Here is a 72089-nt window from a genome sequence, read left to right as displayed (position 1 = left end):
TTTAGTCCATTCAGGTCCGTCACTTGGTACAACTTTTGTTCCCCATTGTTGATACTGCGTTGCAAGACGACGAGGCCCACACAGCTTGTGACCACGAGGATGAATATTCGCATATTCCCTGGCCAGTACAGGCACCGGATCTCGATACTGTTGAGTTTATGTAGTCTACATTGGAGATAATGGTGCGTCATCGCTTTCCACCTCCCTCATCGTTACCTGAATCTGTCACTATTTTGCGTGAGGGTTGGTACAAGACGACCTCAAAAACCAATCAGGACCCCTAAGTATACATTCCGAAAGGCCTGAAAGTTGTTTTAAATTTAAACGGTTTTTCTACACCGTATTATTTGTGGAAATATGCTACGTTTTTTGTGTTCCCATATTTTTTTCACCACTTTCTGTATTTGAAGGTTGCACTTTTTCCTATCATAAAGGAAAATATTTTGCAAATGATCTTCAAATTATTATTTTAACATTGTGCTATCATTGTTTGATGGTGTGTGGATATACTACAACGAACTGAATTTTCTAGTTTGATTAAATAGCATGTGATGAGGTATTTATGTCCTTGAACTCGATGTGCTAGTCGACGAAATAATATAACTGCTCACTCTTTGTTCTTTCTGGATGCATGTAATATCGCCAAATGGTTCAAATGGCTCAAATGACTATGGGACTTAACATCTGAGGTCATCAGTCCCCTAGACTTAGAACTACTTAAACCTAAGGACATCACACACATCCACGTCCGAGGCAGGATTCGAACCTGCGACCGTAGCAGCAGCGCGGGTCCGGATTGAAGCGCCTAGAACCGCTCGGTCACAGCAGCCGGCTAAGATCGCCATGTTTGTAACTTTAAGCCATTTATGAATAATAATCTTGCTATTGAGTTAAAATTACTTACTATTTATTGAATATGAACCCGAAATATCACTAATTGTCTATACAAATTTATTACATGTTTATTTCGGTGATCTGAGGGTAAGCGCGATCAGCGTGCTGTCATATGTATATCTCCATCCTTTCTATTAGAATCTGCAGACAAAATTGTTTGTTACACGAATTCCCAGAATTTTTGCTGTGCACTGCGACACATTTCATCGCATTGTGCTCCATTTTAACACAGTCAACCATCATCCTACTTGCCACTCTCCTATAGCGATCTCTTCGCTTGGCTAGCGTTGCTGCCTCTGGATCACGAGGTCCCGGGTTCGATTCCCGGACGGGTTGGGGATTTTCTCTGCCCGGGGACTGGGTGTTTGTGTTGCCCTCATCATTTCGTCCTCATCATCACCTTTCCTGATAGTAGCTAGATTGGGACTTTGTACGGCCGATGCTGACCGCGTAGTTCAGTGCCCCACAAAACAAACGTCAGTGTCATCTCTTCGCGTGATTTCACCATAACGGAAAAAATAATGGTAACACTGCACGTAATAAGCTTCTGCTGCGAGTTTTATTGAATCGCATTGTAACTGAAAACTAAATATGATCATTTTCATTCCTGATACAGCATTGTGTTTTATCCCAATTAAGAAAAAATTGTAATCTGAGGCACAACGCAATCTAGCATTTCATCTTTACTTTGATGAAATCCACGGGGTAAAAAAATAACAGTAGCCAGACTGGTAACCATTAGGAAAAATATAAACTGCACCTAACTATAGACTAAAGCAAATAATTTCTACAAAATATTCAGGTATAGCTTTTTTTAAAATAGTTCACCGTATTATTTACCTGATGTGTCTCACACGTGGGTATAAAATAGCAACAACGACAGTACAATGTAATGCAAAGATAGTTTAGCATTGAGAATTTGACTGATCATAATGTGAATCAGGAAATTAAAAAAAATATTTTCACTATCTGACTTCTTCCAGATAACGAAGACTTTTTAGTTATACAGGGCTATTACAAATGATTGAAGCGATTTCATAAATTCACTGTAGCTCCATTCATTGACATATGGTCACGACACACTACAGACACGTAGAAAAACTCATAAAGTTTTGTTCGGCTGAAGCCGCACTTCAGGTTTCTGCCGCCAGAGCGCTCGAGAGCGCAGTGAGACAAAATGGCGACAGGAGCCGAGAAAGCGTATGTCGTGCTTGAAATGCACTCACATTAGTCAGTCATAACAGTGCAACGACACTTCAGGACGAAGTTCAACAAAGATCCACCAACTGCTAACTCCATTCGGCGATGGCATGCGCAGTTTAAAGCTTCTGGATGCCTCTGTAACGGGAAATCAACGGGTCGGCCTGCAGTGAGCGAAGAAACGGTTGAACGCGTGCGGGCAAGTTTCACGCGTAGCCGCGGAAGTCGACGAATAAAGCAAGCAGGGAGCTAAACGTACCACAGCCGACGGTTTGGAAAATCTTACGGAAAAGGCTAAAGCAGAAGCATTTCTTAAACAGGAGTTTGGAAAACCGATGGATCGGTCGTGGTGGAGATCATGATCAACAATTCATGTCATGGCCTCCACGCTCTCCCGACTTAACCCCATCCGATTTCTTTCTGTGGGGTTGTGTGAAAGATTCAGTGTTTAAGCCTCCTCTACCAAGAAACGTGCCAGAACTGCGAGCTCGCATCAACGATGCTTTCGAACTCATTGATGGGGACATGCTGCGCCGAGTGTGGGAGGAATCTGATTATCGGCTTGATGTCTGCCGAATCACTAAAGGGGCACATATCGAACATTTGTGAATGCCTAAAAAAACTTTTTGAGTTTTTGTATGTGTGTGCAAAGCATTGTGAAAATATCTCAAACAATAAAGTTATTGTAGAGCTGTGAAATCGCTTCAATCATTTGTAATAACCCTGTATTTAAGCTGTATCAATGTTTGTTATCTCACACTCGAAACAGGTCCCATTTTCGGCAGTCATTGTGCACAAAAGCGTTATTTATTTTAATTGACGACCGTAACTTCGTAAATCTGTACAACGTATACATTTGCATATACGTAGTGGCGTGTAACGCTGACACGTGTCTGTGAAGTAAATTTGTTGAAAAGAAAAAATGTGACAACACAAGGAATAAAACGTGTGCCGGCCGCATGCCTGTCCAAAACTTCATACTGACTTCATGTTTTTCTAATAGCGGGTAATCAATAAACGTTTTAGTCCTGTATCACTAAATCGCTATTTCTAATAGTTAAAGTACGGATCGCTTACACGTGGTAACACATATCAGAAAGATCACCCTAAATAAAGCGAGAATGAGAAAATATTTCGAGCCGCAGTTTAGACTCAATTATATCGGATATGAGTGAATCTTCTGACGCACACAAGTAATTTTCAAAGTTTTTATTTGGCGAATTATACTTCCAAGCACGCTATTTCTATGATTAATGGTGGAATCTTTCTCTTTGCGTTCCAAAGATCTTTAGAGGAGGACTTCTACGACGAAGCATATGTGGAACATAACCCATCATAACAGCGCAGAACCCGTGAGGAGAAGAGATTCCACAAATGCCTGACCTGCAAATGCAATCGATCATATAACTGAAGAAACTGTTCGGCTGCTTACCTGCACGGTGGAGGCTCATTGGCCAGTATTGTATTGTTGTACCGATCGGACAACTTGCTTGTGAAACTATTCAGTGTAACATCACGTAAATACTAAATGCAGAACCTGTATATAACAATCGATGCGATAGATAATTTCCAAAAAATAACGAGCGCGAATTTGAAAATCTCTACCCAGCCTCTTCTTTCTTGTGGTTTTAGCGAAAATTATAAAGGTTATTATCCTTTAGTGTCTGAGCCACAAGAAAAGTACATTAATGTGCAGTGCTATTTTTATACACAAAAAGGTGGTGGTACTCTCAAAGGAGATGTTATTCCACCAACTTTCACAGCGTAACACATACTCTGATTTACGTACACTTTCTGGACCGCTTCATGCTTTTACTATCAATTGCTGAATAATAACCCCCTTGGAGCAGCCATAACCCTACATACTTGTTGTGTTTCAACTGAGAGGGGGGGGGGACCCTTACCATCCTGATGCGTTACAGTGCAGAAGTTGTCGGTACATGCGTAGATGACCTAGAAAGAACAACTATGAGGTTCATATGAGAGAAACCCTTTCCCCATTCGCATAGGATGTTGCGGTTGTCCGCAAAGTGCGCTTCAGAGGAAGGAGTATATCTGGGAATTGTGGGCTAATTTCCTTATTTTGGCTTCACCATATGTCAGATACTTCCCAGGATTTTCATGCCAATCCTTGGAATCAAAAATCTTAGCACATTCAGGCCAGTCGGTACCGCCTATGGAATGCAATAGGGAACTAGTGCTGAGTGGAAAGGTACTTTGCCATAATGAATTTATTAACGATTCTAAAAACGCTAATGATTTTATTTTTAAAATCAAACATCCAAGAACAATATTAACTTAAAAGACTAAATTTCAATAACCAACTGATGGTAAACACTTCAAAAGGGCAATAGCATAAAATCACTTCCTTTTAGTAAAGAATATTAAATGAGGTAAAATGAAATATTTACATTAAAAACAGAAAACATATAATCAACTTATTATGTCACAAATATCAACCATCGGCTATTGCCAGTAATTATCAAAACTCCATTGCCTTCGAAGCAGCCAAAATGACTGACAAAGGTTGTTCAAATTTATGATGAAGGATGCTGTAGCAGAGGCGACGGCATTAGCAATAATTCCTCCTTCTCTACTGACATAGGGCGGCGATTGCCGCTGCCACAGTACCAGAAGCCTTCATTAAAAATTTCGGTCATGGTATTCAGGCATCTTTAACAAGGTCATAGTTAAGAAGAGATACAGTCACTTATCCTGTAACATAGAGTCAATTCGTTAATTATTTAGTAAAAATGAAACATACTTGAAATGTAGAAATTCTTCTTTAGGTGTTTTTTTATTTTATTTTTTTTTAGTTGCAAACAATTCAGCAAACAGCTCGAGCTTGTGATACTAGCCAACAGGTAACTGTAGACATGCATCAGGAATAAGGTAGCTAGATATTCAGCTTTCTCTTACCATAAAGTAAAATTTGTAAATCAGAAGAATTACATCTGTATTCTATACCCTTAGACTCTGAAATCAATCTGGAATAGTGACAGCCTCAAGCCCACACACACTGACAGAACTGGACTCAAGTAGTACTAGGCAAAACCTTCGTAAATAACATTTTTATGTACATAAGAACGGGCAACCAGGACATGGAGTCAAAATAGCGACCAGACGACACCAAGTGACGAGCACACTGATCTGATGCTTACAGCGATTTCTCGTAAAATCCAGAGGCCGTTGACAAACGCTTGCTTAGAAAGCGCCGAGAGAAGGATGTAACAAAGATTACGAGTAGTCGGAAACCCACGGGTATCATCCAGCAGATGCGACCGCGTCCAGTACTTGTAAAGGTCAGATCGTACTCCAACCCTGGACCAAAATGGACACAAACTGCTTGCAACTTCAATAGCAGAGGACACACCGAATACTGCGCGTCCTGCCGAAGTAGCTTTTAAAGACTAATGTTCTCGGCTGCGACCAACACTCGGTCCCGCCAAACCCGCAGTAAGCAAAGGCATCACTCTTGCCAACGGGTCAGGGTAGATCTCGGCCACAACAACACGCTACCTCACTTGCGCTTCTCGCCGCCCACGTCACACTCCCCTCTTCTGCTCCATGCACCCTTGCGGCCAGAGGGATTCCAAACCGGCGGGAATCAAGGGAAGTAACGAAATTAAACGCGGGCGCACAACAGAACCTATTTGAAGCAGATGGCTTCTGACAGCTTCTCTCAGACTTTAAAAAAATAAATAAATGACCGAATTGCAGGGTTGTGTCCTTCATTTTTCTGGAGTTTAATCCTTTTGAAGTTCATCGATATTTTACTTTTAAGAAATATGCTGTAATACAGACCAGGATTATCTCTTCTTTCTGTAGAACTGCGTTGTGCTTCGTACAGAACATTATTTCTCCGTTGTAAACCTAGACGTAGTTCGCTAAGTTCTCGGAGAGCATCACACAGACGCCCATATCACGAACAAACTCGGATGATGATACTTTTCCCAGTAGACCCTCAAAAAAACAACGATCTGTCTTCCTTTGACTCCTGAAGGTGATGGACGAGGGCGCAAAGTCTGGCTGCACTGCTGAAATGGAGCGAAAGTTCGATGCAACCCAGCGAGTGCTTAAAATTCTGCCAGTTTTGTGAAGTTACAGCCCTACAGTCGCTATGCAGGCCGCTAGTTCACTGGCGTTATTAGGTGAAATTGGTCAAGTTAGTAAACACCGTCTTGTAACAGCGAAAACACCACAGAAATAGATACACTGACATAGCAGTGCAACTTTCTGTTTCTGGCACCTAAATATAAAACAAAAGAGTGTGGTGCCATCTTACAACAAATCAAACGCAATTTCATTCGCAGGTGAAATGTCGTATACCGGTATATTTATAATAAATGTTGCTCTATAACAACCGAACACTTTTTAAAATGTGAGAGAAAAGGTGCCAATACTGCGTACAGTTGCGTACCGCCAGAGACAAAGCGCTTATTTTGTGTCTCAATTTAATGAATAATCTAGTCAATTATATTTACTCTCCATTTCAGAGTCATTACAGAATTTAATCTCGCCACTAATACTTGCTTTAATTGGTTTCCTTCCAGAAATTAAAATCTCACGGTTTAAAGGACCTGCAATATACTCTATGAAGCAAAAAGAGCAGCAGAATGAATGATAACAATTTCACAAAAATTGAATAATTTGTTCAAGGGAAAGAGCTTCACAAATTTAGCGAGTCTTAACGCTTTCATCCACCTTCGGGCCTTGAGCAAGCAGATATTGGGCTTGGCACTGATTGACAGAGTTGTTGAATTTCTCCCTGATGGATATCGTGCCAAATTCTGTCCAATTGCAGGATCCTGCCCATACTGCTCGAAACGTTCACACGTTAGGAGAGATCCGCGACCTTTCGGCCAAGGTACAGTTTGCCAAGGAGAAGACAACCAGTAGAAACTCTTGCTGTGTCTGGGCGGGCATTAAATTGCTGAAATGTGAGCTCAAGATTGCATACCTTGAAGGGGAAGAAAACGGGGAGCATAATATCATTGACGTTCCACTGTATGGTAAGGGTGCCACAGGCTGTCATTTCAACTAAGTACCTGGGTGTTAAAATTACGAACAACTTCAGTTGGAAAGACCACATAGATAATATTGTGGGAAGGCGAGCCAAAGGTTGCGTTTCATTGGCAGCACACTTAGAAGATGCAACAGGTCCACTAAAGAGACAGCTTACACTACACTCGTTCGTCCTCTGTCAGAATATTGCTGCGCGGTGTGGGATCCTTTCCAGGTGGGATTGACGGAGGACATCGAAAGGGTGCAAAAAAGGTTTAGGTGTTCGTTTTTCCCACGCGCTGTTCGGGAGTGGAATGGTAGAGAGATAGTATGATTGTGGTTCGATGAACCCTCCGCCAAGCACTTAAATGTCAATTGCAGAGTAATCATGTAGATGTAGATGTAGATGACAACCAAATGGGTCCTGCTATGTAAAGAAATGGCAAACACGTCTTTGACAGTCATCGAGGCTCACTTCGAAGCAGGATTCATGACTAAAGAGAATTCTGCTCCAGTCAATGAGATTCCAGGCCACAGTCGTGTCTGGAGACGCCCAGGACAGTGATAGGACACCAACCTGGCCGTCGCCTGTCATTTTTTTCCATAGCAGGACTCCTTTGTTTTGCATCTATGGCCCTACAGCGCAGAGGTACGTCGGTTATATTATACACCCGTTTTGTTTCCCTACGTAGCAAGCCATTCCGAGCTTATATTCTAGCAAGATAATGCCCGCCCACACACCGCAACAGTTTCTACTGCTTGTGTTCATGCATGCCAAACCGTACCTTGGCCAGCAAGGTCGCCAGATATCTCCCCTAGTGAGAACTCCAGGGCATAATGGGCAGGGCTCTCCTGTCATCTCGGGATTTTGACATTCTAACGTGTCAACTGGACAGAATTTTGCTCCCTCAGGGAGCATCTAACAAGCCTGCAAAGGCGGACCAACGCATTACTGACTTGCTCGATTTGCAAATCTCTTTCTCTTGAACGAATCACTCAATTTTTCTGAAATTGTTATCGTTTGTTTGGCTCTACATTTCAATTAAATCAGCAGATTTCCCACCAATTCGGGTAATTCCCTTGCGGTGTGTCGTTTTTTATGTCTTAGATCATATATACCAAAGACCCAGTTAAGAAATTGTTATTACATACTATCATATTATATATTAGTTCTCTCCCCACAGCTTCATTCTCACACCTGTTTGACTACCTCTGCCTGGGTCTTCCTCTATGCACATCCACTCCCTCCCCCCACATGCTGTTCTACTCTCCCTTTCCTCTGTCTCCTCCTGCCTCAGTATATTTCTCTTCCTGCACCCCTCTTCTTATTCGATCTCCTGCCCTCATACCCGCCACCTCCACCTCCCTACATCTCCCTATTCGTACCCTCTCCCTATCAATCTTATCCTAACCCTCGCCCTATCCATATCCTCCTTCAACTGCTGTCTCCTCCTGCCCCTCTCTCAGTCTCTCCTCCTTCTCACCTGTCTCTGCCTGCCCACTGCTGTCCCCTTTTCTCTCACTCTGTTGCATGCTGCCCCTCTCTTCTCACAATCTGTCCCCTCTCTCTGCCAATTTTCTCCTCTATCCATTTCAAACATCCACCAACCATGCCCATCTGCACATACAGCCCCCAAAAAACCGGTCAATACAGCAGACTGACACTGTTGCCACATCTGTTGCGCCAGGCTGCCTACTCCTCAGAGGCTGCCACTAACATGCAGGATGCCCTTGGAGGGCAATGAGGCATCCTGTACTACTCCACACAACATGCCTGTCCTGGAGGTCAGCCTACATGCCAGAGGATGGAAAACCATTTCTTGTCTATGATGTGCAGGCTGCCCTCCAAAAATGATCCATAAGGTGGGCCAATAAAATTCACACACAACACACCTGTAGTGGAGGCACCCTCTGAAATTTGAAATTAGAGGTTATGAACCCCACAATGTTTATACTTACGAAGTCTGCAGCTTGTGTGATAAATTTGGCTGAAGTCGACCCAGGGGTTGTGAGGAGGCAGCAGACATACACACATACATGTACTATGTTTATATATCTATTAACCTTTTCCTCAGGGCTTTGTTTGCGTACATGTGTGTGAAATACAACTTGCACATCTCTTTGTACATCTCCTCTCCCACCTTTCTGTCCATCTCGTTGTTTCTCTCCCTCACTGTACATCCTTCCCTGTCTACTCTCTCCCAAAATATTCCCTATTCTTCACCTTTCTTCCAATTTTTCCCCTTCTGCTCCCCTCTCTCTTTCCACCTCTTATTGATGCATCTCTTAATAACTCAAGGCATTCCCATCCGTACATCTAGAACCTGTAAGAAAAGTCGACAAAGCAGGCTGGTATTACTCCCAAAATAAGTCCATGAAGCATACTGACTATTGTACTGGACAGCCCTCACAGTGGAGGTTGGAAAAAAGAAAAAACTTATTTCTTGCACCTGATGTCTACGCTACGCTGCAAACCAGGGTGTTACTACTCCACACAAAACACCTGTCATACAGGGCCTTAGCAATATACATCTTCATATATCCATAAATATCTTTGGTCTTCTCAGGGCAAGGATCCACTTTGGTCCAGGAGCCTCTGAAGAGTTCTTAACACACACACACACACACACACACACACACACACACACACACACACACACACACACACAATAAAGTCTGCAGCATATATATATATATATATATATATATATATATATATATATATATATATATATTACGTTTAAGAATTCTACCACATTTTCAGAATTATATGTCAGTCGGAGAAGCAGGTTAAGTCTTCGTTTATGATTAATGTTGTAAAACTGACAGAGCAGGGATGCTGGTAGTTATTAAAATATGTATTGACCATGACAAAATCGAACATATTATTTCGCAAATACAACAAAAAAATACAAGAAATTGGAAATCAGATGAATAATAGTAGCAAATGAGAAAAAGGAACTTCTGAGAGAAATACAAGTAATTGCCGCTAGCTACACACAATTGAATATGCGAGTGAGACTAACTAAAGAAGTTTTCTGTGAATACTATATACCAATGCATTGCACCAATGAATTTCGTCTTCTGTTTAACACGAGCATGTTCTGTGATCAGTCTATACGAACTTCAGTGTGCGGCACTGTCTATCAGAAATCGCTTTACACCATTCTTCAGTGCTCAAGCTCAAACTTTAGAGCACTTTATACGACAGTCATAATGAAGAAAATGTTTCTACTTGTATTCTGTACAAGAGGGAAGACGCTTGTGAGAATTATTCTCTTGACGGCGGGACAGTAATCTGCAGCGCTATGGTCAAGTTGCACACATGAATTGTCGTAGTCCTCTTCGAGAGGACACAAGGGTGATAGGTCCATCGTAAAAAGTGGGCCTCACAACACACCATGTACAAATGTAACCATTACTTTCATATATCAGAAAGTTCGCCACATTTTCCGCTATACCTATGCGGAAACTGCACTGTGATGAATTTGCTGGTTATGAACATATTTTCCGTATCCTCTCTGAGCAGTCTTACCGTGCATGTTGCCAGATACACATAAAACTATGCAAATACATACGTTCAAAGATATTCACTGTCGAAGATGTCTTCGCGAATAAAAATTTAATGTTTCGATCACGAAGATGCTTGAATATTGACCGTATTTTGAAAGATATCCAGCAAGTGAAGACTGAAACATTTAATGTTGGAAGCTGTATCAAGTCTATGGAAGAAAAGGAAGTTTCATAGGAGGTGGATTGCTCACGGAACATCTCTTGGTCACGACAGTGTGTGATAATCTCATACATGTCAGTACTATCTCAAGAAATGTGTCATAACGGCTGTGATCGGCCAGTCAGATGAGATCAGCTAGCCAAGTAGACACAATTCCGGGGAGAAAGTCTAGATGCTGTCAAAACCCATTCATTATGTTGATCGATTTAATAAAGGAATATTAAAGTTAAAAAATGTGTGTGACTCAAGGCGAGCAAATTACTCAGAATATATTTATCCAGTATTTGAGAATGAGAGCGCTTAGTGAATTCGAACAAATGCTGCACGTGACTTCAATTATTTTCTATATCCCTGACACCACACCCCAGTTACTACACTTCTTTTTCGCTCATGCGTTAATTGTTTGGCATCAGGCATATTGTTTTAGTTCATTACTTCTTTACTACTAAACGCTATCGCAATAAATTATGCAAACGGTGTCCAATCATGCATCTGCGACATTACACTGATCAGCCAGAACGTTATGACCACATACGAGATATCCGATATGTCCAGCTACCCTTTGGCAGAGGTAAGAGCGGCAGCGCGTCGTGGCATGGCAGCAGTCAGGTCTTGGTAGGTCGCTGGAGGGAACTGGCATCATATCTGCACACACAAGTCACGTAATTCTCGTAAATTCTGGGGAGCGGGGCGATGAGCTCTGACGCCACGTTCAATCATATCCCAGATATGCTCAATCGGGTTCAGATGTGGCGAATTAGTAGGCCAGCACATCAATTGGAACTCGCCACTATGTTCCTCGAACCACTCCGTGTCACTCCTGCCCTTGCGACATGGCGCACAATCTTGTTCAAAAATGCCACTGCCGTGAAGAAACGTGATCGTCACGAAGGGGTGCACGTGGTCTGCAACCAGTGTACTGTACTCCTTGGTCGTCATGGTGCCTTGCGCGGGCTCCACTGGGCCGACGGCTGGCCACGTGAATATTCCACAGAGCATAATACAGCCGCCGCCAGCTTGTCTCTGTCCCACAGTACAGGTGTCAAGGAGCTGTTCCCCTGGAAGACGACGAATTTGCGCCCTTCCACCGCCATGATGAAGGAGTTACCGGGATTCATCACACCATGCATCGCTCTGTCACCGGAACAATGTCCAGTGCCGATTGTCACTGGTCCATTTTAATCGTAGTTACCGATGTCGCCGTGTTAACATTGGCACATGCATGGGTCGTCGGCTGCAGAGGTCCATCATCAACAGTGTACGGTGCACTGTGTGTTCCGACATACTTGCAGCCACCGTATTTCGCCACCTGTCCCATTTTACTAATCTGCCCAGACTCCGACGCCCTTGGATTCACCACGTGTTAAACACACTACCACAGCACTCCTCGAGCAACCGACAAGCTGTGAAGCTTCCGAAATGCTCGTGACGGGTCATCAAAATCTGCCTTGGTCAACCTTCCCCATTGCACACACGGACAGCTCGTTCACTTATTACATGCACCGTGCTTGTGCCTGATTAGTAGCTGTCATTCCTCGCCAGATGACGCCGCTATCGCCTGGACGGGTTTATATCGATAGTAGATCAGTGGTCATAACGTTCTAGCTGATCAAAATATATCATTGTACGACGCATAGTTCGGGAGATGTGACATCATAAACATTCAGATGCGTGAAAAACTAACTTCTCTTAAAAAGGAGCTCGAATTATTTTGACTATGCAGGTTTTACTTACTGAAAGTAAAATATTTAACACATTAACACATTTATTACGTAATCTGACGTCTGAGGCTGCTTTGTAGACGGAAGTTCGATTCTTTAAAGACTCTGGGGTGGGGAGTCATTGGTCTTATAATATCCTCCAAAGATAAAAGAACAGATTTAAACCTGAGAGACGAGGAAGATAGTTAAGTGTCATTAATTACTGTCATAGACGCACTGGCATCTTTGTGCGTGAAGTAACCATAGTTCTTTCCTTTGGTTCTTAGTTCTCTGGAAAGAGGTTGCAGTATATCTTTTACGTACGTATCAGACGTTATGGTTTAGTGGAGAAAGACAAGTCAAATAATTCGTGTTGAGCTACTTCCTATTTTATTTCCACATTATGGGGCCCTAAATGTAAATGATGATGGTTCTCAGAACACATCAACGTCGGTTGCTATATGCATTGACATACACATGTAAATGTAACTATTCATTATCAGATTATTTCATCATGAACCTGTCCATCGCGCACAGACTGCAACAGGCAGTGATGTCGAGGACGATACACATCATGTTTTAACAGATGCGCTGTCGATTAACCGTTAATCGGGTGAGTTATGATGAAAAATGGGAAATATTACTATAGCGTTTTTGTCTTCTACACGCAGAATTTCCAGCAGGACTTGTCCTACGGAAACATCATGCGAAATGTTTTTTAATCGATCGTGTACGGTTTTAGCACTTTAGGATCATTAAAGGGATGGGTTTGGTTGCATTAGGCGAGTGTTTGTCGTATTCTTTGATGCTGTGACACGTCATATATTGATCAGACCGTGAAGACAGCGTGGAATTGATGTGCTGAGCATAACAAATCTGCTGTTGTAGAACAGAGCCTTGTCACTGGTCATCTTATGGAAAATAGCGTGTAGACTCAGCCATACCAATTATTGGAACACTGTTATTAAGGATGCAGTTGAGATTACAGTAACAAGCTATCTTTATGTATGGAGGATTCTTGCTCAAATTCGCCTTGGATCCTGTTCTCTCCATGGTCAAACAGTAGATGGACAGAGCTAGTGCTAGGTCACCCGTCGGCTTCCGCCCCCGATGGCTGTGTGGTCAGCCGCGGCCGAATGTCAATCCTAAGGGCCTTTTTTCGATTCCCGGCTGGGTTGGAGATTTTCTCCACTCAGGGACTGGGTGTTGTGTTGTCCTAATCACTGTCATTTCATCCCCATCGACGCGCAAGTCGCCAAATTGGCGTCATATCGAAAGACTTGCACCCGGAGTACGGTATACCCGAGGGGAGACCCTAGTCACACGACATTTACATCTACCCGTCGGCTAATAATCTTCACGATCGATAACTTCTGACGCTTGTCATCCTTGGATGTGCCTGACGGCTGGTTAGTGTTCACAGTAAGCGTGATCTTGTGTGTGTGTGTGTGTGTGTGTGTGTGTGTGTGTGTGTGTGTGTGTGTGTGTGTGTGTGTATGAGTGAGTGTCTGCGTGTTATCTTTTGGCATATGCTCTGCGTAGCAAGGTATTAATTTCCCTCGCACAGCCATCTATTGTCGCACTGCTGTCTTGAAAATAACAGTGTGCACCTGTCGAAATATCAGCAGTTATCAAACACGTCACTCGGCTGCATTACCGTGAGTTATTTCAACGTACGTGCAGTTCATTGAAGCATTACTCTTCTTCTTTCATTCATAATGTAGGCTAGCTGCTAGTGTGTGGTCATTCTGTGTGACAATACATGTTCCGACACATTTCGTCGCATGTGTTCATACGCCACGGCGCATACTTCGAATCAAAACTTGAAGAGATGCTCTGTCCTCTGATGTGTGTCACTTCTCTGTATGTGATTTAGCTTTTGCGCAATCGTCTTATGAAACCCTGAACGTGCTCAAGGGTAATCCTGTCTTATTACAAGAAAGTTATAGTTAAGAACCTCCAGTAACTGCTGATAAGTAAACATTTATTCAACACCAGTTTCGACACGCTATCACCATCAGCTGACATAAAACTATTCACATCAGTCATATTCTGGGTTATTCAAAATGGTGTAAATACTTGCATGTGAGTGTAAAACATGTTTGTAGTCAGGTAATGTATTACATGACTATACGAGGGTCGTTCAATAAGTAATGGAACACAATGTGTTTCTTCTGAGAGCTGGTTCATTTTACTCAGGATTCCAGTATACCATCCCCACTCTTTTGGATACAAATCCTATTTTACAACGTAGTATCCGTTCAAGGCGACGGCCTTACCTACGTTAATGGAGGGGTCTGTATGACCATATGGTACCATCACATAGGCTGACGTCGCATCCAACGTCTTGCTGCATCAACAACCTCCCCATCTCCAAGTACTGCTTCCCACAGAGTGCTTACTTCAGTGGCCAAACGACGGAAGTCAGAAGGTGCGTAATCGATGGGGAACCCAGCGGGCACACACCTTAGAATACCAAAATTCTTGGACGAGTGTGTCAACACTTCCAGTAGAGACGTCCCATTGGACAGCATGTGGTCCGTCGATCACCACGAATGATAGTGTCCACACGTTCCAACACTGCAGGAGTCACAGCTATATGCGGCTTGCCGCCATGCAAATGATCGGCCTGGAATGCGGGATCTTGTTGCGAAGATGCTTCGCTCAACGACTCAGTGTGCTTTTGTTAACTGCAAGGTATCCGTAGACATTCTGCAAGCGCCTATGAATATCTGCGGCACTCTGGTTTTAGGCGAAAAGAAACTGAATGACAGCTCTCGGCCTGGAACGCATCCCCGTTACAGACACCGTTTTGAATGTTATGAATAGTGCGGCCACCTATCGGAACTTCGTGAAATTATATGGGAAGAAGCGGGAATATTCCACGATGTCCCACAACAAATTTTGAATATTTTCAACCGAAAAATATGTGTTGTGTTACTTATTGAATGCCCCTGGTGTGTAAAGAAACAGCAGCCCAATAAGTTTTTTGTGTCATGTTGACAAATCAATGTATGAACCGTCAGCCATATGGCACACGTCCTGTCTGTTGTCCAATTCGGCTCAACGTTACCCTAAAGTGTCCGCATCACTGCTGCCCTGATATGCCCTCGTAAGCCAGCAATGTTGTGCAAAAGTGGGAGCGTGAAAACAGTCTTTGATTTAACCGCACCAGTGAAAGTCGACAACTGTTATATCCGGAGAACGTGGTGGCCGTCCCAGTAACTGGATTCCAGCTGCGGCACGACCGATCCCTTGACGTGGGAACTTAGCTTCCGAGAACTGGTGAACATAATTGTGAAAGTGCAATGGTGCATCATTACGCTGGAAAATGTGATTATATCTGTCCTGCAAGTGCTGTATGAGACACGGCTGAAGACTCTGCAGCTGAAAATGTCCATCGATCGTCGGCTCTGCAAAGAGGAACTGTCCATACACAATTTTCCTTTACAAAGTAGAGCACATTAGGCTTTGGGGACCCACCGGCATTGTTCGATAACAATGTGGGATTGCTCTTCTGCCCGTACGCGCATATTATGCCGTTTTACTGCTCAGTTCAGCTGAAACGTAGGCACATCTCTGGAAATCAACTTGCAGGTGAAGCAGTCCTCTTCCATTAAGTACTGAAAACGAGGCGAAACTGTTTCCACAAACGATTGTCGGAATGCCTTGGAGTGAATGATCCCGATACCGTTTCATCTGCACGCGTTTCTCAGCCAAATAGTCTGTTGTCTAGGCTCTGGCTATCGACTGGCACGTGACTTTGAATTTTATGGATTTTAGAAAAACTTTTTTCCTTATCCGTTCATCCTCTTCCTGAGGCGTTGATGGCTGCTCAGCGCTTTTGCTTTTACGAAGGCATCCCCTTAAATTTCTGTACCCACTTGTAAATAGCTTATCTGCTGGGTGGCGCCTTGTTAAATGTGATAATGAATTTCCGACTAACTTCGATTGCGTAGTCGCTCATCCAGAACTGCATCACTTAAAATGCCTTCTCCGTTGGCCTGGCTGCCGTATTGGTGCAGACCACAAAAATGTCATCTTGACTTGCCGTTTCCAAACATACACTCCTGGAAATGGAAAAAAGAACACATTGACACCGGTGTGTCAGACTCACCATACTTGCTCCGGACACTGCGAGAGGGCTGTACAAGCAATGATCACACGCACGGCACAGCGGACACACCAGGAACCGCGGTGTTGGCCGTCGAATGGCGCTAGCTGCGCAGCATTTGTGCACCGCCGCCGTCAGTGTCAGCCAGTTTGCCGTGGCATACGGAGCTCCATCGCAGTCTTTAACACTGGTAGCATGCCGCGACAGCGTGGACGTGAACCGTATGTGCAGTTGACGGACTTTGAGCGAGGGCGTATAGTGGGCATGCGGGAGGCCGGGTGGACGTACCGCCGAATTGCTCAACACGTGGGGCGTGAGGTCTCCACAGTACATCGATGTTGTCGCCAGTGGTCGGCGGAAGGTGCACGTGCCCGTCGACCTGGGACCGGACCGCAGCGACGCACGGATGCACGCCAAGACCGTAGGATCCTACGCAGTGCCGTAGGGGACCGCACCGCCACTTCCCAGCAAATTAGGGACACTGTTGCTCCTGGGGTATCGGCGAGGACCATTCGCAACCGTCTCCATGAAGCTGGGCTACGGTCCCGCACACCGTTAGGCCGTCTTCCGCTCACGCCCCAACATCGTGCAGCCCACCTCCAGTGGTGTCGCGACAGGCGTGAATGGAGGGACGAATGGAGACGTGTCGTCTTCAGCGATGAGAGTCGCTTCTGCCTTGGTGCCAATGGTGGTCGTATGCGTGTTTGGCGCCGTGCAGGTGAGCGCCACAATCAGGACTGCATACGTCCGAGGCACACAGGGCCAACACCCGGCATCATGGTGTGGGGAGCGATCTCCTACACTGGCCGTACACCACTGGTGATCGTCGAGAGGACACTGAATAGTGCACGGTACATCCAAACCGCCATCGAACCCATCGTTCTACCATTCCTACACCGGCAAGGGAACTTGCTGTTCCAACAGGACAATGCACGTCCGCATGTATCCCGTGCCACCCAACGTGCTCTAGAAGGTGTAAGTCAACTACCCTGGCCAGCAAGATCTCCGGATCTGTCCCCCATTGAGCATGTTTGGGACTGGATGAAGCGTCGTCTCACGCGGTCTGCACGTCCAGCACGAACGCTGGTCCAACTGAGGCGCCAGGTGGAAATGGCATGGCAAGCCGTTCCAGAGGACTACATCCAGCATCTCTACGATCGTCTCCATGGGAGAATAGCAGCCTGCATTGCTGCGAAAGGTGGATATACACTGTACTAGTGCCGACATTGTGCATGCACTATTGCCTGTGTCTATGTGCCTGTGGTTCTGTCAGTGTGATCATGTGATGTATCTGACTCCAGGAATGTGTCAATAAAGTTTCCCCTTCCTGGGACAATGAATTCACGGTGTTCTTATTTCAATTTCCAGGAGTGTATAACCATGTACTACCTTAGCTCAATAAAAGCATCTTTTACATTCACTCGAAAGTATCTAGATAATTTTGACTAACCCTGTAGCATCGTTCCCACTGAAGCTTCCGAAAATAGAATACGTAAACTCATCCTGTGTCACTGAAACTGCCGTCAAAAGGAACGTGCATAAGAAACACATTCAACAGTAAAATTCGTTAATATATACTCAGTAGCAAAAATAGTAAATGTAGAGTAATGAATACATTTCTGTAGGTAACACACTTAAGTTATTAATATTACTAGATCACAAGTTAGTGTACGTGCGAAATAAATCATTTACCGGCCGCTGTGGCCGAGCGGTTCTAGGCGTTTCAGTACGGAACCGCCCTGCTGCTACGGTTGCAGGGTCGAATCCTGCCTTGGACATGGGTGTGTGTCCTTAGGTTAGTCAGGTTTAAGTAGTTCTAAGTCTAGGGGACTGATGACCTCAGATGTTAAGTCCCATAGCGCTGATCGATTTGAACCATTTTTGAAATAAATCATTCCAAATATGCAATGATGGGACATTAATAACCGGTGGGACAGCCATGAAGTTGAATGCATGCACGCAAAGGTGCTGTAGATGTCCCAGATGCAAGTTTGTGGGATGGAGTGCCATGGTTGTTGCACCTGATCGGTTCATAAGGGGACAATTACTGCTGTCTGTGGATCACGCTGGAGCTGTCGCCGGATGATGTCCCATATTTGCTCGATTGGAGACAGATCTGGTAACCAAGCAGGCCAAGGCAACTAGTTGACTCTTAGAAGAGCTTATTTGGCCACAACAGCGGCCTGTAGCCGAGCGTTATGATGTTTGACAACACCCCCTGGAATTAATTAGCACAAAAGATCGAATCACCAGACTCACGCATTAATTCGGAGTCAGGGAGCGTGGGATAATCATGAGAGTGCTCCGGGCTACCATACTCGAGGTAACTCGAGGTGTAGGCCCAAGGTGTGCGGCACGCAGACGGGTTGCTTACAGGCCCTCATCTGGCAACACGTCCGTCAGTGGCACCGATGCAAAACCAGCTTCCATCAGGAAAAGACAACAGACATCCACCCTGCCCTCAAATAAGCTCTACCTTGACCCTACTGATGTCGAAAATGGAAATGGTTTGCGTTTAGTCGAATGCGCGCTGGAGAGCGTCTGGCACGTAGCAACCCTTGAAATATCCGATATGTAACGGTTCGTTATATCATGGTAGTACCAAGTGCTGCTCAAACTTCCGCTTCAGGCGCAGTACGATGCGCTAGAATCTTACGCCGAACGTTATGGTCTTTGTCTCGGTAGTGCCATGTGGCCTTCGGGAGCCCGATCTGCTTGCGATCATACATTCCCGTCACCACCGTTGACAGCAACCTCATACAGCGGCTACATTTCTGCCAAACCCTTCTGCAGTATAACAGAAGGAACATCCAGCTTCTCGTAGCCCTATTGCACGACCTCTTTCACACCCAATGAGTTGTTGTCAGTGGTTTCTCTATCCCCTTAAAAGCATTCTTGGCTAACACTAATTCACCATGGCCAATCTCAAAGGTAACGTAACGCTCACTACCGTTACAGCGTGTATCCTCATAGTGGCGCTACTAGCGCTACTCTTACACTACGGGCACAGAATTTGAATACACATCATCTTTCAGATGTAAAAACACGCCAACCACCTTTCGTTTTTGTCACACCGCTCCACCTTAGTGTCGTGATATTTTTTTCGTCACTGTAGTTTACTGTCTAACTTCAGATTCCATTCCACGGTATTATTGTCTTTGACTCCACAAAGAGAACGCTACGACACCGGTTCTTTATTCGCACGAAATAATGGCCGCTATCGACAAGAGATCTCAAGTTGATTCCGTATTTCTAGATTTCCGGAAAGCTTTTGACACCGTTCCTCACATGCGACTTCTAATCAAGCTGCGGGCCTATGGGGTATCGTCTCAGTTGTGCGACTGGATTCGTGATTTCATGTCAGGAAGGTCGCAGTTCGTAGTAATAGACGGCAAATCATCGAGTAAAACTGAAGTGATATCAGGTGTTCCCCAGAGAAGCGTCCTGGGACCTCTGCTATTCCTGATCTATATAAATGAACTGGGTGACAATCTGAGCAGTTCTCTTAGGTTGTTCGCAGATGATGCTGTAATTTACCGTCTAGTAAGATCATCCGAAGACCAGTATCAGTTGCAAAGCGATTTAGAAAAGATTGCTGTATGGTGTGGCAGGTGGCAGCTGACGCTAAATAACGAAAAGTGTAAGGTGATCCACATGAGTTCCAAAAGAAATCCGTTGGAATTCGATTACTCGATAAATAGAACAATTCTCAAGGCTGTCAATTCAACTAAGTACCTGGGTATTAAAATTACGAACAACTTCAGTTGGAAAGACCACATAGATAATATCGTGGGGAAGGCGAGCCAAAGGTTGCGTTTCATTGGCAGGACACTAAAGAGACAGTTTACACTACACTCGTTCGTCCTCTGTTAGAATATTGCTGCGCGGTGTGGGATCCTTACCAGGTGGGATTGACGGAGGACATCGAAAGGGTGCAAAAAAGGGCAGCTCGTTTTGTATTATGACGTAATAGGGGAGAGACTGTGGCAGATATGATACGCGAGTTGGGATGGAAGTCATTAAAGCAAACACGTTTTACGTCGCCGCGAGATCTATTTACGAAATTTCAGTCACCAATTTTCTCTTCCGAATGCGAAAATATTTTGCTGAGCCCAACCTACATAGGCAGGAATGATCATCAAAATAAAATAAGAGAAATCATAGCTCGAAGAGAAAGGTTTAGGTGATCGTTTTTCTCGCTTTTCGGGAGTGGAATGGTAGAGAGATAGTATGATTGTGGTTCGGTGAACCCTCTGCTAAGCACTTAAATGTGAATTGTAGAGTAATCATGTAGATGTAGATGAAGTAAATAATTTCGCGATACCTCATGATGGTGGGTTGACGGAAAGCGGTAGAGAAAACAAGTCTTTTAATCTGTAGTTCTAGGTGGTTCTTAAATTTGACTTTCTCGAAATATGTAGAAGCTTCGGTCGCTACCTGCACAAAACGGGGTACTATTCCTTGTAGACTGAGGTACAGGCTATGGCTGCCCCCCCCCCCCTCCTCCCACACACACACAATGTATTGCGTGCAGCCGGAGCGGCTTCTCTGCCGCCCACCTCAGTTCGATGTCCGCCTCCTGTGGGACGGCGCCGGCCCTCGGCGCGCCCATTTTGCATTCAATGCTAATCGTCCCGGCATCGCCGGCCGCTTAGCTGCGCTTAGCGCGCTCCGCGTTAAGGGCCGTGGGCGTTGGGTCGCTGCTCTGCCCGTGGAGGATTTGGCGACCGTGACAGGATCCGACGTGGGCACGAGTGGGGTTACGACATTGATTTTCATGTTTCCATTCGCTGTCTCCACTGTACACAACTGTGAACACTATTTACGAAGTTACTACGTAACTTCCACTGCCTACGATCAAACATGATGCATCTCGGAAAGAGGTATCTTGTATTTTGTTCATAATTATCGCATTAGATCCGTGTAATTACAACTGAATGAAAGGAATTTTTCGAGCCACAAGCTTTCCGCCTTCGTTGTTTGCAGGCGTGACCAGTTGCCTGAAACGCATGATAATATATAATCATACCGTTGGGTTGGTGCACAAGTTCGTAGCGTTTCCCCATAAGTTTAATAAACACAACAGATATGTATAACAAAGACCTTAGTCATCAGTAACATACACTCCTGGAAATGGAAAAAAGAACACATTGACACCGGTGTGTCAGACCCACCATACTTGCTCCGGACACTGCGAGAGGGCTGTACAAGCACTGATCACACGCACGGCACTGCGGACACACCAGGAACCGCGGTGTTGGCCGTCGAATGGCGCTAGCTGCGCAGCATTTGTGCACCGCCGCCGTCAGTGTCAGCCAGTTTGCCGTGGCATACGGAGCTCCATCGCAGTCTTTAACACTGGTAGCATGCCGCGACAGCGTGGACGTGAACCGTATGTGCAGTTGACGGACTTTGAGAGAGGGCGTATAGTGGGCATGCGGGAGGCCGGGTGGACGTACCGCCGAATTGCTCAACACGTGGGGCGTGAGGTCTCCACAGTACATCGATGTTGTCGCCAGTGGTCGGCGGAAGGTGCACGTGCCCGTCGACCTGGGACCGGACCGCAGCGACGCACGGATGCACGCCAAGACCGTAGGATCCTACGCAGTGCCGCAGGGGACCGCACCGCCACTTCCCAGCAAATTAGGGACACTGTTGCTCCTGGGGTATCGGCGAGGACCATTCGCAACCGTCTCCATGAAGCTGGGCTACGGTCCCGCACACCGTTAGGCCGTCTTCCGCTCACGCCCCAACATCGTGCAGCCCGCCTCCAGTGGTGTCGCGACAGGCGTGAATGGAGGGACGAATGGAGGCGTGTCGTCTTCAGCGATGAGAGTCGCTTCTGCCTTGGTGCCAATGATGGTCGTATGCGTGTTTGGCGCCGTGCAGGTGAGCGCCACAATCAGGACTGCATACGACCGAGGCACACAGGGCCAACACCCGGCATCATGGTGTGGGGAGCGATCTCCTACACTGGCCGTACACCACTGGTGATCGTCGAGGGGACACTGAATAGTGCACGGTACATCCAAACCGTCATCGAACCCATCGTTCTACCATTCCTAGACCGGCAAGGGAACTTGCTGTTCCAACAGGACAATGCACGTCCGCATGTATCCCGTGCCACCCAACGTGCTCTAGAAGGTGTAAGTCAACTACCCTGGCCAGCAAGATCTCCAGATCTGTCCCCCATTGAGCATGTTTGGGACTGGATGAAGCGTCGTCTCACGCGGTCTGCACGTCCAGCACGAACGCTGCACCAACTGAGGCGCCAGGTGGAAATGGCATGGCAAGCCGTTCCACAGGACTACATCCAGCATCTCTACGATCGTCTCCATGGGAGAATAGCAGCCTGCATTGCTGCGAAAGGTGGATATACACTGTACTAGTGCCGACATTGTGCATGCTCTGTTGCCTGTGTCTATGTGCCTGTGGTTCTGTCAGTGTGATCATGTGATGTATCTGACCCCAGGAATGTGTCAATAAAGTTTCCCCTTCCTGGGACAATGAATTCACGGTGTTCTTATTTCAATTTCCAGGAGTGTGTTATCGCCTAATATTTATAACAGTCGGCTAACGCTTTGGTTAGCTTTTCAATTCCGCGACTGTAGAAATCACGTGGTTTTGAGGCGAAGAACTCGTCAAGCCTCGTTCGAAGAATTTGAATTTTCTTCGCGGTTGTTCGATAGAGAGCGGAAAAGGCGAAAACCCGAGGACGCAAGATCGGGTTAACAAGGTAGGTGTGGAATGCCTTCCCAATCCAGCTCCTTGTCAGCTTTTTGTCAATCTAGCAGAACGTGAGCGTTAGTTATCGTGGAATAGCGTCACTTCACGCAGTCTTCCTGGTCGTCATTCTTGGACTGCGTCTACCAAACGTCTCAGTTGTTGACAATAAATGTCAGCAGTCATGGTTACACTTCGGGGAAGCAATTCGTAATACAACACACCGTCGCTGTTTCACGAGTTGCATAACATTGTCTTTTGCAGATAAGCGCAGCTCCTTCTCGGAGGATTGCTGACTGCTTTGTTTGGATGCGATACCCATACACCCGATTTTCGAACCTTCCTCATTACATGTAAATACATCGCGATGGTGGAATGATTACAGTGTGCCACATTTGTCATTTCTCTCTGGCGTGGATCATTGTGCATTAACGCGTTTAAACGATCTTCGTTAAACCCCGAGGTCTTCGGTGAATGTGTATAGTCACTATGTCAAAGCGATCCTCCTTAAAACGACAAACCCATTTTCTTGCCGTGCTCTACCCAATGGCATTATCTTCATACTTGGCGCAAACGTTTATGGCTACCTCCGCTGCTCTCACTCCACTAGTGAACTCAAACAGAAGAATATGTCGGAAATGTTCCGATTTATTCACTTGGCACTTCAGTTTCCAGCGTCCACAGCTCCATTTAGTATCTCCAGACGACAAAATGAGAGTACGTAAACTCAGATAGAACGTGAACTACAAATAAAAAATGACAATCGACAAAAAAAGAACCATAGCAACCGGAATACCAACATCCAAAACAAAAACGCTACGAACTTATGTATCAATCTTAAGTTTTGTTTTACACATTCGACAGTTTACACTGTGGTCATAACCAATTCTTGCAATATATTATAAGTGATAAATTGTAAAAATAATATTATGTAACAGGCGATGAGAGGTCAAAAAAGTTGCAATTGCAGAGGTGAGGGCAACAAAAGTTAAAGACGTATTGTGTTTCAAAACGAAGGATGAAGTTAATATTTTTGGGATCTGTTCTTTCGGGAACAGATACTACCTTCATATATAGTTAAAATTTGTCTACCCGGCCACCGACCTTCTTGTGCGATCGTACACGCTATGCCCCAACTAGTACGTGACTTGGTAGATTAATCTGCGAAGAGTAATGAGTGTGGTAGGCAAACATATATTAGGCGCGCTACGAATGTAGTAGTGTGGACACGTTGGGAACGTGGATCTCACGGGGAGCGGGCAAGGGATAAGTCCCTGCAGGCGCACTATCCTCTGTGCCCTCGGTGGCTCAGATAGATAGAGCGTCTGCCATATAGGCAGGAGATCACGAGTTCGAGTCGCGGTCGGTGCACACGTTTTCAACATGCCCCCAATGATGTATATCAACGCCTGTATGCAGGTAGGGTCTCGATTTAATTATCACTTCATTCTAGAGAAGCTGCGCGGTCATCAATGGTATCTGTTCTTTCGGGAACAGATACTACCTTCACATATAGTTAATCTTAATTCTTCTTCATCACCATTTGAAGCCACATGGAGTACTAAACTTCGATATATCCAAACTAGCTGTGAAGCAGAGAATAATTTCATCATAGATGTGGTTCACTGGGATAATGTGAGGGCTGAGATAGGCCGATCCGACTTTATTGATTACACTCTGTCATATAATACGGTTATGACGTTTGTGAACGAAAATGACTTTTTTAATAAGAACTAGACTCAAACCTCTGGTGGATCGCAGGGAACTTGCTGCTACAGTGGCTTTGGTTTCATGGTTGCACTTAATAAGACCAAAGATATTGTCAATATTCACTGACCACTGCTTCCTACACAAGAAGTATGTGGTGCATCTACTCCACATGAATGGGGCTGTGCCGATCAAAATTAAAGCTACTGAGTCACTCTTAATATATACTCCTTTCGCCGCTTACAGACCCTAATTTTTTTATGATTACCTTGTTGAAAATAGTTTTATCCATTTACTGGGGGAGACCCTGTTAATTCGGTAGAACCTCATTGTCTCAGGGCGAGCGAATACCAGAGGCAGCGTAGTGAATATTTTCTATTCAACAAAAATCTTTTCCCATGAGGTAATCTAACGCAAAGGCTATACAGAGTAACCCAGCTTCCCCAATCGATGCCGTTCTATGCAACCAGCAATGTTATACCAGGCTTTAAAAAACGCGCGAGATTTTCATGTCCTCTAGTTCGGTAATCGCAAACTGTTAGTTCTACCGAAAAAATGAACAGGGCCTTACTGTAGGAAATTTGGTATAATTAAATTTTGTATTGGGATAAGTTTCCGCCAAAGATTGTAGTTTTCGTGTTATTCAAGAAAAGCGAACAAAAATGACTTACAAACGTACCCCCACTCCCACCGTAATTCGCCATCGTCAGGATTTCTACTATGGTAACATGGTACTCCCTCCTACCATTGAACCGAGCGAGGTGGCGCAGTGGTTAGCACACTGGACTCGCATTCGGGAGGACGATGGTTCAATCCCGCGTCCGGCCATCCTGATTTAGGTTTTCCGTGATTTCCCTAAATCATTCCAGGCAAATGCTGGGATGGTTCCTTTGAAAGGGCACGGCCACTTCCTTCCCCCTCCTTCCCGAATCCGATTGGACCGATGGCCTCGCCGTTGGGTCTCTTCCCCCAAACAATCCAATCCAAATCCTACCACTGAACAAAAATTTGCGACTGCACGCATTATTTCCCATATTCGATCTTTTTTGGTCCTCCCTGACCGGCCTCATTATGCCACCGTCTTAGTCGAAAATTTACAAATTGTAAAACTGAAGTTTGTGCAAATGACGTCTAATGATTTTGTGAATTTGAACAGCATAAAGTAAAAATTCCATTGATGTTTTTGTCAGACTTTCTCACTACGAAACTACAGTGCTTGTAAGCTTTAAGTTTTGATCGAACTGTCAACGTAATTACTTTTAGGGTAACATTTACAAAAGTCGTTTTCTTTCATTACCCTTACGGTCAAGTTTAAATTAATTTAAAACTTTGAACATAACTGCTAAGGTTCAGTGACCGTGTCAGAATTATATTGTAACAAATTAGCCCTCGGTCACAAATATTAAGTCAAAATTGACCTGGTTTCGACGCTACTATGAGCGTCGTCTTCAGAATTAGACAAACTGTACTAAAAATTAGGTATATAGTACATTAATAAAATTAAAGTTTGTACTGGCTCGAAAAGATGCATTACTTACAAGTCACACATTAAAAAAGATCTCAGCCGGAAAGGCGATTTCATGAACACTTGTGCGATGGCGAGCCGCTAAGGGCTGCTCGTACTGTGGACTAGGGTTGCAACCCTTCATTCATAAAAAGTTCTGAAAACACGATTGAATATAACTTCGTTAACCGCAAAACAATGAAATGTTATTCAGCAGCTGGGCCCACTAACAACCGTACTAGTTTGAAATGTGATATTAAGTTAAAGCTTTTTCCCGTTCGTGGTTGGTACAGCAACCAGTTTGTAATGTGTGGAAAGAAGCCGTTTTGGTTGCAGTGTTAAAAATTTTTATTACTTCTGAATTACGCGTTTCACCTTTATGTAGCCATCTTTGGAGTGGCCTACATAAAAAAAATACAGAATTGCGTAATACTGGAGTGAATCTCTTTATTGAGACTGATTAGCAAGAAAATATAAAAGAAGTTATTGGTATTTGGTAGCGATGAGGGCATGAGATAGTATGCATAAAAGTGTCACAGCAGGTAAATGCCCATTATAAAAAGCTTTAAAAACCCTGCTCGTTGTCCTATAAAATAGAATAGAACAGAGGATGACCTAGAGTTTGCCTGGGCGAGTTTCTAACGGACGTTTTTGTAAACCAACTCGAATGTAAATTTTTCAATAAGAAGTCACCGGAATGTGATAGGATCCTTTTTCTTCGGCGTTGTGTCGATGATATTACAGTTTTCCCTTTAACGGTGATGCTTATGAGCCAGTTACCTTGACCAATGGATTCAGTGCGCCCCATCCCAGGGCGGCGTTCACCCATGAGAACATGGGCCATAATGGAGTACCAAATTATCTTGATCGGCAGCAGCATCTAGTAGATAGCGAAGTCCGTTCTGACATTTTCACGAACGACGCCATTAGTTACACGTCATCATGCCGCCGCCGGCAATAAAAGCTCAGCTTTTTTAATGCTGTGGTTTCCCGGGTTCTTGAATTACCTCTTAGTCTTTCAGCCATCGGTGTAGAACCTAAGAACCTCAAACACGTTGCTGTTAAGCATGGCTACAGCGCTTGCATTGTAAACTAAATCTATGAAGCAAAAATCTTTAAAAATCACATTAGTTCCGCTAAAAGCTCGTCTGATGCAGACATTAACTATGTACTCCTTCCCATTTTATGCAACTTTTCGTCTGATCTGGTCTTACTCTGTCGTGGGATAGACGTTCGAGTAGTTTTCTTTGGAAGTATATATACATAAGAAAAAAAAATAGTCGACCAGCGATAAATACCAAAGTTCGGGCTCGAATATCAAGCTGCGTATATTGGCCAAATTTGCAGAACACTGAAAGCCAGATTTCAAGAACACCTATCAAATAAAAAACACGGCCTTTGCGGTACATCTAAAGACTATTGCCCTCCCACGATGCAGAACTTAAAGATTCTCCACTACGCTCAAAAAGGAAAAAAACTCAACGTCCTGGAAGAAATGTAAATAGCTAAGCACACAGGGAAAAGAAATAGGCGCTTCTAAATGATCGCCTGGCTGGAAGTGTATTTTGACACTGAGATCACTATTTAGCGTTAACAACTAAGCCACGGATGTTATGAAATTGAGTCGTGCCGCCTACTGCTTTTCTTAATAGGTTATCTTTTTAAACTTTAAATTTCTAAATTTTACTGATTTAATTTTCTCTTTTTACACTCAGTTAGTGCTCTATATGATGGATACAGTGAGAAGCAGCCGCCACTACCGCACTCGCACAGATGTAACTTCACGTTTTTAACAAGAAGGCCCACTATCGTTTGCAGAATGAAAATTTTTTGTCGGTTTATTGATTCTTATTACGAGCCGTATATCATATAACAGGTGCTGGCGGTCTTGAGCTGATGTAATTCAGTTTGTATCAAGAAGATTCATTATTATCTGGAAGTGGGATTTTTAATATCGATTCTTGCTATCAGGTCTTGTACTGAGGAATGTCTGTGTTTTATGAGGTGTACTATATATTTAACACTGCCAGTTTAGAACTTTCATTTAACTACGTATTATATTTCATGTTTTTATTTTCATTTATCAGCATCCCTCTGAAGTGTATTTTACGAATTAGATGCCGCGTTTGCTTGGCATCGGGACATAGCATTGATACTGTTAATCAGTAGTACAGGAAGCCAGTATAGCACATTCTCGTAAATCAGGGGGAGTGGGGAGGTGCGTAGATTCTGGTCTTAGGAAGATTCTGGGATGCACAATTTTTGTTGGCTATAATACTACTTGGGACTCTCAAAATTGGTATTCGGTGTTCCCAGTGTACTTTTATACTTTTCCATTATAGCAACGTATTTTTTATGCACTCTAGTTTTTAATTTTTATTCATCCTGATTTTTTGGCTATTAGTGTAAGCATTTTATCAGCAATTTTTATGACACCAGTCATCTACAATGAAGCGCCAAAGAAACTGGTATATGCATGGGTTTTCAAATACGAATTGGTGTAAACAAGCAGAATACGGCGCTGAGGTCGGCAACGCCTATATAAGACAAGTGTCTGGCGCAGTTGATAGATCGGTTACTGCTGCTGAAATGGCACCATATCAAGATTTCAGTGAGTTTGAACATGGTGCCATAGTCGGCGCACGAGCGATTGGTATTTTCAGGTACGACCATTTCGCGAGTGAATATCAGGAATATGGTAAAACATCAAATCTCCGACATCACTGCCCCCAGTAGAAGGTCCTGCAATAACGGGACCAATATCAGCTGAACAGAATATTTCAAAGTGACAGAAGTGCAGCCCTTCAGCAAATTGCTGCAAATTTCAGTGGTGGTCCATAAGCAAATGTCAACGTGTACCCTTGATGCGTGCAGCAAGAATTGAGCTACACCCCCGGCATGTTACTGATGCGAAGACTTACTGTAGACCTGGTCCTGTTTGGTTTGAATTGGACTGTGCCACATGCCGTAATAAGATAATCTGCTGCTTCTTTGTTATTTCTAGTGTGGTTTGTCAATTTAGGGACAAAGCAGGTTACATATTTAAAAAAACTACCTTTCAGGCATCCTCTATTTTCTAGGACACCGCATATTGGTTTTAAAGCTTTGAAGACGGAGAGTTACCTGCTGAGATATTTTTTTGCTCGGTATCTCATTTACTCATTCCTACGAAATATCAGTAAGTTCTTTCATGTTTTCTTGGTAATCCAACCGCACTAAAGACGGTCACGCCACTGCTATGAAGTTTTATTTTTATTCCGTACGGCAATCCTAAAGTGACAAATATGGGTGAAACCCGTCATTGGGAAGTAATGAAAATTTATAACACTCTAACCAAGACTGCTTCTTTCTTCGTATGACATAACTTTGTCCTGAGGCTGGGATTACAACAAATACCTCTCAAGTCCTGCTACATTAGCATCGCATGTGTGTTCTTTATACGACGAGCGCCTTTTCACTGTCCATCATTTTGGTCTTCTTCCGAGACTATTTGCCTTCATGACCTAAATAACACATTTGTCTTGAATGAGACTGGTAGAAGCAACTGTTGAACACGATCCGCGTTTTGAGAGTTAGCCGCCCGTGTCACATAGTCCGAAACCTTCGCTTGTAAGACAGAAAAACTCATACGTTATGAGGAAACATCTCAACTGGGGTTCGACTCGACGTAAAGCCTTCAAAAATTGTTAACAGCGCAAAGTAGAGCAATATGGACCGCACTCACGCAGGCAATAAAGAGCAAGTGTTCATATAACTTGCGTAAACCATATCGCAGCATAGAGGGACAGTGCTCTTAGTGAATAAAGAATATCTACTGCTGTCAGCGTACAATATTCGTGTTACATCTTCTGCAGTGCAAGTCCATCGCCAAATCAGTATTGGAATAAACGCTCTTGTTGTTACATATACTGGATGGGCAAAATAAAGATGCGCCAGAAAATATTTCGTGCATTTGACATAGCCAAGCCACCTCACATCATCTGCCCGCGTAACGGAAGATGTAAGTTGTGGTGCGTGGTTTACGGAGCATGAAGTATTTTTCTGGGCCAGTTTTACACCGAGGTGGTAAACGTCCTGGGGTAAATCCTAATATGGCGCCAGACGCTGTTCCGAAGGATGTAGTGGAGCAACTTGACGCGGCTTGGAGTCAACAAATCGTTGGAAGCTGCCCCCATAGCCGTCCATAACTGTAAAGGTGTTGCAGGTGCAGGTTTTTGTGCACGAACAGATCTCTCTATTATGTCCCATAAATGTTCGTTGGGATTCAGTTCGGTCGATCTTGGTAACCAAAGCATCCAGAATGTTCCTCAAACAATCGCGAACAACTGTGGCCTGGTGACATGGCGCCCATAAAAATTTCTTCCTTGTTTGGGAACATGAAGTCCTTGAATAGCTGCAAATTGTCTCCAATTAGCCGAAAAAAACCAGGGCCCCGTCCATTGCACGTAAACGTAGGTCACACCATTATGGAGCTACCATCAGCTTGCACAGTTCCTTGTTGATAGCTTAGGTCCATGGCTCTGCAGGGCCTGTGCCAAGCTCTAATCTTACCATCAACCTTTACCGACAGAAATCGGGACTCATCTGACCAGAGTTATCTGATGTCCAACCGATATGATCACGAGCCCAGGAGATGCGCTGCAGGCGATGTCGTGTTAGCAAAGGCACTCGCGTCGGTCGTCTGACACCATAGCCCATTAACGCCAAATTTAGGCACATTGCTGTAACGGATACTTTCGCGTACGTCCCACATTGATTTCTGCGGCTATTTCACGTATTTTTGCTTGTGTATTAGCACTGACAACCGTACGAAAATGGCCCTGCAGTCTGTGGTAAAGCGAAGGCTGTCGGAAAGTGTGTTGTCTGTGGTGACAGGTGATGCCTGAAATTTGGTATTATTGGCAAACTCTTGGCACAATGGATCTCGGAATATTGAATTCCCTAAAGTTCGAAAGGGAATATCCTATGCTTCTAGCTGCAACAAACATTCCACGTTCAAAGTTTGTTAATTTCCACGGTGTGGCCATTATCACATCGGACGTTTTTTCACATGAATCGCCTAAGTACAAATGACCGGTCTGCCTATGCCCTTTTATGCCTTGTGTGAACGATACTATCTCCATAGGTATACGTGCATATCGATATCCCACGACTTTTGTCACCTCAGTGTATTTTGCCTTTTCCGTACGTTACCATCAGCTATTTTTACTCCACTGATAGCTAAGTCTCCCGGCATCTCCATACACTGTGATCTCCGGTCACATGCATCAATGATGCTCCTACATTTGTTATCACGCTCTTCTCACTATAAGAAGGACGTCTTCCCGGATTAACGTCAACTTTAGCAACGTACATCCATAGTCTGTTATTCATTCACCTGATTTCATTTCCCTTTCTCGGTTGTTCCATGATATATTTGTTAATTTTATTCTATTCTTAGTACTCTCAAACAAGCACCTATTTACCCCTGACCAACCATCAGATCGGTGGATAGGCCGCTAGGCTCATGGTGATTCTGCCTTTTCAAGTAGCCCTCAGGGTCTCTTGACATTACAGTCTGTTATGAACTTCTCATGGGCGGGGTTGACAGTCACGTAGATTTTTTTAAAAGAAATCATATTCGCAATTGAGTGTTGCCATTAGCAATTTCACAATTGCAGTTTGAGACATTTTCAAATGGTGCTGCAAAAGCTAAAAAAATAAAAAAAATGAAGCACAGAGTGTATATACGGAGCTACACAAACGTGTCATGTAGGCAGCAAAACACCACAAAAATGGTGTAAACAATGTGTCACTCAGATTTTGGTGCAGCGCATGTCAGACTAAATCCTCCAACACGCATATACGTCACTTTCAAAAATAAGCCTTTACACTGTAGAAGTAACAGACGAGTGCGAAGCTCTGGTCAAAAGATCACGCAGTGATGTACACTCTGTGCTTCGTTTTAATATTTTTTAGCTTTTGCAGTACCACTTGAATATGACTCAAAGGCCGAAATTGTAGCTGTGAAATAAATAATTGCTACACTCTACGGCGAATTCGATGTCTTTTAAGAATAGTTTGTGATATATAACACAATGTTTTCACACCACTTTTGACGACAACACTGAGTGACCTCCAGGATAACATCCTTGTCAAAATTTTCAGGGATATGATCAAACGCGCATGTGTCGAACCTAATGCCGCACAGATGTTTGTCGTATAGCACGAGAAGGGCGCACAGAACCTTTGAAATGATGTATAAGATGAAAATTTGCTTTCCTCACAGTTTGTAATCTGCACTTTTTTGTAATGCGTCGTGAGATACATTCACCCAAAATCCGATAAATCATTGGTAATTGCTCTGAATTTTCAACTCAGATGTCAGTAACACAACCTCTGGATTGTTTCACACTGCACGGTCACGCATTCTCTACCGCCAACATGCGAGCAGGATATCAACTGCGATCCTGCAACGTCGCTCCACTTTGTCGCTGGATCCATGTATGTAAACAAAACGCAAAGTTGCAGAATGAATCGTAATGAACACGGGGAGGGTGGGCTTAACTGCGCTGAGAGCACTTGGCGTGATCCGCTAGCGAGTGCTCTCCAGCTGGCGGGCGGGCGGGCGGAGATTTACTGCTCGCTCGCCATCGCCGCTGCTGCTGGCTATGGGCGGAGGCCATGAATATGCAAACGGCACACCCGCGGCACATCTTGGACACGCGCGCGACAGCCACCGGCGCTGCAGCTGCACAGTTGCGCAGCTGCAGCCGGCAGCTGGTAGCGGGCGGCGCGTGCCGAAGATGTATCGGCCTGCGGTCCGCTGTTTCGCTGTCACGTGATACCCAGCCATCAGTCTCGGCATGAGCTGTGGCTCTGTCACGTCGGGTGTGGCAACGGTTCGGGACGGGGCAGCAGGGATGTGGACCTGACGCACAGTAAACGAACGTGGATGGTTGCTACACTAAAACGATTGTTGACAGCCACTGCTTGTCATCTGCAGCTTGTAAGTTTTTCTTACCGAAATGAATTTTCATTCTCTAGTGGAACGTGAGCTGTTATGAATCTTCCTGACTGACTAACACTCTGTGGCACACGGTCAGAATGTAGCCACCTGCGGACAGTGTTCTTACTGCCTGAGCTGTACAGACACAACACGCACACGAGAGTTGTAGTATCGTGTACCAACACTACCCCACAGATGTCGCGATGTTGACAGTGTAATTGGAAGTTTACGTCAGACACTGATAGTGGTCGCTAGGGATCTGGCGGACCCAATGGTGTTTGTCCGCTGCACTACGCCTCCAGGAGCTCCCACGAGCGCCTTCCGCTGCGACTGGTAGCAGCCACTCATCCCACTTAACGCTTGGAGCCTCTTCGCTACAGCACCATTATTCGGGCTTAGTATAGTGAGCCTCTTCTTTGTAGATATTAAGAGCTCGACTCTATTTATTGCTGTAGTGTTTGTAATGAATCTTAATTTGCTTGGAGATATACAAGCAAACAATTTGTTTGGAGATATACAAGCAAACAATTTGCTTGGAGAATGAGATTTTCACTCTGCAGCGGAGCGTGCGCTGATATGAAACTTACTGGCAGATTGAAACTGTGTGCCAGACCGAGTCTCAAACTCGGGACTTTTGCCAATAGCGGGCAAGTGCTCTACCATCTGAGTATCATATCAGCGCACACTCCGCTGCAGAGTGAAACTCCCACACTGGAAACATTCCCCAGGCTGTGGCTAAGTCATGTCTCCGCAATATCCTTTCTTTCAGGAGTGCTAGTTCTGCAAGGTTCGTAGGAGAGCTTCTGAAAAGTATGGAAGGTAGGAGACGAGGTACTGGCAGAAGAGAAGCTGTAAGGACGGAGCGTGAGTCGTGCTTGGGTAGCTCAGATGGTAGAGCACTTGCCCGCGAAAGGCAAAGGTCCCGAGTTCGAGTCTCGATCCGGCACACAGTTTTAATCTGCTAGGAAGTTTCAATTTGCTTGGAGATATACAAGTTAAGTAAACCTTTAGTCTTCTGTGTTAGCTTGTTCGCTAACCATTTCTGCCCTTGTCCAGTTTTCCTACGACGACAGTTAATGCAACACACTGTAGTCCACATCTCCTTACCGTTCTGTACAAATTCGTACACAACAATAGGTCCTAGCAGCAGTCACAACGGGTCGTGCGTTGTCTTTCGATGCCTCCATCAGTGCGAGAATTGCCCGCAACAGGCACGTCCTTGGCACGAGTCCCAGTCCGACGCAAATTGTTATAAGTATAGGAGAACGTAAGGTTTCTCGTCGAATTTCAGTGATGAAAGCTTCTCGGGTTTCAGCGGAGTCTTGGTTTCTTCCTGTCGCAACGTTTCGACGATTTTTCTACTGATGAAGCGTCGGCGTTGTTCCTTAGCACCAGCTGGACCATAGAGTCCAACGGGTGGGCCAGTCGTATGCCTCTGGAAGTGATGCTGCGGCCGATGGTGGGTGGGCCCCCAGCGGAGGGTCTGGACGTCGAATCCTGGTGGTGCCTGTCAATTCTGCAAGCTGCCTCTGCCGCTTTCACAGCACGAAGTTGCTGGCTCATTCCTTGCTGAAACCACATCCCAGATGGAGATCGAAGCCGCTGTCCCTGTTGACAAGATAATCGTATACTCTTATTTCCATTGCCTTTTTGATACCTGATGCCCGAAATACAATGGCGCGGCACAGCACCTTTATCAGGTCAAACGCAAACACGTGTTCTTCGATGTTGCTGCACTTCGCCACTGCGGACCTTTCTCTCAGATGAACATTGTGCACTTATTCTAGCAGCACTGCGTCTTACAACGCTGCGGCTGGCCGATATACTGCATGTCACACTCGCAGCTAATGTTGTAGATGTAAGGTACCCACCTCCCTAGGTCTTTAAGCCACCAGCTCCACCCCCCCCCGCCCCCAACCACCACCACCACCGGCTGCGCCTTATCTACCGGAGGCATGCGACTGGCGCCCCGTTGGATCCTTGGAAGAAGAGTATGCGGCCATAGCAATAAAAGAACTAATCGGACGTAAACACGATATTTTTCTGAAGATGATGAGTAGGACAGTCGAAACGTTGCAACAACACGACGTCACGACTTAGCTGACAACCCTAGAAGATTTCAGCAATTCATAGTATTGTCTTAGTTTGTCTGTCTATGCTTCGCAACTTCATTTGAATATGTTACTGGATTACAGACGTAGCTATTTTGTTGTTTACACATTCTGAAAGCTCAAATTTCATGGGAAGCCGACGGGACGAAGGTCGGACATTAGCCACTCAAGTCTATACGTGGCGATTGCTCCGTACAGCATGTAACCTCCCCACAAATTTTTTTAAAAGAAATGACAATATTATTTAGAAATGCTGATGGACATTGCGCTAAGTGTAATCTCTCCACTGAAATTTTAAAGACAGAAATAATAAATGAATAGGAGCCAAACGTAACCTCCCTGCAATTAAATTTAATGACAATAAAAGTGAGAATCGCAATCTGACTCAAATATAAGTTCTTCACAAAAAATTAAGGTCAATTCAGTGATAAGAAAATTCAATTAAACCGAAATATCGGTCTTTGGCCCTGTGTAAAACAATCAGAATTAAAGTCTTACCTCATTATAACTGGATGTCAAATTTCTGCTCTTATCTTTCCGCACGGCTTGGAGGAACTGCATTGCAAATCATAATATTCCTTTTTTTTTATTTTACTGAAATTTTTCTTTAAAAGAAGTGGAATGAAATGGGAAGTGCAACGAAATCTTTAGTTCAATAAAAAATTAAATTTTTGAAAAAAATGCTTTTGAAATCAAAATTATTATTGGGGGACTTGTTGGAGATTGATTACAATAAATAAGTTTTATTATCTAATGATTATATTAATTAACAGTATACCTCATTCCGCATCTTGACCAGTGTTGCCGACCGCCTACATCACACAACCGCACTGGGGTGCTACTACTGACCGACCGCTCTGCATGACGACTATTAGCGTACTGCACTACATGACGACTAGTAGCGAACTGCACTGCACGACTACTACTGACCGACTGCCCGCAACTAAATCGAGCTACAGACTGCGAACCGCTCGCAACACTCGCGCGGTCAAGCGCATACTCTCTGGTCACAGATGCTACAATGCCTCGCCATCGCTGCTGCGTTACATACATGTTTCATAACCCACCACTGGGGGGGCAAAAATTTGGCAGCGATGGTGAGTCATTTGGACTTGCCAATCGCGGCAAAATTTTTTCCTAATTAATAAACTTCTACAATTTACAGAATATTTAGATGTAGTACATGAATTAGGATGCTGTGCACACGCACTAAGTACAAAATATATAAGACAAAAACAAGATATGAGGACAAAACATAGTAGCAAATCAGAAAAATGTATATACAAATTATTTGACAGATAACAAAGTGCACACGCACTGAAAAAAATCTTTGGCATATTCAGAACAAATAAACAGACTGGCAAAAAATATTATGTTGACAAGTGACATGAGTGCACATGCACTGCAGTTGAGAACATATCAGTAAATGGTGAAATGTATATACAATTAGTAACAAATGACATAAGTGCATACCCATTGAAGTATTGAATATACAGAATAGTACAAATCATATTGAAAAATGAGAAAAGTGCACAGGCACTGAAGTTCAGTAGAAAACATATTAACACCTATCATAAGTGCACATGCACTGTAGTTCAGAACATATCATTAAAATAAAAAATGTATATACAATATAAAAGACAAGAGTGTACATATACTGTACTTCAGAACAAATCGAAAAAAATGTCTTTAGCATTTTCGCAATAAATAAACATATTGTCAAAAAAATCATGTCCAAAGTGCACACGCACTGCAAAATGTCTTTAGCATTTTCACAACAAATAAACATAATGGCAAAACATCATGTCGACCAGTGCCATAAGTGTACTCGCACTGGAGTTCAACAAATCGAAAAATGTATAACCTATGAACATAAATGATGTTACCAAAAAAAATTTTTTTTTTCTTTATGTGACAAGAATCAGGATAGGAAAGGGAAGGATTGCATCATGGTTGTAGCACTTTAGATTGCACACAGCTGCTCTGAAAGTCCATATCTTTCCACAGAAGTGCAACAGCAAGTGACACAACTTGAAGTTCTTTTCCCATCAGAATTTATCAGTGTAGCCAAGACACTGAACTGTCGTAGTAATGTTCCATGTTTCCATTTTGGCAGTACACTAGGTACACCAAACAGTGGGACCATAATAACGTCTTCATCGCTCACGGTGGTGGACAGCATGTTGTGTCAACACCACGCTCTTACAAGGCACACCAACGTAGAATTAGTGCAAAACCAAAGATAGTGCTCCATGATCACTAGGATAAACAGGACAAATGGACATTGCAGTAATTCAGGGTAGTCAGCTTATCAGGTGAAGGACATCAAGTCACATAATATTGACAATTGCAGACTTAATTAGCAGTTTGTGGCATTCATAGCCCAGTTATTGAACATTTCTGTACCAAGTATGTAGTATTACAGAAAAATGTTCATTAATTGTTTTACATAGAATCAGTAGTCTTCTTTTCCTAGTTACAAAGTATAGCATGGTTAATTAATCATTTGTCATTCCAATAGCATTAATCATTAGCCTTTTCCTAATTACAGTTAATTAATCATTTGTCGTTAATTAATTAATTGTCATTCCAATAGTAAGAATCATTAGTCTTCTCCTAATTACAAAGCATTATTAAACAGTAATTAAGATTCATTAGCCTTCTAATGACAAAGCATAGCATCATTTGTCATTTCAATATAGTAAGAATCATATTCTTTTCCGGTTACAAAGTATAGCATTGAAAACAAGAGCTAATTAATGGCATAATTAATAACAAATTCATGGAGTGACATTAATTATTGGCACTCAGTGGCCAGCAAGTATTGAATAGAATCATCATTCAGTATTATTCAGATCATTACGAAGTCATTATTAAAAATCAGTTAATTACAGTCATAGCATTAATAATCATGGGCATTATAAGTAGTCTCATTACAATAAACAGTGTTCCTCATTCAGTAGTATTCAGATCATTACAAAGTCATTATTAAAATCAGTTAATTACAGTCATAGCATTAATAATCATGCGCATTATAAGTAGTCTCATTACAATAAACAGTGGCAGTTATTAGCTAGTGACAAAGCATTATTTTAAATGTATACTTTTTTTTGTCTCATTAAGAAGTCATTACTCAAGTGACATACTATTCAGAGCTAATCAGTATTACTCAGAACTTTCTCAAACTGGTATCACTATTTGGGACTGGTAATACATTTTTTTTGTTACCAATGCATTGCGTTGGGATCGATAATTAATTGCTGAGGCATAACACTATTTGCTTTTGACCTATTGCTGCAAATGAGGATAGGTAACGTCATTCGTCATGAGTCAGCTGTAGCAAGGTTATGTAACAAGGCAGTATATGTGATCACATTTATAAATGATAAACACAAATGGGTAAAAAATAAAAATGCAAGTACTAGAACAGGTATAATAAGTAACAGGTTTAGTAAGTATCATGAAAAGCTTCTCCTGGAAAAAATACAAAATGGATTATTCACCTGAAAGAAGAAACGCACACTATGCTGAAAAGTAGTGAACTTCGAATTAACAGGTAGTGAAATGTGTATAAAAATGTGTTCCATAGCTGTCCTTTCCAAAACTTTCCGTCATCCTACTATGCAATGTAACACCTGCTGTCAAAACAAACTGCAACAAATACTTAAATAACTACATAGCATAAATACATAACTTCAACATTATCCTCATCTGTAAAGAAAAAACTTCATTATCCATATCATCATAACTTCATTATTATCATCACCTGTAAAGAAAAACTTCATTATTCATAACAGCATATTCTTCATCATTATTCGTCAGCATTCATTATCATCTGCAAAAATCACTTCATTACTCATTATACAACTATTCCTTATCTCTAGCATATTTCATCACTAAAAACTAAGATGTGTAGTTCTCTCTGACAGCCTGCATCAATCACCTTGTATTCTGAAAGAAAAAATTAGTTAAGACTGCTATTCTGTGATGAGTATTGTATATTCTTGTTAATGCCTGCCAATCCTGATCCATTTACTCTTCCTCATAAAGTTATTGTATCTCCTTTCGTTTATTCCGTAGGTGAAATTCCCATTTCTGTTGAATTTATTTCTTACATGCATCATTTCTTTCTGAACTTGATGAACAGAGATTAATGTCTTGCATTTAAATCATATACCCACTAAATAATGACTGGTTTATGGTGACACAAATAAGCATACAACATAACATGACAGAAAACGTAATATGTCAAAGACATTGACAGCGTTCAGATGCAAAATGTACAGAGAATATCACAAAGCAGCAGCAAAAAAATGTAAAACAGTCACAATGTTGAGATGTCATAAGGCAAAAAAAAATGTCAAAGTCGACTGGTGTGTGTTATATCTTAACTATTTCACAGTGCATATAAACAAAACTGGAATACAATCGTACATAAAAAGACAAATGTGACGTTCGTTGTGTTCAGCTTGTATGTAGTGTAATTAATCAAGGCGAGAATTAAAGACTTTAATGGAGAGAGAATTTGGTAAAATTAATACGTCATTACATAGAATTGCATAATTATTCATAAAATACGTAAGTTCATCTGGAAAAATATGCACGGTCTGATGTGTAACGACAAGAAAAGCGACCTGCTAACCTTACCTTGCCGGGCACTTGCCAAGAAAAAATACGATAATCATCAGTAATTAGTCAGGTGAAATAATTGCATTAGTAAATGGCATCATAGTGTGTTGAATCATACAGTGGTTTCACTCAATAAACGGTTTAATGTTTGAGATATGGTGATTGCCTTTCGATTTTCTAGTTCTCAAAGTTTCGACGTGTACAACATTGGGATGAGGAATGCTGCGAATCCGATATGGACCTGCGTATAGAAGTTCAAATTTACTGCACTTACCTTTTAATTTACTGGATAAATAGTGTGTACGTATTAATATCTTCTGTCCAACGTGAAAGTCGCGGCGTGTACAAACCTGTTTTTGCTGTCTTCTCCGGCGCTCTGCGGCACGTTTGATGTTGTTCAGCGCAATGTTAATTATTTCGTGGTGCCGTAGGCGACGACTTTTGGGAGATTTTACTAATTCTTTAATTTTGTTTGGTGGTTCAACGTTTTTCAGTATAACAGACGGAGATAGCATAGTGGATTCATTTGGAATGGCATTAATTACATCTTGGAATGAGAGTATGTGTGTATCCCAATCAATAGGTCTTTTGTGGCAGTATATTCGGCACAGCTTACCAATTTCTTTCATTAATCTTTCACAGGGGTTCGAAGAAGCGTGGTACTTGGATATATAAATCGGAGAAATGTTTCTGGCTCGTAACATGCGTGTCCATACGCTACTACGAAATTGAGATCCATTGTCAGAAATTACTTTCATTACATGTCCTACATGAAATAGAAAATGTTTTACAAATGCTTTCGAAACGGTTTTAGCAGTAGCTTTGCGTAATGGAGTGAAAGTAACAAATTTTGAAGTTAGCTCAACAGCGACAAAAATGTAGCAAAAACCTCTGTTAGTTCTCGGAATCGGACCAAAAATGTCTACTGCGGCCATATGTCTTAATTTAACAGGTATAATGGGATATAATGGAGGAATATGTGAAGTGGTGTCTGATTTAGCTTTCTGGCAAATTTTACAAGACGCTAAAACTCGTCGTAAACGTTTCTCCATGTTGGCAAAATAACAGTTCTGTCTCAGTATAAGAAAACATTTTCGTGCTCCGTAATGTGCGTAACTTAAATGAGTGTACCAGATTATTTTGTTAACCAGTTCGTCAGGAATGCATAATAACCAGTTGTTGCTGTCAGGATGAGAGCGGCGAAACAGAATGTCATTGCGTACAGTGTAATGGTTTCTAATCGTAACATTATTCTTATCTAGCCAAAGGTGTTTAATTTCGTTCCACACATTGTCTTTATTTTGCTCCTTTGCTATGTCCTGTAATGACGATGAAATAAAGTTTTCAAATGCAACTTGCTGAATGTACATGACACTGAAATTTGTTTTGCAGAAGTTGGTTGCTACGTCTTGCTGATTGTTGCCGAGAGAACGCGATAGTGCGTCTGGTATAACATTTTGTGTGCCGGGAATGTGAACTATTGTAAAATTAAATTCCTGTAAATACAGTTTCCATCTACTTAATCTATCGTGAGTGAATTTGGCCGAAAGTAAAAATTGTATCGCTCTGTGGTCTGTGTAAACGGTGGTATGTCTGCCATAAAGAAAGTGCCTAAATCTCGTAAAAGCCCATACAACACATAATGTTTCCAGTTCTGTAACGGAATAATTTCGTTCAGCAGGTGACAAAATGCGGCTTGCAAATGCGATGTTTTTAATTACTATTGAACCATCTTCTTCAATTTCCTGGAAAATATGTACGCCTAAAGCGGTGTTAGAACTGTCGGTGGCAATGGAAAAATTTCTGGTAAGATCTGGGTGCGATAAAAGTGGAGCATTCAACAAAGCATGTTTCAAATAACATTCTCGTGAACAAAATTCTTCGTGTCAAAAGTAATGTTTGCGTTACTGTAATATGCAATCTGTGCTGTATCTGGTTAAAATCCATCGTACGTTCCGTTATTTATTTTACGGGAGGATGCTGTGGCATATCCACTATACGAACTGTTCTGTTATTTCTTACTGACGTGTTACGCTATGGATGACACCTACTGTCTGTTCCATTCATGATTATTTGTTGTTGCTGATGTTGTTGCTGCTAATAAGATCAACTGTTATTAAATGTACGCTGAAAATTGTGCTCGTTATTTTTACGTCTGTCATGATAGTAATTTCTATACGGCGCATTGCGATACGAGTTGAAATAGTGTGTTGTCTGTACGTAGTTATTTCTTTGCTGCCATGCGTTACTATTTGTTGGAGCTGGGACTATACGTGCACGCGGCGAAACATTAAAGTTTGGTTGACCTTGTAGACTGCATTGTTGGTTAGGTATGCTAAGCGGCTGACTTTCATGCTGTTGTGGTGAAAAACATCTATTGTTACCAAAATGTGGTTTGCTGTTAATTTTACTTTTACACATACTGATGATTACGATTTTATCTGTAATTAAAATTACGCTGGTTCTGGAGTGCCTAAAGAATGTTGTCACTTTCAGTAAAAATTTGTCACATTGGATTTTCTTTGTCATTTTTCTTAATTCTAGGTAGAGCAATAGTTAAAGAGCAGTTTTGATAGATATAAAGGATAGTAGAAGAAAAGGCAGCAGTGCAGAAAACTAAAGATGAAACAGCACTACTACAGCTCGGGGCCCTATGCTCGTTACGGCACATATTCATTAAAGCGTAATGAATCCCCTGAGGTCTATTACGCACTGCAAATAATTTTTAGCTTTTGTGTTATAGCCAATGGCGGTAAAATTTCAAAAGTAAATCGCTGTATTCTTGCTAATTCCAGTTTCTGCATAATACGTAATGCTGATGAAAATACAATAGCAAATTGTCGCCTCTGGTTCAAAGCTAGTTTCTGCATTACAGGTAATAGCGGTGAATGTACAAAGATAAATTGTCGTATACAGTGTAAAGCGTGTACCTGTACGCTGTCATTATTAAACTCCTTACATTTTCTTACAAATGCAAACTGCTTATTATCAACGTTCTCGCCACTGAATTTGAGAATACGTTCGGGTTTGTGTGAGAATTTGTTTGTCCGTGTCATTTCGTATTTCAAGTTACGTAGCTTTTCATATTTTAAGTCGCGTGGCTTTTCGGATTTTAAGTCGCGTAGTTGCTGTAAATTGCTCACATTATACACGCTGCGTGAGTCAGACAAATGTTCATAAAGTGGCGTCTGTTGTATGTTATTATTAACTGAAATGCTTTTCATCTCTGTTACTTCTTGTTGTAAATTTGACAACTTCCTACGTAACGTGTTATTAGACGAATCAATCTCATTAATTGTCTGCTGTAAATTTTGAAATTCAGGTGTTTGGTTAAATGAAACCGGTGAAGTATCGTCTGATTTATTGTCATTAGCACTTTCGATAGCATCAATACGACTGGCCAATTCATCATATTTTTCAGTCAGTATTTTTGCCTGATCATCGGTTTTAGTGTCAGTGGCATTAATCTGTTTTTGCAATTTACGCGTAGTTTCGCTCAGTTTTTTAACATCAGCTTTGATGACATCGCAACCCTGTGTTAGTTCTAATTGTTCGAATCTGTCTGTCACTGTTTGGATATTTACTGTGTGTGTATCTGTTTTTGATTTAAGATCAGAAATTTCATCCCGTAATTCCGCGTTCAACTGTTCTATGGTATTAATTTTGTCGGACACTGTAGTAATATTATTGTCTACATACGTCTTCGCTTTCGCGAACATTTTACGTTTGTCTTCTTGTCTTTGTGCAGTGATTGTTTCCATGACCTGACGTTTGACTTTATTTTGATCCTGAATAAATTTGCGGAAACGCGTATCACTGTTTTGTATGTGAAGATTAAAGCGCTCGTTAATCTGAATGTTCTGCTGTTCGAATTTCGCGTCGATCTTTTCATCCATTGTGCGCGAAAGTTCTGCTGTCATTGCTTTAAACTCGTCCCGTAGTTGTGTAGCTTTTTCAGAGCATTGTTTAGCGACTCCGCTAATTTCGTCTCTGAGTGTTTCTGTTGCGGCTGTTTGCATTTCCCTTAATTCTTGCGCAACAGACTTTATTTCTTCGCTATTTTTTCGTGAACAAGCCTCAATTTCCACTCGCAACTGTTCCTTAGTGTCATGACACTGCGCGGCAACGGCTCTAATTTGTTCACTAAGCTGTCTGGAATTGTCGTCTAATTTTTCATTAAGCTGTTTGTTCTGTTCCCTAAGTTGTTTGAGATCTTCGGCATTATTGTCAAGTTTTTCCTTCTGTTGTTTGACCTGTTCACTAAGTTTGTCTTGTTTTTCGTTCTGTTGTTTGAAATTTTCATCAATTTTATTAAATTTTTCATTAAACTGTTTGAAATTTTGCCGCAAAAATGCCATAATTGGATCCGATTCAAAATTAGCATTTCTATTCTCTGTGCTATTCAATGGTCGATCTGGAATTGTCTCGTTTTGCGTGACCATTTGGTCATTCTGTAATTTACAAAAAGGTTTGCCAGTTAAACATACACTGTCAGACCCTATTTCGGAATTAAATAAATCCGTCGTACTTTCACTACACTGACCATTTTCATTCGAAAAATTTGTTTGTATGTTACTTAAATTTTCCAAACCGGTTGTGTTAAGCTGGGTAGCGCTCATTACAATGGAGCGTCCCGCGTCATCAATTGTCGTCAAATCAACACAAGACACAATCGAGTTCGTTTGTTCATCATTAAGACAAAAGTCATCATTAGTGGTTGGAATACACTGATTGTTAGTGAACGCAGGATTGACATCATTACACTGCGTGTCACATGTCCTATCGGTAAAGTTGTTTGAGACGGTAATTTCATTCATAATACCTCGCGATACACTATTCACAGTCTTTCGCGGCATTTTAACAGTAGTCACAATTATTCACAAAACAAATAAGCACAATGCAAAAGCAACACACAAATACAATAGAGCAAACGAATTGTCGTTGATCTGTGGAAAGAAAGTCACAAGTTAATAAAAGCGTAGCGCCAAATCCTAATTATATCTAAGCAAATAAGAGCAGATATCTGACTGTTCCTCAAAAGATTCTCAACGAAATACGATCCTGGACTGGGTGTCGCCAAGTGTAACCTCCCCACAAATTTTTTTAAAAGAAATGACAATATTATTTAGAAATGCTGATGGACATTGCGCTAAGTGTAATCTCTCCACTGAAATTTTAAAGACAGAAATAATAAATGAATAGGAGCCAAACGTAACCTCCCTGCAATTAAATTTAATGACAATAAAAGTGAGAATCGCAATCTGACTCAAATATAAGTTCTTCACAAAAAATTAAGGTCAATTCAGTGATAAGAAAATTCAATTAAACCGAAATATCGGTCTTTGGCCCTGTGTAAAACAATCAGAATTAAAGTCTTACCTCATTATAACTGGATGTCAAATTTCTGCTCTTATCTTTCCGCACGGCTTGGGGGAACTGCATTGCAAATCATAATATTCCTTTTTTTTTTTTATTTTACTGAAATTTTTCTTTAAAAGAAGTGGAATGAAATGGGAAGTGCAACGAAATCTTTAGTTCAATAAAAAATTAAATTTTTCAAAAATGCTTTTGAAATCAAAATTATTATTGGGGGACTTGTTGGAGATTGATTACAATAAATAAGTTTTATTATCTAATGATTATATTAATTAACAGTATACCTCATTCCGCATCTTGACCAGTGTTGCCGACCGCCTACATCACACAACCGCACTGGGGTGCTACTACTGACCAACCGCTCTGCATGACGACTATTAGCGTACTGCACTACATGACGACTAGTAGCGAACTGCACTGCACGACTACTACTGACCGACTGCCCGCAACTAAATCGAGCTACAGACTGCGAACCGCTCGCAACACTCGCGCGGTCAAGCGCATACTCTCTGGTCACAGATGCTACAATGCCTCGCCATCGCTGCTGCGTTACATACATGTTTCAAGCTACACTATAAATGAGTTCCAGAAGCGCCGCGTCCAAAACGGGGTCGATCTCACAATAGGCATCGACTTCCCCGTATAGGCGATGTGACGTTCACCAGCAGGTCTCTTTTGGTCGTCCAGGCTGGTGGTTCTTTAGTATGGGAACAGTGTCTCTACGAAGTTGAAGATTGACACTAGGCACTGTTGAAGTAGGAAATTCGAATTCTTGTGTGATGTGCACTGTGACCCAGGCGTTGAACAGATTATCATCCCTCTTCAAAGTTGGTTATCTCTCGAGGGTCTGTCACGTTCACCACACACCTGCCTGTAACTCACCGCTCAGATATCGTGTCCACACTTGCGTCATGCAGTACGTCGCATCCAGCTGTGTCATTCGGCCGTCATACGTCTCCAAATAGGGTAACACTTCCCGACACTCTCGGACCATTATTTTGGCTCTCGTTTGTGAAATCTAGTTAACGTTTATTAGACTAATTACTTACAATATGATAGCTGTTTACTGAGAAATCTTAATAGGTGCTGGGATGTAGAGTGCATTACTACTGTTTTACTCGAACAGAATGTTCTATTTCGACCATGGATATTTAATTTCAGTTACTCTTTAGACGACACAATTTTAAAGCACTATCTCTCCATCATTTTGATTAAAATTATTAAAGACCTTCGACTGTGATTTCTGTCTGTATGTTTGGGCTAATCTCATGAACTACTGAAAGAATTTTGATACGGTTTTCACTTACAGATAACTCATCCACGAGGGTTTGTATATATATTTTACACTTTCCAGTCACATTGAAGTCACCACCTGTGAAAAACCTTTGCGTCGTGGACGCTTCCGATGATAGCTGCTGGGTGGAACACGCCAACTGCCATCTGTCTCATCGAGCATAAACGTGATTCATCTGAAAAGAGCACCACTCGCCACTCCGTGGACATACAATTACAGTATTGTCGTGCAAATTTCAGACTTCGTCACCGATGAACAGTAGCGCAGGTGCATGCGGAGACCCACAAGCGGCAACGTTCGCTGAACGGTTGTTGAAGAGTCACTGTTGGTAGCCTCTTGGTTCATGTTGGTGATCATTTGGTCAACAGTTTCACGTCTGTTCACCCATACACGTCTCCGCAGCCATAATTCACCCCTGTCTTCTATGACCTATGGTCTATGATCTTCACATTTGCCTCGGCATCGGTTTTGGATACCGCGATTTTACCGTACAAAGCATAATTTAACTACTGTTCCACGCGAACTTCGCTGCTTTCCACCCTTGGCCTGAAAGCCAGTGATCATGCACTTCTGGACGTCGGATAAATAGCTTCGTTTCCTCATTTCGACAAAAACTGCACTATTTCCTGCGACCCCCCCCCCCACTCACCCCCACGACATTATTTAAATAACCTCCACTGCTAGTGTTGCCATCTGTGAGTAGTTTTTGCACGTTGACTTGGACCAAAGGTGGTGATCACACTGATGGGACTTGAGAGTGTATAAATATTTTGTGCGAACTGGCTGAAGAATTACACTCCCCGCCACTGTGAAACATGTGCCGTATCCATCTAGCACTAATGGCAGAACATCTTGGAATCATCCATACATATGAGATGAGCGTAAGACCCTAGTTATCAGGAAACAGGAAGACGGAGCGAGCTACTGCCGGCCAAGTGACCCTTTATACGCTATGTATCAGCTGACAGAACAGTTTTTGGTCACCGAACGGGCACTGCAGTCAGACAGACTGCGCAGTGTGTTAGCTCGCATTTGCCATCATTGGCACAATATGTCAACACAAACGCCAATGCAATGTGGGGAACGTAACCACTCGCACATCCTGCGCTTTTTAAGTCGCTCAAGTTATATGAAAGTGGGGAGATTCGGGTATCGAGTGTTTTGTTTTACGAATTTAAATCATAAGTCAATGCAGTAGCCCACAAATAAAATTATCGCCCTGCCAGTCAAGTGGTACGAACATAGTGCTTTAAGTGCAAAGCTGGAACTCCTCGCTGGCACTGGTTAAGACTCTCAGTGGCTTGTCGCAAAGTCCGCCAGGCGCCGACGCCACACTGCAACACACCGCCGGCTCAGTCCCTGTTACTCCACGACGTTCCGGCACCGCTACTGAGCAGCGCGATCTACAGAGGGCCTTCGCGTTCAACGGGTCAAGACGGCGCGTAAATCGGCATGAGAGGTCACTCCTACCACGAACCTTTTGCTGCATCCGCCAGTGTCACGTGCAGCCAATCAGGAGGAAGTGTACCTTTGCCGTGCGGGTACTTAGGATCACAGCAGTTAACGACGCAGCCAGCCAAGAGAAGAAGTCTGCTCCGGATCCAACGCCGCCTCGACCGCATGCCACCTCCGCCCCCAATCGACCTCGGCAACGTGCTCGCGGGCATGTTGATATCCTGTCAGACCCATCTGGCAGGACTGTAGAATCTGTGAACTCGTACTGATCGTAACTTACGTATTACTCTGTTCGAATGTAATCCACTCAAAGAGAGCGAGGACTTAAACATTTGTTAGACAAACTAGTGGAGAACGAACTTTGACTGTAGAAACTTTCATTGTTTCTTTTTTTTTCTCAACCAAGAATTGACTTCGAAATAACTGCGTTTAGTTGTGAACTTTTTTCCTAGTTACAAAGTCCAAAATCAAATGGTTCTGAGCACTATGGGATTTACCTTCTAAGGTCATCAGTCCCCTAGAACTTAGAACCACTTAAACCTAACTAACCTAAGGACATCACACACATCCAAGCCCGAGGAAGGTTTCGAACCTGCGACCGTAGCGGTCGCGCGGCTCCAGACTGTTGCGCCTAGAACCGCTCGAGCTCACAAAGTCCATGTTGTGACGCTCAATGAAGACCATTTATTTTGAACTCATTTTGTTTTTTTAAATATAGAAGATAAACCACATGCGCGTGTGGTTGTTGCGGAAGTGTTCCAAGTCAAGGTTATTTGCTTAGTGTTCTCTTTCCTCAGCTTTACTTGTTTTAGTCTCAGACGAACACAGTGGGTGTGTTTAAATGGATGACTGTTAGCACTGCTGGCAGTGTTGACGTTCCATGAAGATGACCTGTATACAGCATAACTTTAATTCCCCAAGTTGCATTGGACGTCCCACAGCAACGGAGAGGACGCCCACTGACTTCCACTGTGATCACAACGGGCTTAGTGCAAGTCACTATCGCAACGGCAGCAAAGGTTTGGTTGGCATGTGGGAGTTTTACATGTACGTTACAAATATGCGCGCAATATGTGCCATCGGCAATTAAACTGTAGTTGACATTCTTGCGCATGTTCAGTTACAGAGTTCAAATAATGGGTCGCTCGTAGCTCTAGGTAAAAGATTACGAGGACGAACAAGATCGCAGAGTATAAATTGGTGAAAACAGAGTTGTTTATCATAGCAGGAGCCATTATCAAAGCCTGCATGCAGCAGTCTTCCCAGTCACACTGCGTTCGAACATCAAAAATACGTTCGGACGTTGTTTGAAACTCTCTGGTCTGAAGTTATATCCGGCTACAGTGCAGGAGTACAGAACAATGTCTGCGAAGACTGTAGAACAGGAGTGATTCTGTAGGATACACATCAACGACAAAAATGAATCCCTCGACAATGGCCGGCCGTTGTGGCCGAGCGGTTCTAGGTGCTACAGTCTGGAACCGCGCGACCGCTACGGTCACAAGTTCGAATCCTGCCTCGGGCATGGTTGTGTGTGATGTCCTTAGGTTAGTTAGGTTTAAGTAGTCCTAAGTTCTAGGGGACTGATGACCTCAGAAGTTAGGTCCCATAGTGCTCAGAGCCATTTGAACCATCTGACCCTCGACGATAGTCGTTCAGGACACTGTGATGTTTAGTCCGCTTCAACACCGTCTTGAACTGTCTAGAACAGCACAACAAGTGGCTGAATGTAAGCTGTACCCCCAGATGGAATCGTCTTGACTGTATACACCAGGTTTTGCGGTCGGGTAGTGTTGATACGAGTCTTGTCACGATATGTCCCGGGCAAATCAACGAGAAGAATAGACTCCGTTACTGTATATGGGTAGTACACGTCGTGAAAGAATTGTGTTATGGTCTGTTTCGTGAATAGGCCGGACTTCGCGACAACTTGAATCTGGTTTGTATCGATAGCCACAACGTAGGTCCGCTCTGCTAGGTTGGTGGTATCGATAGCTACGATGCCACAACGTAGATCCGCTCTGCTAGGTTGGCACTACAAGAGACACCGACGACAGCACCCTCTAGCCGGTGCTAACGAGGTCTTCGAACTCCGAGACTGCTTCAGCCCATTTCATTAGGTGCAGCCAGCCAAGAGAAGCATCGCACCTACGCTTCAGCATCGCACCTGCGTACAAAGTTATGTAATCGTTTATCACCTTGTTTTTGCACCAGTAAACCATTTTCTCGCAGTACCGACGTAATTGTTCTACTCCTGCTCCTACCCACGCGCCGCCTTTCAGGCGGGATACGACACAACATGTGTTGCACTACTGGCACTCAAAACTGGTGTGTTGGCTCCTGACAAATGACAAACATTTTGGAAGCATGTATCCACTTCCCGACGTAACATACTGGTTGATGTAAGAATGAACTATCGCATAATCACTCCGCACCGAACTTTTCAAGGAATTCTTTCCGTCAAACGCAGAGTTCGCGATGAGAGTTCTTTCCATATACCACTTTAATCGGGAATATAAATTTTGTATTCAATTCTTGGTGTTCGTTAAGGACATTACCTCCTTGTGAAGCTAGTGACATCTTTCACTCACGTCACCATCTTTATTCGAGGCTTTAGTGGTTTCTCAATTGTTATTGAAGATGGTGACTCTGCTTAAACCCTGTAATCCATCCATGAACAGATCCAGTCAATCGAGTCAGTCCAAATTCTCGGACCTTTCCCGAACCCCATGCACGAATATCCCTACCGTGAACATTAGCAACTAAAACATTTCTCGCTAACCTGAATTTTTCAACTAGACAATCATCAAACACGCGATGTTTTGAGTGCTCCCCTTTCTCTATCACGATGTAGATGATGTACATCTTGCACCATAGGATATCTATCACGTCTGTACCGTATTGAAGATTAATCCTTTAGTTTTCCCAGAGTCCGGGAATGCAGTTATCTCATTTCCCTCTTCACCCCACTCTTTCTTCTTTGGTGGCCTAAGCAGATAAGCAGACGACTGGCTTTCATCACTGTAACAACTCTTCGTTACTATCAGGTTGTGGATGGTCCACAGCTTTTTCACAATCAGTCTTTCTCTGCATATTCATATTCTTCAATATAATCTAGTGTATTTTCTTGATGTACATTACTGCCATTGGTTGCAACTGTTTCATCTGTTATATTGAGCATGAATGCAGCAGCATTTCTGTCCTTTACTGTAATTTCTGTGTCTCTTCGTTTGTGTTTGTAATGGCTAGCAATCGTGTTCACTATATCTGCATTATTCATTATCCCACGATTATGTTGACAATGACGGCCTACGAAATCAGTAACATCGCAAACAGACGGATTAACTGCTGAGGTTGATGCAACACACATGTTGGTCACTTTTGTACTGGTTTCCTTGTTCTCATGCGTCATGACTGTCTGATTTTCCTAGATGTCGCATCGAACACTTGATCAGATGACCTTCGGTTTAGCGCGGTGTGTGTTCACCTTAGCACAGCTTGCAAACAAACTTTATACGATGTCTAAGTTACTAAAGTCACGATGTAAAATTCTCCTATATTTTCTGATATTGTGAATAATTCACCTCTACTATACTGCGACAAAGATGAATGACCGAAATGCATGACTAGTGAATAAGATCCTTGACTCTATGTTTAGTTTTATCTGTGGTGAAAGTGCTAGTCAGTCCGTTGTGCAATTTATTTTTGTGGATATTCTCTGTCAAACGTTGCACATCACATCACGCTCCGTTCATGATGTGTTTAGGCACTGAATTTTAGTTATGTAGATTTCATTGAGGATACAATTTAACTGGATTCACTTTCTTTATTTCAAACTGTGCATTTTAAAAAGTTAAAAGTTTTTACTTTACGACACTTTTCTTATGCGCAACACAGAGCCAAGCAACAATCAGCAATGGAATATGGTGCTTAAAGTAATGTTACATAAAGAGAAAGTTTTCGAAATCAATATATTCAGCTTTCTCGTAGACAATATTTTTATAGGAAACGTAAAACGATATCATGTTAGGTATGATCCACTGTGAGCGGATTGTCATCTTCGTACCTTGTAGTGTAATTGGCGATGACAGTTTGTACATTTTTGTAACCACACCTCCATTATATTCTTACAAACCACAACTCAACAGCAATTGCGATCGCAACTTGTGCTGACTCTCTTCTCATGAGCAGCATATTGAGCGACATCCGAGCAGCAGTTCTAGTGCATTACACCAGGATTACTAGCAAAGCGTCCTTCATAACGGCTAGTAACGCATATGAATATCCCAACCCAGACCTTCTGCAGAATTTTCTATGGGTATCATCAGTACATCTGATTGGTCGCCTCACCACTTAATCTGTTCGATAAAAGCCTTTTGTTCCTGTTGCCTAACTCACAATTTCCCACAGCAAAGGACACGAACAGTCAGCAACAAAGTTCAACTGTGAAAGCATCGCATTGTTATAATCAATTATGTTCAGTTTCTGCAGTGCCTGCAAACCCCATGTACAACTGATGCGTTTATTTGTTACCTGTCTTCAGTCTGGCATCCTTACTCTGCAAATACCTGCGTCCATGTTCAGTAATTAATACATTTATACACCGGGCAAGATCAGTACTACCAGACCCTCTCTTACATCTAATCAGACTATCTCACTTGGTAAACGTTAGAATTTGTACAGCACATGAAGCTTATACAGGGCAAAACTGAACTGGCCAGAAAAATATTTAATGTACCTTAATATGGGAAATTATCCGCCACAGGTGTTGCGGGTAAAATTTATCGCTGGACCATAGATGCTCTCGGCGCCTTGTATCATTTGAAAAGACGAAAAATGGCGATTCGTCGCTATCTACAATCCAGTTTCTGTGTTGTGTGACCAACTGAAGACATGCATGTTTATGTGTCACTGTGACAGAATGTCTTACTTGGGGTACACATTTCAAATGTTCATAGCTCATTTTTGACGTGCTCAATGTCGACCAGCGACTGGCAGATGCACACCGTTTCTCTGCTATGACATACGCCAGTTGGGTGAGGTATCAGGCGGCTTGCTACCAGTTCTAGACCACTTACAAGAGGCATCCAGTAAGTAATACATTTTCTGTCTCTCAATTTCGTTTGAAAACAAGCAGAATTTGTTGTGGACATCGTGGAATATTCCTATTTCATCCCCTATAGTTTCATGAAGTTGACAGATGGCGTTACAAGTAGCTTTCAAAATGGCGTCCATAACGGAAGTTCGTTCCTCGCAGAGAGCTATCATTGAGTTACTTTTAGCGGAAAACCAGAGCATCGCAATTATCCATAGGCCTTGCAGCAAGGCTACATAGACCTGACAGTGAACAAAAGCACGGTGAGTCGTTGTGCGAGGCGCCTGTCATTGTCGCAAAAAGGTTGCGCAAGCTTGCTCGATCTCCCACGTGCTGGCCAGCCGTACATAACTGAGGCTGCTGCAGTGTAGGAGTCATTAGAGGTGATCCATAGGTCACAATCAAACACCTCGCTGCTCAACTGAACATCGCTGTTGGTAGCGCAGACACACTCCTCCACCTTTTGGGGCACTCAAAGACGTGTGCCCGCTGGGTTCCTCACCAGCTAACAGAAGACCATGAAGAACAACGAAGGACCTTCAACGTGGAATTGCTTGCGGGTTGTTGATCGTGAAAATATTTTGTCGAACGTTGTCACAGGCGATGAATCGTGGGTTCCTCATTTCGAACCAAAAACAAAACGGTAATGTATGGACTGGCACAACACCACCTCTCCTCCGAAGAAAAAGTTTAAAATGGTTCAAATGGCTCTAAGGACTATGAGACTTAACATCTGAGGTCATCAGTTCCCAAGACTTAGAACTTCTTAAACCTAACTAACATAAGGACAACACACACCTCCATGCCCGAGGCAGGATTCCAACCTGCGACCGTAGCAGCAGCGCGGTTCCGGACTGAAGCGCCTAGAACCGCTCGGCCACAGCGGCCGGGGAGAGAAAGTTTAAAGCACTGTCGTCAGCCGGTGAAGTTATGGTGACCGTCTTTTGGAACTCCGAAGGGATTATTATGTTTAACATCCTCCAAAAAAATGTTCAAATGTGTGTGAAATCTTATGGGACTTAACTGCCAAGGTCATCAGTCCCTTAGCTTACACATTACTTAACCTCAATTATCCTAAGGACCAACACACACAGCCATGCCCGAGGGAGGACTCGAACCTCCGCCGGGACCAGCCGCACAGTCCATGACTGCAGCGCCTCAGACCGCTCGGTAACATCCTCCCTCATAGTGGAACGATCAGTTCTGAAATGTACTGTGTTACCCTCAGGATATTGAAGAAACGACTTCAGCGTACGTCGCCACAAATATGCAAACTAACTTCTCCTTCTCCATGACAACACGAGGTCTCACACAGGTCTGCGCACCCGAGAGGAGCTCACAAAACTTCTTTGGACTTTTCTTCCTAGTCTACGGCAAAGCCTGGAACCAGTAGCTTCCGTATTCCATCTGCCTGGCCCAATGTACTCTGTGGGGAGAAGTACGTGGATGCTGAGGAGATAATTGATGCTCCAATGTCTACCAGTAGAGTGGTAGCACGCAGGAATACAGGCCCTCCCAGTAAGATGGCCTGAACGGAGATTATGTTGAAAAACATGATTTTTCAGCCAGAAGAGTAGGAAATAATATGGGGTATTGGAAAACTGAGTAAAGCAAATGTCTGAGGAAAAAACGTGTTGTTTGGCTTGCTGCATGCTCGTTGTACAGTGCTTCATAGAGAGTTTCATGGGAGACTAGTTGTTTCCGTGAGCTTGGGACAAGTCTAGAGATATGCTAATAAGTTTTTCGGTCATAAATTACTTCTAATTTTTTTTTAATACCACTTCTTACTTCTGCGTTTTTAACTACTCGCGCCGTAATGAATACTCCAGTACATTTAGAGCATGTAGCCGCGCAAATTCCACTTCTTCATTTCCGCCACATAGCGTCTGGACATCCTCAGACTCAGTCGCGACACTGACGACCAGGTACACTACTGGACATCAAAATTGCTACACCAAGAAGAAATGCAGATGATAAACGGGTATTCATTGGACAAATGTATTATACTACAACTGACATGTGATTATATTATCACGCAATTTGGGTGCATGCATCCTGAGAAATCAGTACCCAGAACAACCACCTCTGGCCGTAATAAAGGCCTTGATACGCCTGGGCATTGAGTCAAACAGAGCTGCAACACGACACCACAGTTCATCAATAGTAAGTGACTGGCGTATTGTGACGAGCCAGTTGCTCGGCCACCATTGACCAGACGTTTTTAATTGGTGAGAGACCTGCAGAATGTGCTGGCCAGGGCCGCAGTCGAACATTTTCTGTATCCGGAAAGGCCCGTACACGACCTGCAACAGGCGGCCGTGCATTATCTTGCTGAAATGTAGGGTTTCGCAGGGGTCGAATGAAGGGTAGAGCCACGGGTCGTAACACATCTGAAATGTAACGTCCACTGTTCAAAGTGCCGTCAATGCGAACAAGAGGTGACCGAGGCGTGTAACCAATGGCACCCCATACCATCACGCCGGGTGATGGGCCAGTATGGCGATGACGAATATACGCTTCCAATGTGCGTTCACCGCGATGTCGCCAAACACGGATGCGACCATCATGATTCTGTAAACAGAACCTGGATTCATCCGAAAAAAACGACGTTTTGCCATTCGTGCACACAGGTACGTCGTTGAATACACCATCGCAGGCGCTCCTGTCTGTGAGGCAGCGACAAGGGTGACCGCAGCCATGGTCTGCGAGCTGATAGTCCATGCTGCTGCAAACTTCGTCGAACTGTTCGTGCAGATAGTTGTTGTCTTGCTGACTACATCTGTTGACTCAGGGATCGAGACGTGCCTGCACGATCCGTTACAGCCATGCGGATAAGATGCCTGTCATCTCGACTGCTAGTGATACGAGGCCGTTGGGATCCAGCACGGCGTTCCGTATTACCCCCCTGAACCCACCGATTCCATATTATGCTAAGAGTCATTGGATCTCTACCAACGCGAGCATCAGTGTCGCGATACGATAAACGGCAATTGCGATAGGTTAGAATCCGACCTTTATCAAAGTCGGAAACGTGATGGTACGCATTTCTGCTCCTTACAGGATGCATCACAACAACGTTTCACCAGGCAACGCCGGTCAACTGCTGTTTGTGTATGTGAAATCGGTTGGAAACTTTCCTCATGTCAGCACGTTGTAGACGACACCACCGGCGCCAACCTTCTGTGAATGCTCTGGAAAGCTAATCATTTGCATATCACAGCATCTTCTTCCTGTCGGTTAAATTTCGCGTCTGTAGCACGTCATCTTCATGGTGTGGTATTGGCGTGGCTGCATGCCCGGAAATTAATACCTTACGCTTCTTACTTGTTCAGCGGTTTCAATTCAACCATTGAACGAGCCGTTGAGTCTGGTTATTGTAGTGTAGATAGCGGCTGGAATACACAGAACAAGTGATTGAATGCATTTGGGCTAGGTGCTCCTCTGGTATGAAGACGTTATAAAAAGAGAGGAAGTCTTGGCGTGCCATTTTAGATCGATGAAAGAGTCGGTAGGCTGACTACCGCGTCCCTCCAATACAAATCAGATGTGTAAGTATTCTACTTCTCCGTATACTGCAGGTGGTGTAGCAAACTGTCGCCAGATACATGCAACTTAATATGGTTGTTCTGCATGTTGTACTGGTTTTCTTCCTATAACTTGGCATAACACTCCGCGTATAGGTGGGTGAGGGCGTGAGGGGCCCGCTCGGTGCAGCCAGATCACAGTTTATGACCATTCACGCTCGTTCTGTCGCAGGAACCGCTGTGGTAAATAATGGCGGAGTTCACAAAGTGAACCCTCCTTGGTAGCTAGGTGTGGGCGTGGTGCAACGCTTCTGTGGCTCTTACCTTCCCTCCATACCGATACTCTGGCAGAGCAGGGAATCGAAATCACTGTTTGATACTAAAGGAGGGCTTATCGCGTGGTGTGACTTGGAGGAGCTGACAAATGTGAGAATTATCGCGTAATCAGATGAACCGCTCATGCATCCAAGTTGTTGACAAGAATAATATACAGAAAGGTGGAAAAAATATTGAGGATGTGTTAGATGACGATGAGTTTGGCTTTAGGAAAGGCTGTTAATGGAAGAAAGACTGAAGAAAAATCAAGACAAGTTCATGGGATTTGTCGACCTGGAAAAAGCTTTCGACAACATAAAATGGTGCAAGACGTTCGAATCTCTCAGGAAAATAGGGGTAAGATATGAGGTAATATACAACACGTACAAGAGCCAAACGGGAATAACAAGAGTGGTAGATCTAGAACAGAGTGCTCGTATTAAAGGGTGTAAGATAGGGATGTAGTGTTTCGCAACTACTGTTTAATATATACATCAAAGAAGCAATGACGGAAATAAAAGGAAGGTTCAGGAGTGGAATTAAGGGGGGACGTAAAGGAAAATGTAAAAATTTATTTAAAAAATCATTATAGCCACATTTATAAATGTACAAACCTAAAATTTTGCGGTGTAAAGCAAAACAGCTGTGTTTTACGGGGAAAATGTAATAAAGTAGGCAGGATTAATATTTTGCCTTAAATTTGAATTGTTCGTTCTTTTGTTGTCTTTTTTTATAAAAAAACGATAACTCTAATTCTAATCATGCAATTAATCTGATTGTAGTGTCCTGAGAAGGTTATAAGGCCACTGAACTATAGCTAGTAATCTATGATAGAAATGGTATCATTAACAGAGTTTTTAACTTTGCACATCCAAAATTAATGTTTTTTCTACATACGATCATCTAAAAATCAGAATGGAATAGTAGGATCTCGTATTTTTTAGTTTCAGGGAGACCGCAACACAGTGCGATCAGTTTCTGAAAATTTAATAGCATTAGCGCATACACTTTTAGAGAAAAGGCTTGTAATAACGTAAAAACTGTAAAACAGAGAAAATGTGGCTAAAAGATATTCTTCTCATACTTCTACACGTAATAAGCTTACCTGAATTTTAAAATCCTCCATGCCGATACTCTTCATCTTCCTGGTTTCTCTTCACTCCTCTTCGAATCTGGCTGGCTTGTATTTTCAGCTAACAGACTGATCTGTTAGCTTTGTTGACTCTGCTCTCTTCGATGTTGTAAAATGATTTTGTTGAAAACACACCAGGATCTATATCACCTCTCTTCAGCACTTCAATTCTGCTGTTATTTCCATTATTCGAACATAAAACTGCATCACAGACACCTATTTTGATTACTTCAAGTTCACAGAATGTCCTTTTTGAGCATCAATGCAAATGAAATTATTGAGGCTTTCATTTCCATTTTGTGTCCTTCCGTGAAGACACTTCCTCAATAAATCAGGGTTTGCAGGAAACCTTAATGTGGGCTTAATTGCATTCATAACAGGTTCTGGTAATGAGTGTTTGTGTTGTTGAACTTAACACCAATCGTCTTTCGACACAGATTGTGCATTGGTGTTTGGTCAGTCGATAGTTTACGGGAAAAAAATTGCCCCCAAACCACGCCTCATTACCTGTATATTATGTGTGTTTTTCACGATAGCTCTCCCATAAAATAACTGAAGAGAATTAATTTCTTTCAGAGTAAGCCTGCCTTTTCCTCGTAATGGTTTTCTGTCCTCAAGTACTTCACCTTCCTTCTCTTTCAGCAAGCGACGAAGACTACCACCAGCCCTATTTTGGATGTGACCAACACATTCCAACATTTCTATTGTTGTATTGTACGGATTTTTATCTGTTACAGCTTTGAGCGAAGATAAGTTCCCGTCACCAAGGTATTTAGTATATATAACACCATACTGGTAATTAGATCTGGAGAACATCCTCACAACTGCAGCAGCCTCCATGCCACCACTTGGCCCACTATAACTTTTAGGGCATGCTACAGCATGCGTTTCTTGCGGCAGTTTCTCACTGTCTTCATTGTTGGACATTTTCCTTGTTGTACATTGGTGGCAGTATTTAGACATAATTTCTACATCTAAAACTTTACCTGAGTCAACACTAATAACAGATGCAGCTCCACACAGATGTATGTGACCCCTTTTCATTCAGGTCCCATCTACAGACACACTAAGGTCAGTAACATTTGTAGGCGATTCAGTGTCATAAATATCTACCCCAGGATCTTCTTTTTGGTATATTTCCACCAATTCCTCCACTGCTATCTTCATAGAAACTTTGGCAGACATTTCTTTATTAATTTTTTCAAGCCTTCACAAGGTGGAGGCATGTTCAGAAAACCACACAATAAAGTACCCCCTTACCTGCCCCGTCCAAGGCATCTTAGAGGATATGCTAACCTAAAATTGCAGTGTCAGTTTTTTTAAAGGAGGAAAATGAAAATTCATTTCCACAAGAATTAGAAATTAATTTAAAATTAGAAGCCATTCCCACTCTTCGTTCTTCAACAACAATAATGCATTCCGTATTTCTACAGCTAACTCATGAACATGAAAATATTATAGCCTGGCAGAGAAGCTCTAAGTAAATAAGTCTGAATCCAGTGGAATCCATATCAACATCATTCATGCACCTGCCCAATTCTCCTGTCCCAAGTTTCGATAATGAAGCTGAGATCTTATGTTCTTCATTTCGAGCTACTTCCTCTTTTTTGTTGGTAAACCGATTTCCATGAAACCTCCGTTTCCGTAACATAGTTTTTTCACCACCCATTATACATAAATCTTGACTTCTACGTAAAGGTTTGCGAATTCAACCTTCCACATAATAATATGTGTTAGTATTGTGAAAACGTCAATAACCCACATGCAAGAAAGTTTTCAGGCAAAGATACAGATGTCAGCCAGGGATATAGATGTCAGCCAAAGATAGCCTTCACACTGACGAAAATTCCGCTGAAGCAAGCAGTTTCCTGAATGTCAGGAAATGTGGGAGCGGCCGCCAGTCCAGAGTTAATCAGTTTAACAATTTAAAGGCATTTCTAAAGCTGCTCTCACGATATAATTTACACACAACATACATTAAATTGTTTAGATCAAGAAAATAATATTTTTCAAATATCGATTTTCTGACCAAAATCCATTACATCCCCCCCTTAAAATTCAAGGTGAAAGTATATCAGTGATACGATTCGCTGGAAACATCGCTATCCTCAGTGGAACGGAAGAAGAATTACATGGTCTGCTGAATGGAATGAACAGTATAATGAGTACAGAATATGGATTGGGAGTAAATCGAAGAAAGACGAAAGTAATGAGAAGTAACAGAAATGAGAACAGCGAGAAATTTAACAGCAGGATTGGGGATCACGAAGTAGATGAAGGAATTCTACTACGTAGGCTGTAAAATAACCAATGATGGACGGAGCAACGAGGACATCAAAAGTAGTCAAGCACTGGCCAAAAGGGCATCCCTTACCAAGAGAAGACTACTAGTATCAAACACTGGCCTCATTTTGAGGAAGATATTTCTAAAAAAGTTTGTTTGGTGCACAGCACTGTATGGTAGTGAAATATGGGCTGCGGGAAAACAGGAATAAAGGGGACCGAAGCTACAGACGAATCAGGTGAACTGACAAGGTAAGGAGTGTGGAGGTTCTGCGCAGAATCAGAGAGGAAAGAAATATCAGGAAAACGGGGATAAGAAGAAAGGACAAAACGACAGGGCATCTGTTATGATATCAGGGAATAAGTTCCGTGGAACTATAGAGAGCTGTAGAGGGTAAAAATTGTGGAGGCAGACAGAGATTGGAAAATATGGAATAAGTAAATGAAGAAGGAGAGGAATTCGTAGCGGATCATTACTACTTCAGGTTTTTAGTTATGTACGGAGATGAACTCGAGTTTAAAATGAGCTAAAACATACAGATTTCAGTTATCCTTTTTACGGTTCTGCACCTTAATCGTAAAAACGAATCACTTAGGATCACTTCGTTGACCGTCTGTCTGTCTATGTGTGTGTCCGACCGTTAAGACGCCTTGTTCTCAGGAGCAGGTAGAGATTTTGAAATTTCTGTCTAAAACTACTGTCTACTGTCCCTTGAAGTTATGGGATGCCTTCTTGAGCCTTTAAGTCAATGCAGTCAAAAGATACGTCCATCTATATCACATATTTTAGTACCTGCAAACCCGCTCTTCGTAGCTATTGATGAATTATCTACGTTCATGTGCGGCCTGGTAGTTTCAACTGACCCTTACAAGAACCAGGCGAGTTAAATTGAGATCTACGAATTTAAAATATGTAGATACAAGATGTTGTTCTCTCTAAATAACTGGCTTGGCTTCGTATTTTCGCGAGCGTGAACATTTGGAACATCTCAAGTGCGCTAATTTGATTCGCACTGGACAGTCGGACTTTTTTAATCAAATGATGTGCAGTTTCTAGGCAACTGCTAGAATTCGAAGTCATCTCAGTCAGGTGTCCGTAATGGCTACTAGTCAATCTTCGCGAATGCCGGTTAATACAATTCATCCAGCAAGACTCTACAGCATTTCGTTATGAAACCTGTTAATAACATAAAAACGGTGACATTAGTATAAATGAAAGAGTGTAACACAATGTTTCTACAAAAAAATGAGTAATTTCATTAATGTGTGTGTCTTAACAACACAGGGGCAGGAGAAGGAAAGCGTAAGAAACAAAGTGACAGAAGAAGAAAAGCAGACAAAAGATAGACGACACATCACAAAGATATTGCCATCAACACCACTTCCTCTAGGATTCAAAACACTATGGATTCATATTTCATAAATAAAACTTCTTTCTTTGCCATTAATGGCTCAGTGCATAATTAATTTGTTATTGGTAGTAACACTAATTTTACTGTTACAAGAAAAACTAGAAAAAGTACTAATACGTCGTTATACGGTCTAGCGGCAATGCGCGTCCCTCGCAACCGACTGATCGCGGAATAGACTCGCGGTAGGACCACCGACTTTTCAGTCAAACTTAATCTAGCCTGTGCCTCTCGACGATGTTAGAAGTTTCAGAAAATACAACGTGGTTCAAATTCCACGTTAAACTGTTGGCTCCTAATAGGCAGTTGGATATCTGGGATAGGTTAGGAACACGAAAGTCGCTTAGGTAGAGTGCAATAGAAAGAATTGCACAAAGCCATTCTGATAAACTAATTTGTTCTTATTATTATTTTTATTAGTTTTATGCATAATTAACTTTGCACGGAGTCCTCAGAATGCGAGTCCTACTCGCACATCGCTGCTTTTTATGTTGAAACAGGACTCCTATTTGATTAGAAGGAGATCCTTTTGTGTGATACGTTCAAAATGGTAGGAACACATAGTCCGAAGTAACGTTGCTTGCAAGAACAATGTGTCTCCTTTTTCATTGTTTCATTACCAAGAATGCAGACAAGACAAATAAAAAAAACACAAAACATACTATTCATACACTACTGGCCACTAACATTGCTACATCAAGAAGAAATGCAGATGATAAACGGGCATTCATTGGACAAATATATTATACTAGAACTGACATGTGATTACATTTTCACGCAATTTGGGTGCATAGATCCTGAGAAATCAGTACCCAGAACAACCACCTCTGGGCTAATAACGGCTTGATACGCCTGTGCATTGAGTCAAACAGAGCTTGGATGGCGTGTACAGGTACAGCTGCCCATGCAGCTTCAACGCGATATCACAGTTCATCAAGAGTAGTTTCTGGCGTATTGTGACGAGCCAGTTGCTCGGCCACCATTGACCAGACGTTTCCAATTGGTGAGAGGTCTGGAGAATGTGCTGGCCAGGGCAGCAGTCGAACATTTTCTGTGTCCAGAGTGGCCCGTACAGCACCTGCAACATGCGGTCGTGCATTATCCTGCTGAAATGTAGGGTTTCGCAGGAATCGAATGAAGAGCAGAGCCATGTGTCGTAACACATCTGAAATGTAACGTCCACTGTTCAAAGTGCCGTCAATGCGAACAAGAGGTGACCGAGACGTGTAACTAATGGCACCCCATACCATCACGCCGGGTGATACGCCAATATGGCATGACGAAAACAAGCTTCCAATGTGCGTTCAGCGCGATGACGCCAAATACGGATGCGACCATCGTGATGCTGTAAACAGAACCTGGATTCATCCGAAGAAATGACGTTTTCCATTTGTGCACACAGGTTCGTCGTTGAATACACCATCGCAGGCGCTCCTGTCCGTGATGCAGCGTCAAGGGTAACCGCAGCCATGGTCTCCGAGCTGATAGTCCATGCTGCTGCAAACGTCGTCGAACTGTTCGTGCAGATGGTTGTTGTCTTCCAAACGTCCCCCTCTGTTGACTCAGGGATCGAGACGTGGCTGCACGATCCGTTACAGCAATGCGGATAAGATGCCTGTCATCTCGACTGCTAGTAATACGAGGCCGTTGGGATCCAGTACGGCGTTCCGTGTTGCCCTCCTGAACCCACCGACACCATATTCTGCTAACAGTCATTGGATGTCGACCAACGCGAGCAGCAATGTCGCGATACGATAAACCGCAATCGCGATAGGCCATAATCCGACCTTTATCAAAGTCGGAAACGTGATGGTACGCATTTCTCCTCCTTACACACACGCATCACAACGTTTCACCAGGCAACGCCGGTCAACTGCTGTATATGTATGAGAAATCGGTTGGAAACTTTCCTCATGTCAGCACGTTGTAGGTGTCGCCACCGGCGCCAACCTTGTGTGAATGCTCTGAAAAGCTAATCATTTGCATATCACAGCATCTTCTTCCTGTCGGTTACATTTCGCGTCTGTAGCAGGTCATCTTCGTGGTGTAGCAATTTTAATAGCCATTAATGTACATCCGTTCCTGCGGTTCAGCTGAAACATCGAGATTCGCTTCGTTTGGTTTCCGAAAAATAGCTGAGGCAGGCGTAATGGAACCGCTGCTCACTGCATGCGAATATCCTCAAAATTCCGATCCATACATCGCCACCTCTTCCCGCTTTAGTGCCCTCTTGTCTATTCCCTTCTTCTTCGCTTCTTCTTCCTTTTCTTCTATTACTACTGCTTCATCTTTCCCCCTTCTTCTTCGCCCTCTTACTGCCCCTTTCCTTTCTCTCTTCCTCTATTTTTTTCAACCCGTCACAAAATTGTGCTCCAATAGAAATTCAGCTCAGGACACTAGTCAGGTCACTGGGGTTAGTTATTACAACAACTCCTCACTGTTGTTACAGTATCTCAGCAAACATTGGCATCTCCTGGAGGGGTCACAGCAACCGTTCTCATTAATATGCAGAACACAGGCACAATTCGCGTAAAATGTGATTACTTGACCGGTTTCGTTCATCTCACGCGAGCATCCTAGTAGTTGTGCATAAAAGTAGCATCAGCTGATATTTTTATGTATCTTTTGACGATGCCATTCTGTTTTAGGATATGTTTCAAACGTATCTAAAGATGGTCAGCACAGACGACAATTTTGTGACCACAGACAGTAATAAAACAAATTTAATACTTCGCGGAGCACTGTTTTTATTCGCGACTATGAGACAGCTTGTGATAGTAACTTCATTTCATTTCCCAGATGTAAACACTCTGGAAGTGTCAGGCTCTATTCTGCACCATCGTCAGCGCAAACTAACATCGAATTTATTTCGTACACCGAACCAACGGAAGTCATTTTCGGTATTAGGCGCTGTTGTTTTCTGGTACGTTTACGACTCCGTAGGTCAGACGGATAACAGGTTAGTCGCTCGTAGACCGCTCATTTCCTGGATGACCGACAGAGAGAAAGAGGGAGATGGAGAGAGAGAGAGAGAAAGAGAGAGAGAGAGAGAGAGAGAGGGAGAGAGAGGAAGAGAATGAAAGAGAGAGGTTTTCACAGCTGCGCGCCACATCTAGGTCGCCCACCCTCCCTACATTTCCGCTGCTACTCCGTCACAACCCACCCCAGTGGTACACGCAAATCGCCACATCGCGCGGCAAGTCATTTTGTGTGGCGAGCTACGCAATTTGCAGCCAGCTTCCCCTCCCCCCGGCCACCCCTCTGATGTGGAGGCGGTTTCGATCGGCCCCCCGACGCCCCCCCGCCGCCGCCGCCGCCTCCATCGCCACCGCGCGGTCCATCTGGCGCCAAACGACCTCCGGACGCCTCTTTAACGGCAGTGTCGCCGATAAATCCAGACGGCGGGCTGCTGAACACACAGCAGCAACCCCCTCTCCCAACCCACACCACACCATGCACACACACACACACACACACACACACACACACACAAACAGACATACACATACACAGAGTAGGGCCTCGGCAAACCGTGACTTAACGGCTACCATTGTTTATTGAGAACACTACGCCAGGAAACTGGACCTCCTCTATCCGTTAATAACACGTCCGCCGGATGCGAAAGCGCAGCACAGATTGCTGTGCGATACTGCATCGGCTATTGTGGCCCGACGCTCCCAAATGTCAAACAAGTCGTTTTCAGTGAAAATTGCTAGTATATTCCGCATGTCCGCAGGCTTTCCGCATTTTGTAACGGTACGGTTGCATGCTTTACTCTACTCTCCGCTAAAATACAAATTTCAGATATAAGTAGGAAAATATAAATTTCAGATTGTTGTTGAGTGATGGGAGAAGAGCGACTAGTGGGGAAAGAATCAATTTATTCATGATTTTTGGAAAAATTTGTTTCGTCAAAGAACTTCGTTCCATCGGATTAGGGAAGGATGGAGAAGCATGTTGCCTGTGTTCTTGCAAAAGAACCATCCCGGCGTTTGAATCGATTTAAGGAAATCACGAAATACCTAAATGAAGATGGCCGGACGCGGGTGTGAATCGTCATCCTCCCGAACTCCGTACAGTTTGTGATGGCTCACTTTCTGAGAGTAAAATATTGAATCCTAACGCTAAAGTTCATATTTTTTGAACTGCTGTAGTCTGTCTCGGTTGAATCTACTCCAACAAAGGAATTAAAATGAAAATTGCCTGGTAAATTAATTTACCAGTCTAAGAATTACAACTGGGAGCCTAAAATTCGAATATTGCTGCTACAATAACGTTTCCACCAATTCACGCGATAGCCACCCATGCCGAAATTAAAAATACTGCACGTTCTGTAAACAGACTGACTTTGTAAAGGAAATGACGGAATACTGAATATTGAAATACTATTACAGGTATACTACGTCTCGTTGTACGAAAAGTCTCATCAGTTTTTTAAAATATTAATATTAATAGCAGCAGTTATAGCCTGGCGCAACAAAAGACACTACTGGCTGTCATGGATGCACTGTTAAAACTGACTGCTTCAGTGACAGTATTTTCTTGTTTCTTCGCAAAAACAGTGAGTTGTCGGGTTGTGGAACTATGTTTTTGTCGTTCTTCTGCACGTACAGATGTTAACGAGCACTGTGCAGCAGATCCACTGATAAGTTAATCTACCAGCGTAAGAATCGTAACTGTCAACCTAAAATTTGGATCTGACTGCTTCAATAATATTCCGCTAATTCACGAGCTGTCTACGCCCACGCCGAAATTAAAAATACGTAATAATGCGGGACACTAGAGATCTACCTAGGCGGGAAACTACCTCAAACTGGCCTACAAAAACTACCTAAGCTACACCGCATGCAAGTCGCGCAAGATTTTCAACATTCGCGCAAACTATCAGCCCTATAGAAATGTTTGTAGGAAATTTAATGTAGTTTAATTTTGTTTTCGCTCGAGGGTGCGATTTTCAATATATAACGTACAGTAGTGATATTAAATATGTTCTATCTCGGAAATCATACTGAATGTGGCGTATGTTCACACGAAGTTTTTTGTTTAGAATCACTAATACTATCGCGCCGAAAGCATTACTGCTTAACACTTAGCACAAAAGCTTACAGGACAGGCAGGTGAGACAAGAACGCATCGAAACCGCGCAGCGGAATAACAGCCACTGCTCTGGTACATCGGACAGCTCAGATGAATATGGTTGTTGGGCCGTTTTCCTCATTCGTTAAGGCAAAAGCTCGACTATTCCGCAATCTTGACCTCAGTCAATACTGCACACGAATACCGTATTTGCGATGCACATATCTAAGTTTTCACGACTCACTGACAGATGGTGCACACGGTTTTTCAGCCTAGGTTAACTAGTGACTGTGGTGACAGGAAGGTTCCCAAACCAAAACGTGAAAACTATTACATACTATCCAAATAATGTAGACCAGGACTCTTACGCGGGGATAAACGCTACTAGAGGATGTTGCGTTCAGTAACGTATTCGTTGACGCTAAACACACGACGAACAGCTTTAAAGCAGAGACGGACTTAAATTGCTTGAGTACATTGTAATTAAGACTGAAATCCGTATTATAAAAATAGGTGTATGTTTGTGTGTGCGTACGTACGTTTCACACTTCCTGCAAAGCCACTGGACCGATTTCATCAAAGCCTAATACACATGTACCTTAAAGTCAAGCAACTGCAGGGGTAAGAACCACCTATCTATCAAAGGATTGGAGGTGGGGGAGAAAAAGACGAGTAGCTCACAACACGTGAATTACCAGACTTCATTGTGCAGTAATTGAGAATGATAGCATTTAGCAATTTGCAACCAATTTTACACAAAATTTGAAACCTTAACGAAACTTTTTCTCGCTGAGCATTCAAAATGATAAAAGGAAAAATGTCTATCGCTTATTGTTTTTCCGCTGTTCATGCAGTAGAAGTACCGCATGAGGCAAGACAGGCCGGCACGGTAGCTCAGCGTGTTCGATCAGAGAGGTGATTTTGGCCACTGTAATAAAAAAAAAAAAAAAAAAAAAAAAACTGAGTGGGAGGATCAACAAACGAACTTGGTCGGATGTCACGTGACCTCCGTAACGACCAAACACAACGATCACCAATGAACAAAAAAAAAAAAGGGTGGCGTCTTTGATTCATAATTAAAATGTCTTCGATCCCGGATTCGAAATCCGCCACTGCTTAAATTTTGGTTAATAATCAGCATTTGCGGCCGAAGACTTCCGACATAAGAAGTCACCCTCATTCTGCCCACGGCATGGTCAAACAGGGCGGAAGAGTGGACAGAGGTTCAAGGAACTCTCTTGTCCTGTGGGTGGGAAACTGCGCCTAAAGGCGGAAGACTCAGCAATGATCAACAGCATGAGGATGCAGAAGGCAATGGAAACCACTGCATTAAAGACACGTAAAGTGTATCCAAAGGACATGTGGACTGAAATTGAAGAAGTGTCATGTTGATCTCTCCATCGGCAAAAGATTCCGGAACAGTCCCCCATTTGGATCTCCGGGAGGGGACTACCAAGGGGGACGTTACCACGAGAAAAAGACTGAATAATCCACGAAAGGATAACGTTCTACGAGTCTGGGCGTGAAAGTCAGAAGCTTGAACATGGTAGGGAAACCAGAAAATCTGAAAAGGGAAATGCAAAGGCTCAATCTAGATTTAGTAGGGTCAGTGAAGTGCAAAGCAGAAAAGGATTCTTGGTTAGATGAGTATAGGGTAATATCAACGGCAGCAGAAAATGGTATGACGGGAGTATGAGTCATTAGGAATAGAAAGGAAGGGCAGAGAGCATGTTACTGTGAACAATTCAGTGACAGGGTTGTTGTTATCTGAATCGACAACAAACCAACGCCGACAACTGTAGTTCAGGTATACATGACGGCGTCGCAAGCTGAAGAGACAGAGCAAGTGTATGAGGGTACTGAAAGGGTAATAGAGTAAGTAAAGGGGGAAGAAAATCTAATGCTCATGGGGGACTGGAATGCAGTTGAAGGGGAAGGAGTAGAAGAAAAGGTTATAGGAGAATATGGGTTTGGGACACGGAATGAGAGAGGAGAAAGACTAATCGAGTTCTATGACAAGTTTCAGCTACTAACAGCGAATACTCTGTTCAAGAAACATAAAGGGAGGAGGTATACTTGGAAAAGGCCGGGTGATATGGGAAGATTTCAGTTAGATTACATCATTACATAGATAAAGATTCTGAAGTCAGATACTGGCTTTTAAGGTGTACCCGGGAGCCGATATAGACACAGATGACAATATAGTGTTGATGAAGAGTAGGCTGAAGTTAAAGAGATTAGTCAGGAAGAATCAATACGGAAAGAAGTTGGATACGGACCTACTAAGGAATGACGAGATACGGTTGAAGGTCTCTAAGGCTATAGATACAGCAATAAAGAATAGCTCAGTAGGCAGTACAGTTGAAGATGAATGGACATCTCTAAAAAAGAAAACATAGGTAAAAAGAAGATAACTGCAAAGAAACCATGGGTAACAGAAGAAATACTTCAATTCATCGATGAAAGGAGGAAGTATAAAAATGATTCGGGAAACTCAGGAACACAGAAATACAAGTCCCTGAGGAATGAGATAAATAGGAAGTGCAGGTAAGCTAAGACGAAATGGCTACAGGAAAAATATGAAGACATCGGAAAAGAAATGATTGTCGGAAGGACAGATCAGTATACAGGAAAGTCAAAACAACCTTCGGTGACACTAAACCGAAGCAGTGGTGACAACATTGAGAGTGCAACCGTAATTCCAATGCAGAGGAGAGAGCGGATAGGTGGAGAGAATACACTGAAAGCCTCTGTGATACAAGAAGAAACAGGAGTCGATTTAGAAGAGATAGGGGATCCAGTATTAGAATCAGAATTTAAAAGAGCTTTGGAGGACTAAAGATCAAATCAGGCAGAAGGAATGAATAACATTCCATCAGAATTTCTAAAGTCATTGGGCGAAGTGGCAACAAAACGACTATTCACGTTGGTGTGTAGAATGTGTGAGTCTGCCGACATACCATCTGACTTTCGGAAAAGCATCATCCACACAATTCCGAAGACGTCAAGAGCTGACAAGTGCGAAAATTAGCACACAATCAGCTAAACAACTCATGCATCCAAGTTGCTTACAAGAATAATATACAGAAGGAAGGAAATGCGCTAGATGACGATCAGTTTGGCTTTAGGAAAAGTAAAGGCACGAGAGAGGCAGTTCTGACGTTGCGGTTAGAAATGTAAGCCAGACTAAAGAAAAATCAAGACACGTTCATAGGATTTGTCGACCTGGAAAAAGCGTTCGACAATGTAAAATGGTGCAATACGTTCGAAATTCTGAAGAAAGTAGGGGTAAGCTATAGGGAGAGGCTGGTTACATACAATATGTACAAAAGCGGATAGAGAATAATAAGAGTGGACGACCAAGAACGAAGTGCTCGTATTAAAAAGGGTGTAAGACAAGGATGTAGCCTTTCGGCCTACTGTTCTATCTTTACCTCGAGGAAGTAAATATGAGAATAAAACGAAAGGTTCAGGAGTGGATTTATAATTCATGGTGAAAGGATATCAGTGATACGATTCGCTGATGACATTTCTGTCTTGAGTCAAAGGAAAGAAGAATTACATGATCTGCTGAACGGAATGAACAGTCTAATGAGTACAGAGTATGGATTGAGAGTAAATCGACGAAAGGCGAAGGTAATGAGAAGTAGCGGAAATGAGATCAGCGAGAAACTTAACATCAGCATTGATGGTCACGATGTAGAATGTCCGCCCCTGGTAGCTGAGTGATGCCGGCACGACAGATCAGCGTGTTCGCTCAGAGGGCTGCGTGCTCTCTGTAATAAAAAAAAAATTGAGTCAAGGAATCAACGATCAACTTGAACAGATGTCTTGTGACGTCCTCCCAGACGAAACGAAACGAACTATATCGAAAAAAAAAAGTTGTAATCGCGACGGAATGTCATACCCAACGGCCCGGGTTCGATTCCCCGCTGGGTGAGAGATTTTCTCCTCTCAGGAACTGGGTGTTGTTTTGTCCTTATCGTCGTCATTTCATCCCCATCGACATGCAAATCGTCGAAGTGGTTAACTCGAAAGACTTGCATCAGGTGAACGGCCTATCCGACGGGAGGCCCTAGCCACGTGGTGTAGATGACGTTAAGGAATTCTCTTACCTAGAAAGTCAAATAACGAGTGACGATCGAAGCTCGGAGGACATTAAAAGCAGACTAGAAACGGCAAAAAGAGCGTTTCTGGGCAAGAGAAGCCTTCTAATATCAAATATGGGCCTCAATTTGAGGAAGAAATTTCTGGCAATGTACGTCTGGAGTACAGCATCCTGGGGTAGTGAAACATGGACTGTGGGAAAACCGGAAGAGAAGAGAATCGAAGCATCTGAGGTGTGGTGCTACAGACGAATGTTGAAAATTGAATGGACTGATAAGGTAAGGAATGAGGAGTTTCTGCGCAGAATCGGGGGGAAAGGAACATGTGGAAAACACAGAATGAGATTTTCACTCTGCAGCGGAGTGTGCGCTGATATGAAACTTCCTGGAAGATTAAAACTGTGTGCCGGACCGAGACTCGAACTCGGGACCTTTGCCTTTCGCGGGCAGAAGTAAAGCTGTGAAGACGGGGCGTGAGTCGTGCCTGGGTAGCTCAGTGGTAGACCACATACCCGCGAAAAGCAAAGGTCACGAGATTGAGTCTCGGTCCGGCACACAGTTTTAATATGCCAGGAAGTTTCATGTGGAAAATACTGATAAGGAGAACAGGCAGGATGATAGGACATCTGTTAAGACATTGTGCTACGGGGAGTTGTAACGTGCAGAAACTGTAGAGGTAGACAGAAATTGGAATACATCCAGCAAATAATTGAGGAC

This window comes from Schistocerca piceifrons, chromosome 1 (assembly GCF_021461385.2).
Source record: "Schistocerca piceifrons isolate TAMUIC-IGC-003096 chromosome 1, iqSchPice1.1, whole genome shotgun sequence".
Classification (NCBI taxonomy): domain Eukaryota; kingdom Metazoa; phylum Arthropoda; class Insecta; order Orthoptera; family Acrididae; genus Schistocerca; species Schistocerca piceifrons.
The sequence above is the reverse complement of the archived record's forward strand: the minus strand, read 5'-3'. Positions refer to the sequence as shown.